Raw genomic sequence first — 72,089 nt, 5'->3', positions numbered from 1 at the left:
TCCTTGACCTCTCCGCAGCCTTCGACACAGTCTGCCATAGCACCCTTCTACAGCGCCTCAGAAACATCGGAATCCAAGGAAAAGCACTGGAATGGATCACCTCGTTCCTCACCGGAAGAACCCAGAGAGTCCGCCTCCCACCATTCAAGTCAGAGGCCACGGAAGTTATCTGCGGCGTACCACAAGGATCCTCACTCAGCCCCACCCTCTTCAACGTATACATGAGCCCCCTCGCGACCATCGCACGTCAACACAACCTCAACATCATCTCCTACGCTGACGACACTCAACTGATCCTCTCACTCACCAAAGACCCTATCACCGCCAAAACTAACCTACATGAAGGAATGAAAGAAGTAGCCGAGTGGATGAAGCATAGCCGTCTGAAACTGAACTCAGACAAAACAGAAGTCCTTATCTTAGGTACCTCCCCCTCCGCCTGGGATGACTCTTGGTGGCCAGAAGCCCTTGGAAAAGCACCCACCCCGACGGACCACGCACGGAACCTGGGCGTTATCCTGGACTCCTCACTCTCGATAACCAGACAGGTCAGCGCCGTCTCATCATCTTGCTTCAACATTCTTCGCATGCTCAAAAAAACATTTCGCTGGATCCCCACCGAAACCAGAAAAACGGTCACCCATGCACTGGTTACAAGCCGCCTGGATTACGGAAACACCCTATACGCCGGTACCACCACAAAACTCCAGAAAAAAACTCCAACGCATCCAGAACGCATCAGCCAGACTCATACTAGACATCCCGCGTAAAGACCACATCTCCAGTCACCTGAAAAACCTCCACTGGCTCCCCGTCAATAAGAGGATTACTTTCCGCCTCCTAACCCACGCACACAAAGCACTTTACGAACTTGGACCCGATTGCCTCAACACACGACTTTCTTTCTACACTCCCCCCGCCAGCTACGATCCTCCAACCAAGCCCTTGCCACCGTACCTCGCATCAACAAAACCACCATGGGAGGTAGATTGTCAAGGTTACAAGCACCCTTACCTGTAGGCCGCTTGTAGGTGGATTCCGCAGAGACGTTATGGACCAACTTCCCCAAATTCTAGGCAATTCCTAGTGATTGTATTTATTACACTGAGGTAATCATTTAGAAATCAGGGAGGTAGGCCGGATCGTGGACGCTACCTGCTTCCTTAATTGTCGACCTGCGAGGCAATAAGAAAGCTTTTTGTAATCTCTATTGTATACCTATTCTCGGTAATACAGCACGAACGTTTCCTTCTCTTTTAGATTCTTTGTAGTAATTATGTGCTAGCCTACCTGCGACTTTAAAGATCTAGGCGTCACGTCCGTGTTGTCGTCGTGAAGGGTGAAGCAGAGTTGAACTGTGTTGTAGAGAGATGAGTTGTCTGAGAATCACTTCGTCACTAGGGAAACAAATAGTTAAGAATAAGTTACTTCCTTTCTTCAGCTCGTTTATTCCTACCACAATTCCTACTATGTTATTCCCCACTTACTCTCTCTCTGTCTCCTAGTTGTGCCTTCCTTCACCTTTTCTTCCCAGACAAATATGATTATAAACAAACACTTGTACCAAAGCATACAAACAGACTGAGTTTCAAAAGTTAGCCTTGATTCTTCTCAAAGCTCCTAAAACCAAAGAATGTTCTTTTCTGGAAAGTCTCTATTTCAAATTCACATAACTGTTCTTAAAAACCAAGTCCAGGTAAGTTTGTTCGAGTTTCCAATCTCTTGTGGCTTGCTTGCGTTGGGCGCCTGATGAATTAAACAAACAACAAAGAAAGTTTTCACTTAGCTTTTGTATCTTTCTTTCAGGTGCGCGATGTCAAGTTCCAGACCTTCGAAATTCCAAGGGCGTTGGCTGGCGTCTGCAGGCTCCAAGGATTCTCCAGAACGATCCAGAGCCGGGCGGTGGTGGAAGGCAAAGCGACGAGCAACTTTGGGTGTGGCCTTTTATAGCTGTGCCACACCCAGGGATTATTTACGTAACGCGCACCAATCTTCTGCGTGCGTTTTTCACTGCATGCGCACCTTCCCCAGCGTGCGTCTTCCTCCGCATGCGCTCGCACCAATCTTATGCGTGCGTTTTCACTGCATGCGCTCGAGACCCTGAGAGCTCTGTAAATCAACTGGTAAACATTCTCGTCTGCAAATGCCTATTTAATAAAGCATAACACTTTCTCTAGTCTTCTCTTAATGTACAAGAATAGCGTCTGACCAATACTAACAGAACAATCCTTAATAACAGCATACAATTTACATTGAAGTGAAAATACAAAACACTGTTTACAAAACACTACACCTGACATATCTGGAGTGCTGGTTGCACGGGACAGGGGTGGGTTTCCTGAGGGGGCAAAGTGCTCTCGTGGGAGCCAGATGCATGTGATTCATGACAGTACTCCCCTCTCAAAAGCCCTCCCAAAATGTGTGGAACTGGTTTCGGTTTGTTTGTATTATGAAGATGGAAACTTCTAAGTAAACGAGGGGAATTCTGTAAATTGGAAAGTGGTTCCCAAGTGCGCTCCTCTGGACCGTAACCCTTCCAATGTATAAGATAAAACAGTTTTCCTCGACTTCTTTTTGAATCTACAATTTTTTGGACTTCAAATTCAGGGGTTCCATCAATATGTAGGGGTCCTGGATTTTTTCTGAATCTAGTCTTAGGGTCACAAGGTTTAACCAATGACACATGGAATACAGAATGAAATTTATATTTAGAAGGTAATTTTAGTTTAACACTGACCGGATTGATTACTTTCTCAATTTCAAATGGTCCTATGAATTTTGGACGAAACTTTTTACAAATATTCATTTTTAAGTTCTTTGAAGATAACCATACCTTATCTCCGATGGAGTATTTAGGTGATGGTTTTCTGTGTAAGTCCGAATATTCTTTTTGACTTTCTTTTGCTTGTGCCAAATGATACTGAGCCAAATCTTGTACATGAGTTATTTTCGTAATGTGGTCTCCCAAAGAGGGTATGACTGAAGGAATTAATATAGTTTCTGGAATATTTTTAGGATGGAATCCATAAGTGCAGAAAAAGGGGGAAAGAGTGGTGGAAGAATTGTCCATGTTATTGAACGCAAATTCTAACACCCATAAAATATCTGACCATTCCTTCTCTTCTTCTACCAAGGCGCATCTTAAAAACTGCTCTATGGTTTGATTGGTTCTTTCTGTTAAACCATCAGTTTGGGGATGATACCCAGAAGATGTGCGAATATCCATACCTAAAGTTTCACCTAAATGTTGCCAAAAATGCGAAACAAATTGTGGACCCCTATCAGAAATTATTACCGAAGGAATACCATGTAGTCGGATTATTTCTTTGGAAAAGATTTGAGTTAACTCTTTTGCAGAAGGAATTTTCTTCAATGGGATGAAATGTGCCATACGAGAGAAATGATCAACTACAGTTAAAATGGTGTTAAAACCTTCCTTGGTCTTCGGAAGTTCTACTATAAAATCAAGAGATACTGTGTGCCAAGGTTGAGGGGAAATCGGGAGAGGAAGCAATTGACCACTAGGTGCTTGATGTTGTGTTTTATTTTGTGCACAAATCCCACAAGTCTCAATATAAGATTTAACATCATTTAACAAGGAAGGCCACCAGAATCTTCTTTTAATCAATTGACTGGTCTTGATGATTCCGGGGTGTGCCGACATAAGTGTGTCATGATGCAACTGTATTATTTTGTTTTGTAATTCTGACGTGGGTACAAAAATTTGTTCATTCATATACAAAAATCCTTCTCTTAATTGTAACAGAGGATACAAATCATACCAATCTTGTGATGTTTTTTCCTGAATCTTTTTCTTTATGTCTACCATTACTTCGGAAATAACCACTCCTACCTTAAAACAATTGTCTGGTAGAACAGGTTGAATTTTGTCAGGGGAACCTTCTTTTTCTTCTACCATTCCCAAGCGTGATAAAGCATCTGCTTTTAGGTTCTCTTTTCCTGGTCGGTAAGTTATGACAAAGTTGTAATCATTAAAGAATAATGTCCAACGTAATTGCCTAGCAGTGAGTGCTTTCACAGAGCGCAGAAATTGCAGATTTCTGTGATCAGTATAGATCGTTACAGGATGTCTTGCCCCTAACAAGTAGTGACGCCATTCTTCGAAGACTGCTTTAATGGCTAACAACTCCTTGTCAGCAATAGCGTAGTTTTGTTCTGTAGGGGTTAATTTCCGTGAATAATATGCAATGGGGTGCATCTGACCCGTTTCTTTGTGTCTTTGGGATAGGATTCCTCCGATGGCAAACTGTGAAGCATCTGCTTCCACAATAAAGGGTTTAGAAGGATCTGGATGCATTAATACAGGAGCTGTAGTAAACTGTCTTTTGAGATTCTGGAAAGCTTCCTCAGCATCACTATTCCAATTAAATTTTACACCTTTCTTCAGAAGCCTAGTGAATGGGGTTATCACATGGGAAAAATTACAGATGAAACGTCTATAAAAATTAGCGAACCCCAAAAAACTCTGTACTTGCTTCACTGAAGAAGGGCTACTCCAATCTAGAACTGCTTGGATTTTCTTCGGATCCATTTCTATTCCTTTAGGACTTAAAACATATCCTAGAAATTCGACTCTAGTAGTATGGAATGTACTTTTCTCTAGCTTTACATACAAGGAGTTGTCTAGAAGTCTTCGAAGAATTGCTCTTACTTGTTGTACATGTTCTGTGGTGTTTGTAGAATAAATGAGAATATCATCTATGTACACAATACAACAGATATCTAGAAATTCCCTTAGTACCTCATTTATAAAAAATTGGAACGCTGCAGGAGCGTTGCAGAGTCCGAATGGCATAACCTGATACTCATACAGACCAAATTTGGTACGAAAAGCTGTTTTCCACTCGTCACCACTTCGGACCCTAACTAAATGATAAGCTCCTCGCAAATCCAATTTAGTATAAATGACGGCCTCTTTTAATTGGTCTAAGAGAGTTGGAATCAAAGGAAGTGGATATCTGTTCTTAACAGTTACGTTATTAAGAGCTCTATAGTCGATGCAAGTTCTCAACTCGCCTCCCTTTTTTGGAATAAAAAAGAGAGGAGAGGATACAGGCGATTTCGAATGTCTAATAAACCCATTCGCCAAGTATTCATCTAGATAATCTCTTAAATGATCGTTTTCTTTATCGGTAAGGGCGTAAATTCGACTACACGGTAGGGTAGCCCCGGGCACTAGGTCTATTTGACAATCAAAATCCCGATGAGGTGGTAAGGTATTGGCTTTTGATTTGTCAAACACCTCAAGAAGATCAGAATATTCCTCAGGAATTCCTTCCAAAAGTAAAACACTTTTTGAATTCAAGGGGAAATTACTACCTTGAATCAATACTTTGGAATCTTGTGACAACAAACAGTTTGATGTACAGTAATTGGAATCTAACAACACTGTCCTCTTTACCCAATCAATTTGTGGATTATGCTTAGTAAGCCATGGTATACCTAAAATCAAACGGAATTGAGGAGCGTCAATGATGTCAAAAGTTATGTTTTCTGTATGGACATTTAAACAAGTCATGGCAAGTGTTTCAGTGTGGAATTGAATTAAACCTGAGGATAACTCTTTCCCATCAACTGCCCTGACAACTTCTGGATGTTCTTTGGACTTAGTCTTAAAGTCTAATTCTTTCAAAAACATAGTGTCTATAAAATTGCCTGTGGCTCCTGAGTCAATTAAGGCGTCTACCGTCCAATGTTTCCCTACTTCTTTTAGTGATTGTAAAGAGACTTTTATGCTAAGATGTTGAGAAGTTACTTCCGGAGTTATGGAGGCCAAACTAGAAACCTTACTCGACAATCTGACCTCTTGATTTGTCGAGCTAATTAGTTTTCCGACTGCTGTACTAAAGCTACCTCAGGATTCTTCCCCTTAGGCTTGTTTGGGCGCACCGGACATTCTTTAACAAAGTGGCCAGACTTGCCGCAATACAAACATTGGTTTAATTTTCTTCTTTTGTCCTTTTCCTCTTTACTTAGAGGACCCTTGATTGTACCTATTTGCATGGGTTCTCCTAAATCAATCTTAGGTGTGCTTTCTGTTCTCATACTGTTATTTCTCTCTTTAAAAGAGAAAACTTTTACTTCAGTCTTTCCTTTTTCACCTCTTCGTTCTGACAATCGATGATTCAGTTTTACCACTAAATCTATGAAGTCTTCTATAGTGTCTGGAGGATCTAAGATCTGTGTGACCATATCCTTTAATTCGTCTTTGAGTCCTTTGTAAAAAAGAGAAACCCTTTTTTCCTCTGGCCAGTGAGCCTCAATTACTAGTCTGTTAAATTGAGAAATATAATGCAGTAAATCCGATGATCCCTGTTTTAAATGTAGCAACTCATGATCCGCTGATTGGACAAAGACATGTTTTGCGAACAGTTTTTTCATGGTATTTTTAAATGTGCGAAGATTATAAAGAATAGGGTCATCACGGTCAACTATTGGCACTGACCATAAAGCTGCATCTCCTCCTAAATATGAAAGAATAAAGGCTATTTTAGAGGAATCATCAGGAAAGGCTGCTGGTTTTGCTATAAAATGTAAATGACATTGATTTAGAAATATGGAAAATTTGTTACTATCTCCATAAAACCTTTCCGGAGGTGCTAAGGGGACAGGTACTGGAGTTACAACTTGAATCTGAGTTGACGTTGAAGATGGAGCTGAATCAGAATGCAAGGTTTGAAACCCTGGTTGAAAAGTTGCAGGTTTCAACACAGACTTCTGAGTTGGGGAGAAATTCCAAGTGCTAGGACCAGAGGGAACAGGTTGCATATTACTTCGAATATCAGCGACCTCTCTGCGAAGAGCTGCGTTATCAGCTTGAATTGCAGTTAACAGATTCGCCATATCTTGCAAAGAATTCGCAATGGAAGGATCCATAACGTCTGGGCGGAATAAATGTCGTGGGCTTTGCCTTCTGTCAAGGTTACAAGCACCCTTACCTGTAGGCCGCTTGTAGGCGGATTCCGCAGAGACGTTATGGACCAACTTCCCCAAATTCTAGGCAATTCCTAGTGATTGTATTTATTACACTGAGGTAATCATTTAGAAATCAGGGAGGTAGGCCGGATCGTGGACGCTACCTGCTTCCTTAATTGTCGACCTGCGAGGCAATAAGAAAGCTTTTTGTAATCTCTATTGTATACCTATTCTCGGTAATACAGCACGAACGTTTCCTTCTCTTTTAGATTCTTTGTAGTAATTATGTGCTAGCCTACCTGCGACTTTAAAGATCTAGGCGTCACGTCCGTGTTGTCGTCGTGAAGGGTGAAGCAGAGTTGAACTGTGTTGTAGAGAGATGAGTTGTCTGAGAATCACTTCGTCACTAGGGAAACAAATAGTTAAGAATAAGTTACTTCCTTTCTTCAGCTCGTTTATTCCTACCACAATTCCTACTATGTTATTCCCCACTTACTCTCTCTCTGTCTCCTAGTTGTGCCTTCCTTCACCTTTTCTTCCTAGACAAATATGATTATAAACAAACACTTGTACCAAAGCATACAAACAGACTGAGTTTCAAAAGTTAGCCTTGATTCTTCTCAAAGCTCCTAAAACCAAAGAATGTTCTTTTCTGGAAAGTCTCTATTTCAAATTCACATAACTGTTCTTAAAAACCAAGTCCAGGTAAGTTTGTTCGAGTTTCCAATCTCTTGTGGCTTGCTTGCGTTGGGCGCCTGATGAATTAAACAAACAACAAAGAAAGTTTTCACTTAGCTTTTGTATCTTTCTTTCAGGTGCGCGATGTCAAGTTCCAGACCTTCGAAATTCCAAGGGCGTTGGCTGGCGTCTGCAGGCTCCAAGGATTCTCCAGAACGATCCAGAGCCGGGCGGTGGTGGAAGGCAAAGCGACGAGCAACTTTGGGTGTGGCCTTTTATAGCTGTGCCACACCCAGGGATTATTTACGTAACGCGCACCAATCTTCTGCGTGCGTTTTTCACTGCATGCGCACCTTCCCCAGCGTGCGTCTTCCTCCGCATGCGCTCGCACCAATCTTATGCGTGCGTTTTCACTGCATGCGCTCGAGACCCTGAGAGCTCTGTAAATCAACTGGTAAACATTCTCGTCTGCAAATGCCTATTTAATAAAGCATAACACTTTCTCTAGTCTTCTCTTAATGTACAAGAATAGCGTCTGACCAATACTAACAGAACAATCCTTAATAACAGCATACAATTTACATTGAAGTGAAAATACAAAACACTGTTTACAAAACACTACACCTGACATATCTGGAGTGCTGGTTGCACGGGACAGGGGTGGGTTTCCTGAGGGGGCAAAGTGCTCTCGTGGGAGCCAGATGCATGTGATTCATGACATAGATCCTTCTCCTACCTGGCAGCTAAAACCTGGAACTCACTCCCCACTCACCTTCGTCTCACTCAGAACCACCTAGCATTCAGAAAGCAACTTAAAACTTGGATATTCAACAAGTAATTCCCCACCCTCCTTCAAGCGCCTTGAGACCCTCTGGGTATGTAGCGCGCTATATAAATCTTGACTTGACTTGACCTGACTGGAAAATAAAATGCCTACCGCTGCTCTGTATTCCCGAATGTGGTCTTTTTAAACCATATTGCTTTCGTTTTGTAAGGATATAAGCAATGGGCATTGAAGCAGGTCCGTTCCGGCTCTGTAGTCAAGGCCTTAACGTTTCATGCAAAAGCACTCCATATAAGTGTTTGCTTCTTCCAGAATGTTGTCACTTTTTTTTAGGCAGCATATTGCTCTTTTCTAGTGCGTAATTTGAATCGAGTCGCCTCCAGGGGTCTGTAGCAGGCGCGATTGGGTTGTAGTTGAAGGCAGTGCGAGTTTCTCTCAGTGGGGTAGTATGGTGTTCAGTGCGGGAGAAGATGTGGCACTATGGTCAGAGCTGCCGATTTTGGAACTGGGGAACCAGGTTCAGCCTTCATGACCAGTCTACCAGACCACTCTACTGAGAGAGCACATTTCCATGCTAGACCTTGGAAGGACCCGCAAGACCTTAGAAGGCCTGATGTCTTAGCACCAGCTTGTGAACCCTAGCAGTGACAAGTGTGGGTTAACCTTGAAGGCCTACCACAATCCCTATTGAAGCCCACCACAAGTCTTTTGGGCAGGCCTACGAAGCAGCACACCCTAGAGCAACAGTGACTCTGTCATTGAGGTCACAGGACCCTTGAGCAGGGATGCTCTAGGGCGGTGCAAACGGTGGGATCGCACTGAGCACTGACTTTGGGTCATGTTTGTGAGTATATTAGGTTTCTAAAAGCACTTGCTGCCTCCTTCCTGGCCTCCAGCAAATTTCGGCAACAATAAAAATGTCATGAAACTCCGCTGATTAATGTTCCTCTAAGAGAGAGATGGAGTTTTGTTAAGTGGAAGTTTCGACTTCTGGAAAGGTATCGCAGAGGGTTAATGTGCCTTCTGCAAAGAACATGTACCATGCAGATCACTAAATCCACCCACATAATGTAAATAGGCCAGTGGGTTACTGCTTTTGTCAGCGAGATCCTATTGTTACTTGCAGTTTATAAGTCAAAATCCTAACATAGAAAAAGGAGCTATTAACTGTCAACTAAGAGGTGCATGCCAACTGCAAGGTATAAATTACATCGCTATGGTTTTTTCCCCCAGTCTTTTATTACCATAATGTTGCAAAAAGGGTTCATTTGAACAGAAATCAATTCTGGTTATTAAAGAGAGCCCCCAACCATGATAGTACGATCTAAATTCAGAGTTTGTGTTTCTCCAGATCAATCACTATTAGACTATACTGCCTACTAGTATGATTGTCATGTGACTCCTAGTCCTTTGTCTTATGTAACATTACTGTTGGATTTGGGGGTCTCTGGTTGGCACAGGTAGGTACTTGTGACAAGCAGGGACCCTCTCCTCTAGTCAGGACAAGGGGATTACACTCCTAAAATAACCCATGCTCACCCTCTAGGTTGCGTGGGCGAGCAGTCAAGGCTTATTTCAGAGGCGTTGTAAGTTAAGCAGTTGTGACCATATACTGTAACCCAGTGACAACACTACAAATGGACACCACACAGGTTTTATATAAAAAATAAGTATACTTTATATAGAGTTACCACAAGACCATTAAATGACAAAAATGCACACTGTGATTACTTTAAGATGGTAGATTTAAGCTTAGGTCAGTTCAGTTCTTAGATGCGACACTCTGCGTCAATGTTCCTTAAGTTGCGTTGCGCTTCCACGACAAGCAATGTCGCAGCAATGGGAAATGCGGCAAAGTTCAGGTGCAAAGAAATAAACACGTGAAGATCTTCCAGATGCGGCACGCTTCTTGGGGATGCGAGAAGCTCTCAGTTTGATGCGTGGACTGCAGCGGCGACACCCTTACGATTAGACCGCAACAGCTCCAGCGGCGACGCTCTTCTCCCACGATGCGTGATGCTTCCGCTCGATGCGACAACTACGATAAAGATGATATAAACAAACAGTGGTCCTGAACCTATAGATTATAGCAATTGACTTAATCAATGATGAATCAATACTTGTAGAAGGGCAACAGTATACAGTCTGCTCTATAGTACTCCAATACTTATTATACTGCGAAAAAACCTACCACCACGGTTAAAGAATAATATTTATTCTATTTCATTTAAATTTCATTTGTTATGCTCATATTGTTACAATACATGATTCAAAAATGAGTAAAAACAGACCGGTTGCCCCAAAGGGAGCGTGCAAAGGAAAGGTGTGATCAGAGATTTGAAACAAGTTAAAGGAAAGGAAATACACAGAGGTGGGCAAAAAATTATTCACATTATTTTACAAGCAATATCGGACATATAATTCACCGTATTGAATACCTGGCCAAATTTTAGTTTGTATTATTGCAATCACAACATTGTAATACATAGACCTATTTGCACTATCAACAATGGTGTTGCACGGATTGGTCCAAGTTAGAGTAAAGAAAGTGTCGACGTTTCGACTCGACTTAACCCAACGGTGATTTAAACCTGGGGATTGCGAGTCTACATCAGGACTGTAGGAACAAACAGGGGCAACCAATGGATTTTTAATTACCCCTTCAGAATAGAGCAAGCGATGGAAGGAGATCCAAATCAACACTTCCCAATAGATATCCTTGAGCCCATGTCCTCATCCATGTAGGGAAGGCGTTACTTCATTCGCAATTCACTGGCGAAATGATACCTTGATATAAGTGTCTGGAGTTCTCATTGATGATTTCTTGTGATACACTGCACCACAAAATGGGGGGGGTCCTAATTTCCGGGCTCCTACTCCTGGATTCCCATAACTCTGATTCTAATCTACTAATTCACAGGTAAGCCACTGGTTAAAACGAAATCCCAATTGTTTTCCGATAGTCAATAAACGGACCGTTTACACATCCGAGCCTCCCTGTGCTTCAGAATGCCGCCGTCCACCATGCGACAACTACAGCGGTGACATCCAAGATGCGACAGCAGCAACTTCGACGGCGGCGCGCTTCTCGGGGATGCACTGTAGAGTGGAGCGCTGCGCTGTAGAGTGGAGTGCTGTGCTGTAGAGTGGAGCGCAGCGCTGCAGAGTGGAGCGCTGTAGAGTGGAGCGCTGTAGAGTGGAGCGCTGTAGAGTGGAGCGCTGCGCTGTAGAGTGGAGCGCTGCACTGTAGAGTGGAGCACTGCGCTTTAGAGTGGAGCGCTGTAGAGTGGAGCGCTGTAGAGTGGAGTGCTGTGCTGTACAGTAAATGCTGCGTTGTGTAGTGCTGTGCTGCGCTGTAGAGTGGAGCGCTGTGCTGTAGGGTGGAGCGCTGCACTGTAGAGTGGAGCGCTGCGCTGTACAGTAGAATGCTGCGTTGTGTAGTGTTGCGCTGTAGAGTGCTGTGTTGCACTGTACAGTGGAGCACTGCGCTGTAGAGTGGAGCGCTGCACTGTAGAGTGGAGCGCTGCGTTGTAGATTGGAGCGCTGTATAGTGGAGTGGTGTGTTGTAGAGTGGAGTGGTGCGTTTTGTGGAGTAGTGCATTGTAGAGTGGAGCACTGCGCTGTAGAGTGGAGCACTGCGCTGTAGAGTGGAGCACAGTGGAGTGCTGCATTGTGTAGTGCTGCACTGTAGAGTGGTGCGCTGCACTGTAGAGTGGAGCTCTGCGCTGTAGAGTGGAGCGCTGCACTGTAGAGTGGAGCGCTGCGCTGTAGAGTGGAGCGCTGCGCTGTGGAGAGGAGCGCTGCGCTGTGGAGTGGAGCGCTGCGCTGTGGAGTGGAGCACTGCGCTGTGGAGTGGAGCGCTGTGCTGTGGAGTGGAGCGCTGCGCTGTAGAGTGGAGTGCTGCGCTGACGAGTGGAGCGCTGCGCTATAGAGTGAAGCGCTGCGCTGTAGAGTGGAGCACTGCGCTGTAGAGTGGAGCGCTGCACTGTAGAGTGGAGCGCTGCGCTGTACAGTAGAATGCTGCGTTGTGTAGTGTTGCACTGTAAAGTGCAGCGTTGCGCTGTACAGTGGAGGGCTGCGCTGTAGAGTGGAGCGCTGCGCTGTAGAGTGGAGCGCTGCGCTGTAGAGTGGAGCGCTGTATAGTGGAGTGGTGTGTTGTAGAGTGGAGTGGTGCGCTTTGTGGAGTAGTGCATTGTAGAGTGGAGCACTGCGCTGTAGAGTGGAGCGCAGTCGAGTGCTGCATTGTGTAGTGCTGCGCTGTAGAGTGGTGCGCTGCGCTGTCGAGTGGTGCGCTGCGCTGTAGAGTGGTGCGCTGCGCTGTAGAGTGATGCGCTGCGCTGTAGAGTGGTGCGCTGCGCTGTAGAGTGGTGCGCTGCGCTGTAGAGTGGTGCGCTGCGCTGTAGAGTGGAGCGCTGCACTGTAGAGTGGAGCGCTGCGCTGTAGAGAGGAGCGCTGCGCTGTAGAGTGGAGCGCTGCGCTGTAGAGTGGAGCACTGCTGTGTAGAGTGAAGCACTGCACTGTCGAGTGGTGCGCTGCGCTGTAGAGTGGTGCGCTGCGCTGTAGAGTGATGCGCTGCGCTGTAGAGTGGTGCGCTGCGCTGTAGAGTGGTGCGCTGCGCTGTAGAGTGGTGCGCTGCGCTGTAGAGTGGAGCGCTGCACTGTAGAGTGGAGCGCTGCGCTGTAGAGTGGAGCGCTGCGCTGTAGAGTGGAGCGCTGCGCTGTAGAGTGGAGCACTGCTGTGTAGAGTGAAGCACTGCACTGTAGAGTGGAGCGCTGCGCTGTAGAGTGGAGCGCTGCGCTGTAGAGTGGAGCATTGCGCTGTAGAGTGGAGCGCTGCGCTGTGTAGTGTTGCACTGCGCTGTAGAGTGGAGCGCTGCGCTGTAGAGTGGAGCGCTGCGCTGTAGAGTGGAGTGCTAAACTGGGAAGGTCTGCGCTGTAGAGTGGAGTGTTGCACTGTAGAGTGGAGCGCTGCGCTGTAGAGTGGAGTGCTAAACTGGGAAGGTCTGCGCTGTAGAGTGGAGCGCTGCGCTGTAGAGTGGAGCGCTGCGCTGTAGAGTGGAGTGCTAAACTGGGAAGGTCTGCACTGTAGAGTGGAGTGTTGCACTGTAGAGTGGAGTGTTGCGCTGTAGAGTGGAGTGCTGTATAGTGGAGTGGTGTATTGTAGAGTGGAGCACTGCGCTGTAGAATGGAGCACTGTGCTGTAGAGTGGAGTGCTGCATTGTATAGTTCTGTGCTGTAGAGTGGAGTGCTGGACTATGAAGTGCTACACTGTAGAGTGGAGTGCTGCGTTTTGTAGGGCTGCGCTGTAGAGTGGAGCGGTGCGCTGTAGAGTGGAGCGCTGCGCTGTAGAGTGGAGCGCTGCGCTGTAGAGTGGAGCGCTGCGCTGTAGAGTGGAGCGCTGCGCTGTAGAGTGGAGCGCTGCGCTGTAGACTGGAGCGCTGAGCTGTAGAGTGGAGCGCTGCGCTGTAGAGTGGAGCGCTGCGCTGTACAGTAAATGCTGCATTGTGTAGTGTTGCACTGCGCTGTTGAGTGGAGCGCTGCGCTGTAGAGTGGAGCGCTGCACAGTAGAGTGGAGTGCTAAACTGGGAAGGTCTGCGCTGTAGAGTGGAGTGTTGCACTGTAGAGTGGAGTGTTGCACTGTAGAGTGGAGTGCTGTATAGTGGAGTGGTGTGCTTTGTGGAGTAGTGCATTTTAGAGTGGAGCACTGCGCTGTAGAATGGAGCACTGTGCTGTAGAGTGGAGCACTGCAATGTAGAGTGGAGCAGTTCGCTGCAGAGTGGAGCGCTGTGCTGTAGAGTGGAGTGCCGCATTGTATAGTTCTGCGCTGTAAAGTGGAGTGCTGGACTATGAAGTGCTACACTGTAGAGTGGAGTGCTGCGTTTTGTAGCGCTGCACTGTAGAGTGGAGCGCTGCGCTGTAGAGTGGAGCGCTGCGCTGTAGAGTGGAGCGCTGCTCTGTGGAGCAGAGAGCTGCGCTGTGGAGCGGAGAGCTGCGCTGCGCTGTGGAGCACTGCGCTGTGGAGCGGAGCGCAGTGCTGTGGAGCGCAGTGCTGTGCTGTGGAGCGCAGTGCTGTGCTGTGGAGCACAGTGCTGCGTAGTGCAGTGCTGCACTGTAGAGCAAAGTGTTGTGCTGTAGAGTGCTGAATGTAGATTGCATTGTGTAGACTGCATATTGTTGTAGAGTTGGTACTAAAAAATATTAACTATGTAAACTGTATGCGCACAGTTGTAAACAATACATTAATTAGCCCACTTGTATTAGTTAGTCAACATTTTATTCTAACAGGTAAAAATGCCTTTGTGACCAAAAAGCAATGTTTTAGTAGGTCTACCCAAAAATAACGTTTTAGTAAGACACAGTAATCTGTTAAAGTTTTCCAAGAACTATGTTAATATGTTTTGCAATTGTTTAGCAGTGAGTTGCTACACATGAAAAGCGGAGCATATATATTTATAAACAACTATAACAAATAATGCCAAATACACAAGTTGCATAAGGTAATTTATTATATTTATTTATTTTATTTTTGAGATTTTTATTGCGCGACAATTACCCGAAGGTGTCTCGGTGCATGTGACTATTCAGAAGTACCAATACCCAGAAGCCTTACTGGTTGAATAACCATGTTTTAAGAAGCTTACGAAAGCTGACAAGATTCGGAGCTGTTTTAATAGTCAGAGGGAGGGCATTCCATAGCTTAGGTGTTGCTACCATGAAACGCCTGTCCCCCCAGGTCACAGTTCTGGTTCGGGGAACTGGGAGCAAACAAATGTTTGCGGATCTAAGCTGTCTTTTAGGGCTGTAAATCTGAAAGGCCTCTATCAGAAACCTGGGGCCCATGTCGTGGATAGCCTTGTAAGCAATACAGAGGGCCTTGAACTTGATGCGATTTTCCACTTTAAGCCAGTGGAGGTGACGAATGGCTGTGGTGGTCGGGTGACGTCGGGGAATGCCTAGCAGAATTCTCGCTGCCGCGTTCTGTATGGACTGAAGTTTATTTAGGACTTGTTTCTGAGTGTTAAGAAAAAGGGCGTTCCCATAGTCCATCTTAGAGAATACCAACGTGGTAATAAGGGTTTTTCCTGCAGAAGTCGGAAGATAGGGCATGAGTTTCTTGATTTTCTTTAAGATAAAAAAGGCAGATGAAACAACTTTGTTTACGTGGTGATTGAAAGACAGCTTATTGTCGAAGATAACTCCCAGGTTTCTGACCTTGGCAACCGGGACAGGCGGGGGACCCATCTGACTGGGCCACCAGATGGATGACCAATCCGGGACAAGGTTGCCAAAGGTCATAACCTCGGTCTTATCCGAGTTGAGCTCAGACAATTCGTAGACATCCAGGAGCAGACAGCAAGCATTGCTTCCTGGAATTTTTCTGCCACCACTGGACCATCCTTGTGCACCGCCAGGACTAATTGGGTGTCGTCTGCATAGGATGTCAGACGCAACCCATGGGCTTTTATCACCCTCGCTAAGTCTGTCACATAGATGTTGAATAGCGTCGGACTTAGCGAGGAGCCCTGGGGGACCCCACAGGGGAGCGCAAAGACGGGGGAGTAGAAGTTGCCCAATTTCACTGTCTGCGTTCGACTAGCCAGGAAAGATGAAATGAGATCTCTGGCCAGGCCGACAACCCCCAAGGCTGCGACACGGTCGATCAGAATAGCGTGATCGACCGTGTCGAAAGCCGCGGACAAGTCCAAAAGAATGAGGACTGCCGCTCCTCCTTGGTCCATAATGGATCTGATCTCATCAGAGGCTTTTATTAGTGCAGTCTCGGTCCCATAGCCCTTCTTGAACCCAAACTGAGTATCATCAAGGAGATGGTGCGAGTCGATGACCTCTGAAAGCTGTTGGTTCATCAGCGTTTCACATATTTTGGCCGGGAAGGGGAGGCCAGCAATCGGTCTATAGTTGGCCGAAACTGTGGGATCCAGCGACTACTTTTTCAACAGAGGCTTGATGACCGCATTCTTCCAGACCTCTGGGTAGATACCTGTTTGAAAGATGGTATTGCAGATATCTGTGGGAGGAGAGGAGATAGCCTCGTTTATAGCACTCATCATTGCAGGGGGACAGGGGTCAAGAGGGGAGCCTGACTTAGTAGCAGCAATGAGCCTGCTGATCTGGTCCTTAGTGACAGGATGGAAGGAGGGAAAGGCAGTGTGACAGATGGATAATTCAGAGCCTGGCCCCGTAGCCTCCCATCTAAGGTTCCCAGAGAAGGATGAGTAGATGTTGGCGACCTTAGTGGAAAAAAAAGAGGCCAGTGAATTGCACAGTATTTGTGAAGGTTCGATCCCTGAACCTGAAGGGGGGGTGGAAAGAGTATTCACCACTAAGAACAATTCCCTAGCCGAATTCTCGGCAGTCTCAATTTGGGCGGAAAAGAAGGCACTTTTTTGAGCAACGATGGCCTTTTTATAGATTGAGAGAGCATCTTTGTAGGATTGCTTGGCCACCGGGCAGTACTGCTTTCGCCAACGCCTCTCCAGGTTCCGGCAATGCTGCCGATGGAGCCTGAGCTCCTCAGTGTACCATTGTGCTGAGGGAGAGGTTCTGTTGGGGGAGAACAAATTTCTCCGGGGCCACCTGGTTAGCTGCATTCCGGATCGAGTCCTGGAATCTGGAGGATATTACATCAAGATTATCGGATCCTGTGTAGGGAGAGGAGGCTAAAATATCCGCAAATCGGGGGATGTCTGCATTTTTCCATGCCCGTGTTCCTATCCTAACTCGATGTTTGGGTTGGGGGGATTAATGGCACGGGTTTGTATGGTGAAAATGATGGCCCTATGATCAGACCATACTAGTGGTAGTACATCCACCACGGTGATATCGGGGTTGTTGGTGAACATGCTGTCCAACGTATGCCCGGCTTGATGGGTAGAACCCTTCACTAACTGCTGCAGTCCCATGATCTGCAAATCGGCAGTGAGCTGTGCAGTGTCATTGTTATCCTGATCTTCAAGGGGAAAATTAAAATCGCCCAAGATCACATACTCGGGTGATCCTATGATATGCTCATTAAGTTCAGAGAGTGTGGCTAAGAAAGAGCTGCGGGGGCCAGGGGGTCGATACAGAAGGATCCCTTTTAGAGCCTGTTTATGGTTGAGGTTAATGGCAAAGGTAACAGCTTCACAGTTTGAACACTGGATAGGGTCAAGTTTAGAGCGATATGTGTCCCTGTAAATAATGGCTAATCCACCGCCTCTTCCTATGGTTCTGTCATGCCTGGCCACACTGTAGCCTTCCGGGCTAGCTAGACAGAAGTCTGGTCCCGAGGCAGCATCCCCCCAGGTTTCCGTGACAAAAAGAATGTCCAGGTCCTGGCTGAGGATACATTCCCTAATCTGTAAGCTATGACTGGGAAGAGAGCGCGTGTTAATAAGTGCTGCCCGATATTGGCGCTTGTGTGGTGCTTCAAAGGTATGGCAGAGAGAGGCACGCGATGCACAGGGGGTACAGTGCTTAGATAGGCTGGGTCAGGGCAGTTGAAAGGTACACCCAGGACACGGGGCAGGAGTGTAGGCCACATTGGTGGGGGGGGGGCCTAGCTGTACATTGTCTACCGGTGAAACCTGGATTCAGATCCTTCAATTGGGCGGGAGTGTAACAAGATAAAAGGCGAGAGGTTTGAGGGGCAGTAGTGCCAGGGGGGTGGCCCTAGGCCCAGTCCTGCGCGGACGGGCGCAGACGGGCTTGTCTTAGGCGCGTCTTCGGCGCGTGCCCGCTGCGCTCGTCCGCTGCGCATCCTGGTGAGCGAGGGCTATATAGCTACCTCTCGTGAAGTGCTGAGAGGCTAGAGCGCGTCCCGACCCGTCCCAAGATGGCGGCTGGGCTCGTGGGCGGCTCTGAGAGGGTGGTGCAAATAGCGCGAACACGGACTGAATAAAAACACAGTAAGTTTGACAAATCTAAAAATACACACGTATTAAATCACAGTGTAAAAGGAATAGCAGCAAAGTGTCAGTGTTCTGGAATGTATATAGCAGCAAAGTAGGTATCGATATCTATATCTATTTCAGGCGATCAGCAAGTAATCTGCTAAAAAAAGTACAAGCGATGTGCATGGGTCCCAAATAACAATCAAATGAGCCCAGCGCTCGCTCAGCCTATATAGCTGCCTCTCGTGAAGTGTCTGAGAGGCTAGAGCGCATCCCGACCCGTCCCAAGATGGCGGGTGGGCTCGTGGGTGGCTCTGAGAGGGTGGTGCAAATAGCGCGAACACGGACTGAATAAAAACACAGTAAGTTTGACAAATCTAAAAATACACACGTATTAAATCACAGTGTAAAAGGAATAGCAGCAAAGTGTCAGTGTTCTGGAATGTATATAGCAGCAAAGTAGGTATCGATATCTATATCTATTTCAGGCGATCAGCAAGTAATCTGCTAAAATAAGTACAAGCGATGTGCATGGGTCCCAAATAACAATCAAATGAGCCCAGCGCTCGCTCAGCCTATATAGCTGCCGCTCGTGAAGTGTCTGAGAGGCTAGAGCGCATCCCGACCCGTCCCAAGATGGCGGCTGGGCTCGTGGGTGGCTCTGAGAGGGTGGTGCAAATAGCGTGAACACGGACTGAATAAAAACACAGTAAGTTTGACAAATCTAAAAATACACACGTATTAAATCACAGTGTAAAAGGAATAGCAGCAAAGTGTCAGTGTTCTGGAATGTATATAGCAGCAAAGTAGGTATCGATATCTATATCTATTTCAGGCGATCAGCAAGTAATCTGCTAAAAAAGTACAAGCGATGTGCATGGGTCCCAAATAACAATCAAATGAGCCCAGCGCTCGCTCAGCCTATACAGCTGCCTCTCGTGAAGTGTCTGAGAGGCTAGAGCGCGTCCCGACCCGTCCCAAGAAGGCGGCTGGGCTCGTGGGCGGCTCTGAGAGGGTGGTGCAAATAGCGCGAACACGGACTGAATAAAAACACATAGTAAGTATGACAAATATAAAAATACACACGTATTAAATCACAGTGTAAAAGGAATAGCAGCAAAGTGTCAGTGTTCTGGAATGTATATAGCAGCAAAGTAGGTATCGATATCTATATCTATTTCAGGCGATCAGCAAATAATCTGCTAAAAAAAGTACAAGTGATGTGCATGGGTCCCAAATAACAATCGACAACAAAGCCTCCTTAATGCTTTTTTCTTATTTTAAACATACACATTCTATTTGAAACATCCATAAAGAATACTATTTATTGCAGAAACTCTGGGCATGCAGTTGGTCACCTTAGAAGCACTTGTATTATCTTGTGACTTGTGAAAATGTAGAACCACTGTAAGTGATATACATAAAATAGTTAGTTTGGAAGAATTGGTACCTAATGCGTTAGGGATTGTCTTTTATTGAACAAACTATGGTCGATGATACTAAAGTGTGGAGTGTTTAAAGTGATGTAATAGTTAAAATCCCACCTTGATCAAAGTAGTGTTAAAGAACTTGAATTTATTTCTGCATTGTAGTATTTATTGGAATGCCAGCAAGATGATTTTTAAAAACAAGGTAAATGTGTTCTTAATGCGTATATTATATTTCAAACACGTATATTTTATTTTAATATCCATAAAAAATACTATTTACTGCATAAGCACTGTACATGCAGTTGGCAACTTGTAAAGCACTTGTATTAATAAGGCAGTTTGCTGCTGAGTGCAGAGTGCAGATTGGTGCTAAATGCAAACTGCAGTTTGTTGCTGAGTGCGGGGTGCAGATCGCTGTTAAGTGCAAAATGTTAAGTACAGGCTGCATATTGTTGTTAAGTGCAGAGAACAGTTTGCTGCTGAGTGCAGGGAGCAGATTGGTGCTAAATGCAAAGTGCAGATTGTTGCTGAGTGCACAGTGCAGATTGCTGCTAAGTGCTGAATGTTAAGTGCATATTGTTATTAAGTGCAGAGAGCAGTCTGATACTGAGTGCAGGGTGTAGATTGGTGCTGAATGCAAAGTGCAGATTGTTGCTGAGTGCAGAGTACTGTTAAGTGCTGAATGTTAAATGCAGAGGGAATATTGTTATTAACTGCAGAAAGCCGTTTGCTGCAGAGTGCAGATTAGTGGTAAATGCAAAGTGCAGTTTGTTGCTGAGTGCAGGGTGCAGATTGCTGCTAAGTGCAGAATGTGAAGTGCAGACTGAATATTTTTGTTAAGTGCAGAGAACAGTTTGCTGCTGAATGCAGTGAGCAGATTAGTGCTGAATGCAAAAATGCAGATTGTTCCTGAATGCAGAGTGCAGATTGCTACTAACTGCACAATGTTAAGTGCAGAGTGCATATTGTTATTAAGTGCAGAGAGCAGATTGCTGCTGAGTGCAGGATGCAGATTGTTGCTAAATGCAAAGTACAGATTGTTGCTGAGTTTAAAGTGCAGATTGCCGCTGAGCGCAAGGTGCAATTAGCTAGTCAGTGCAAGGTGCAGATTGCTTCTAAGTGCAGGGTGAAGTTTGCTGCAGAGTGCAAGGTGCAGTTTTTTGCTGAATGCCGGGTAACAAATGCTTTTGTTTGGAAATTGCTATTAAGTGTAGAGTGCAAATTGTTGCTGAGTGCAGCTAACTGTTAAGTGCAAAGGAGAATTTAAGGTTTGTAAACACCTGCAACAAAATACTATTGTCTGTAAACACTGCATACAGTACTTTATTGTAGGTAACCTCAAAGGCTTCTTAACACAATACAGGGGCGTAGCTAGAGCTCGTGGCGCCCGGGGCTACCCCTCAGAGTGCCGCCCCTTGGGGGAAAGGGGGGGGGGAAGGTGGGGGGGCGGCTGTTGGGGAAAAAGGACGGTGAGCACTTGAAAGATGTCCGAGTCTACGAGGAGAGACACGTAGTATTGCTGCTAACAGTTACCTCGATCATGAAAGTTACACTTGTAACTTTTTTTCGGACTTCACTTTACACCTTTGTGATAGTGCAATTTGTATTTATTCATTTATTTGCACGATCGCATGTTAAGAGCAAAACACCACTGGGTTGTGCGCTGACACTTCCCAGCATTCTTTTTGATCTTATTACACTAGCAACCAATAATGCCTGGGAATGAGTGATGGTATAACCAACCTAGTTGCACTTGCTATGCTATTAATTTCTCTTTTTTAGGCTAGCGCAGGTCATGAATGAGCAGATCAATTATATCATCTTATTAACAGCTGCTGTGCCTGCCTAACCTCTGATACGGTAGCCACACAGTCTGTGTCTGTTTAGTGCCCTTCCATTTCTGGTGTTTTACCTAAGTTTTAAGATGATCATAGAGTTTCTCGTTGTTCAAATGGGGATAATATCTGATATTTAAATGTTTTCCTTGTCCTCATTGCTTGATTTTGCTCGCAATAATGTGTCACTCGTAGTCCTCGTAGTGTCACTCATAATTGCTCTAAAATTATGACAGTGTCACACATAGCAATCTGAAACCTTGGCAGCTATGCTTGCAAGACAGTGTCACTCATAGTAGTTGAAATGTCACTCATAATGACACTGAAATTATGAAGATGTCACAGTCACACATAGCGATTTGAAACTCAGCTATAAAATCAAGCCCCACCACCCTGGTATGTCTGCCCCCATCTCAACACCCGTGAAAACAAGAAGTCAGTAATGTAATCCATATTGCCTTCTGGTTTCAGGTAGAAAATAAACCACACTGTTAGAAAAGAGTTAGCACGAGCTACAAAAAACAGGCTCTAGCCAACGATGTATCCAGCACTTGATTCATCCTTATGCCGCCACTACTACACGTCGATCTAAGAATTCTTCACCTGGCGTCGACTTGAGCGTGGAGCAGCTCAGACAAATGGGGACGCTCCTTCGAATATCTGGCCCCAGAACTCTGGAACCATCACTGTCTACACTTGTCCGAAGCTGTTTTCAAGAAACAATTACAAACCTGGCTGTTCTAAAAAGCTGCCCCAGTTAATGTATATCTTTCAGTACAGTCCCTAGTATTAGGACTCCCAGGTTATGGCAGCTATGTGTTTTGCAAATGCCAAAGTTAAACGTCATGTAAATGCAGATTCTTGGGGGAAGAAGTTGTTGATTTCAAGCATGGTGATTTCACAGTTGAGTGTTTGGCGATGCCTCACAAAGATCTTATTTATGTTTGCCAAGTACACTGCTGTGTTGGCAGAGCTGTTCTTGGGAATGCAAGCCTGACCTTATCTAAGCACCGTATTATCCTCAAGCTCGTCCATCGACGGTCTTGCTTCTAATTGTGAAGTCAGAAAGAAGATATCATGCATTGCCATTGTCATCACGGCTGTGATTTTCGATCCTGGCTGATGGGCACAACTTGTCAAAAGTATTTCTGGAATATACTTCAAAGGCATTCTCTGGACTCGACTCCCCGCTCCCCCCCCCCCCCGTCCCCCGTCCCCCGTCCCCCATCCCCCGTCCCCTGTCGCGACCGACTCTCTCTCTAGTCTCACCTCAATTTTTGGTGTGTGTCGTGTCGCGCAGAGTGCCGCCCGCAGCCACACAGTGACAGGCCACAGCACAGGGTGACACAGAGTACTGTAGCTGGGCAGGGCTGAGGGCAGCAGGGCCCCGGCCAGGCCAGGCAAGAAGAATGTTGATGGTCAGTGGTCGTCGTCGTCTCTCTCCACAGTCCACGCGCACTCCTCCTCGACACGACAGGTCACGGGAGGGGCTGGGGCAGTGAGCGCGCAGCCGCAGGGCGGCGCAACGCGTCACAGGTCACACTGGCGCGACGACGAGAACGCTGGCCCAAAACGGTACAGGGCCGTCATTGGTTGCGGCTGTGCGCACCGCGCATACGCTACCTGATTGACGGCCCTGGCCTCTGTGAGCGAGGCTGGGAGGTGGGGTGGGGGCCCTGTTGACGTTGTGCTGCTAAATAATCGGAAGTGAAAGTTAACCGACAGGTGTTGTACATTTAAATGCATCATGGTGCGTGCGTGCGCTACTGACTGTGCCTTATGATGAGATCTGATTTTTATGTGTAAATCAGGCGCTGTCCTGCGCCACCGGCCACCGCGCCGCCCCATCACAGCTCAAATGCACGGGCCTCGTCGGCCGGGCCTCCTCCAGTGCCGGCCCGCCCGTGCAGCCTCAGCCGCCTCAAAAGTGGTGCCGCCTGGGGCGGACCGCCCCCCCCCGCCTCCCCCTAGCTACGCGGCTGACACAATAGTATATTGTACTTAACCACAAACACTTCCTAACACGCTCATTGTATTGAAAACACGCACATTATTATTGTAGTTAAACACAAACACTTTTTTACGCACTAATTATATCGAAAACACCCACTTTTCAACACACCCATTGTAATAAAACACGGACATTATATTAAAAACACCCATAAAAAAAATTGTATGCAGAAGCTCTTTGCACGCAGTTGGCAAGGGAAAACTGAAACTGACATGCTCTTCACAAACCAGCCTTTAAAACTGCAACAAAGTAACAAAATGTAGAACTACTCGTGTAAAACTAAAACTGACATGCTCTTCACAGTTGACGCGCGTGACCTAACCCAAGTCAAAGATCTGCGCGTTCACATCTCTTGTCTCTTGTCTGTTCCCCTTGAGTCCTTGAAAGCTGAAATGATCACAATAAGTCTCGCAGCGACGGATCGCTTTCGCGATCCGGTTCGCAGGTGCGAGACCTAAAAAGGAAGCTGAAAAGTGAAACCGAAAGTCCAAACCAGCCGGGGAGGGGCTAGGCCAGAGCGCGGCAGCCTGGGCGGGGGGCAGGGAATGCCCTAGTCGGAATCTGCGTGGTTCCATGTCTGTGCAATAATGGTGGGCGTCCACATGTGAGGATGGGGCGTAATCGCATGTGTAAGCGATAGAGGTTTTGGAGTTGCAAATGACGTCGCTTTGCCTGCGAGTCACACGTTTTTCAAAAAAGGCAAGTTGCATACATTCCTTTTTAGGTGCAGGGCTATTAAGAGTAAATACATGATCACCCATGTGGCTACAAACATACAACCAACACAAAAACTGCACAGAGATAGAGCTGGGCTCAGCGGGCATGGTTTCCTATGATCACTCTGAGGTCTAGGAACTGACATTTACAAAGCAGTATGGTATGGAGTAAAATGGAGGTGAAACTACACATTTTGGGCAGCTAATGTACATTCAGGGCAACAGTCGCGCACACTCTAAGGTATGGTCTGCACTGATCCACCAATGAAGAAAAGTGTTGCACTCACCTACCAATGAACAACCGTATATTAGGCAATGGTTTGCAAGTCACAACAATACATGCCTTCGAATTGTTTTCATACCCTCTTCCATTTTAATCACGAAACGGTATGCCATGAGACCGCTAGAATTGCTCTCCTTCGGATTTAAAAATACGCATGAATTACGTCTAGATGTTTACGGTTTAAAATGTGACAAAAACAATAAGTTCCTGCAAGGCTTTTGGGCAAGCATTGTTTTATTCCATATTTGAAAAGTCACGTGTTTTCTGAGTAATCACATCGATGCTACAATTAGGAGCCGCTGGACTTCAACTGACTTGTTTTCCAGCATTTAATCCCACACCGAAACAACTGACGCGCGCTCAGATAAGCATTCATGGTTTACTTCGATTTCTATAAAATATATTTTGTTAAATTTAAACCTGTGTGTTGAATTTTGTTGAGGAAAAGCAGGATGTACGTTTCAGAACTGTTTAAGTGTGGTTACACTAGTGTTTGCTTCAATAAGCAACCGGAAGTGCACTAAACAAATACAAAGTTGAAAACATCCACTTAAGATCAGGAAGGACTTTGAAATAAATGCTTCACGTGTACATAGATCTACTCAAGTCCACCCATTTGGACGACCCCTCCCCCCCATCCCACCCCCTAAAGCAGAATAAAGATAAGAAACCCCTCGCATTGCCAGGCCAAATAAACAAACAATCTGTAACTTTTAAGCAAAATGAATCTTAAATTTACATAAAAATCAATAAAGAAATGGCCGATTCACTCAATATTGCTAAAAAATAACTTTTCACCACTGGGACACAGCCCATTTTATATGTGAAACGTTTACATTTAAACAGCAACACTTAAAAAGAAGACGAATTAGTGGAAATTGACTATTTGCACAAAAATGTGTTCAATCACGCGGGTCAGTTGCCGCCCAAGTATTTCAGAGGACATGCAAACATATGCCTACCTGTTGCACCCCTACAGCGGTCTTTTAAAGTTTCAAGAACAACGGCAAGTAGCAGCCCTGGTGCGCGAGGGAAGGCAGGAACCCGCACTAAACAGTTAGGATTACACTGAAGTCCAGGTCAATGGAAAACAACATCTTTATTGGCTAATAATAAAGCAATGGAGGGGAGAGAAGTTCACAAGGCAGATATCGGTAAACTGGAGTGCGTAACCCATTCTAGTAAACCTTACTGGTGTCCACGTCTGCCGAGCTCACTTTTTGGTCGTTCCAGTTTTTTTTTTTATTTCAAAAGATTTTATTAGAAGAAGTTTTTACAAAACAGTACAGAGTAAGCCGATCTAAGGCAACACTGGTGAATGTAAACATACGCATTGGTAATAATACATACGGGCTTGTTACGGCGCTTGTGTGCTGGTTATACATAGGCTGCTTGAGTCCTTGTCATTACATACCCGTGCCATGCATTGCCCCCTACGGTCGGAAGAGGTCGTGTGTAGAGGTAAGTAGGACGGAGACGAGAGAAAGGACGGACACAGGTGCGTTTAGTAGAGGCTTGTATGGCCAGAGAGTTTGCAGACGGGTTACGCCAGGGGTGGGGGTCTCTGTGAGGCCAGATGGTGCATTCACGGTGGTTTCTGCGAGGCAAGGTATCTGTCCAGGGAGCTCCACATCTCATTGCCGCGTCCAACTTGTGGTGTTCGATTTTTCGTTATGTTGTCTGCTCCCCTTAGGAAGGTGACCCAGTTGAACCATACTTTGAAAGTGGCCTTCCCTGTATCCTTCCAGTTAGACAGGATTGTCTTGGTTGCTGCCGTGAGGAGCAGGTCAATGAGGCTCCTATCGTTGGTGGATTGAATCATCAGCGCCGTGAATGCATTTGCTATGCCGAGGAGGTTCGGTTTTGGAGTGTACCCAGTTACATTGTGGATGAAATCTGTTACTTTCCCCCAGAAATTTTTAACTTTGGGGCATTGGACAATCATATGTTCTAGGTCAGCTCTCTGTTTCTGACAGTTCCAGCATAGGTCGTTGTCTGTGAGCCCGACCGCTGCTAAGCGTGCCGGGGTCCAGGACACTTTGTGTAGGAGCCAGAATTTTGTTTGTGCTAGTGTGGAGGTGACTTTTTCCTGCCTGCCGAGGCCCAGAGGAGGTTTTTTTTCTCTTTGCTAAAACGCCCTGCGTTTAGTGTTTCCCAGTGATCTATGACTTTCCTGTTTAAATTGGTTGTTTTGGCCCTTAGTAATTTGTGTAGGTAAGATGTTTGGTGCCCAAGTTTGTTGAGATTTGACAGGTATTGGTGTATTGTTGGTACCTCTTTGCTTAGTTTTGCTCTAGTGATTGCCGCTTTGATTTTGAGGAAGTTATATAATTCTATGTCTGGGAGGTTGTGCACTTTTTGTAGGTTAGAGAAGGTGGACGGGGATCCTCGTTCTTCTAGTTGGGATGGGGTGTGGATACCTCGCTGGAGCCAGGGGGCTATGGTGAGTACGCTGTTCTTGTATTTGATTTTTGTGTTGAACCAAATGGATTTGTGTTTTGTGTTTTTTATACTCTTTCCCATTCTTTTGTCTACTTGCAGGAGGGCTTTTTTGGTGTTTCTGAGGATTGTGTTGTTGACTTCCGGGTGTTTGTTAGCCGTGAGGAAGGCCGCCGGGTTCATGCCCAGCAGAGCTTCCTCAAGTTCTAGCCAAGCTGGTGTGTATCCCTGTTCCTGCGTGAGCCAGTATATGCCTTGCCTGGTGAGGCAGGCTGACTGGAAAGTCTTAAAGTTTGTGACGTTGAGCCCCCCTAGGTCCTTGCTGAGCCTGAGTTTCTGGAGGCTAATCCTGGCTTTTTTCCCCCTCCAGAGGAACAAGTTTATCATTGTGTCCAGTTTTTTATGGAATTCTTCCGTAACTATCAGTGGCAGCATGCTCAGTAGGTAGTTGACCATGGGGGTTACAATCATTTTAATAGTTTCTACTCTGCCCCACCAACTGACGTATTTGGGGGACCACGTGTCTAGTCTGTCTTATATTTTGTTTAGTATTGATTTTTCATTATGCTCAAGTGTTGACCTGAGGTCCCTGTCAGAGTAGATACCTAGATATTTTGGTGCCCCCTTCTGCCAGAGAAGGCCGTAGGTTCCTATCGCTCCCCTGGTGGTATGGACGTTGAGTGGCTTGCATTCAGACTTGCTTCTATAAGCTTGTACCCTGCTACTTTGGCATACACTTCGATGGTGTTCATTAGTGCATCTATTGAGGGCTCGGGGTTCTCTGTCATGATTAGTATGTCATCGGCATATGCTGCTAGTTTGACCGTATTCCCGCTGACCTCCACCCCCTTAATCTCGGTATTGTTCCTGATCATTATCAGTAGGGGTTCTAGAGTCAGTAGGAACAGAGCCGGGGATAGTGGGCAGCCTTGTCTGGTTCCTCTTTCCAGAGATAGGGCCTTTGATGTGCCCCCATTCACTACAACTTCGGCTATGGGGGCCTTGTACAGTGCCATCACCATTGCCCTATACTTCTCGCCTAGGCCGAACTTCTGCATACACTGGTCGAGGAAGGGCCATGAGACTCTGTCAAAGTCCTTTTCTGCGTCTAGCGCGACCATCACCGCTGGTTTAGTGTTGGAGGAGGCGTAATTAATTATGTGGCAGAGGAGTCTTGTGTTGTCTTGTGATAGTCTGTTTTTCAGGTAGCCCACTTGCGGTTTGTGTATGAGGTTTGGAAGTTGTGCGTTAAGTCTTCCCGCTAGTATTTTTGCGTATATTTTGCAGTCTACGTTGATTAGGGAGATGGGTCTATAGTTCTGAGGAAATTGCATGTCTTTGCCTACTTTGGGGATGACTATGATATTGGCCTCTGCCATTGAGTTTGTCATTTTCCCTACTTTGATGCAGTGTGTGAAAACCTCTTTCAGTGTGTTTCTAATTTGGGGGAGGAAGTGTTTGTAAAATTTGGCTGTGTAGCCGTCTAGCCCTGGTGCCTTATTCTCTTTTAGGGCCGCTACTGCCATATATATTTCTGCCCCTGTTATTTCTGTCTCAAGTGATGCACATTGTGACTCAGTAAGTTTGGGTAGGTTGATCTTGCCCAGGAGGGCTGCCCCCTCATCGGGGTTGAGGTCTTTGTCCTCTTTGTATAGTTCCTCATAGAATTCTTTGAAAACTCTGAGAGTCTCTTTGTTGGTTGTTTGGGATTTCTTGTTGGCATCAGTCATGGCTGCTATGGCATGTTGTCTTTGCTTGCTTTTAACCCCTTCGATGCTCATGACGAGCTCAGCTCGTCATGATGCACGGTGCTCGTGTGCTCATGACGAGCTGAGCTCATCATGACCACACCCATTAACATTGACCTCCAGTACAGGAGGAGAATAGCCCAAGCACCCAAGGTGTTAAGGTAAGAGGCCAGTGCCTTGCCTGCTTTGTTTGCTGAACAGAGATGGCTTTGTACCTGTTAATCCATGTTCCTGCTCTCTCGCTTAGAATCTTATTTAGTTCGTATTTTTTCCTTGCCAGGGTAGTTAGTGTGTTCCTGTCGGCTAGGTTGACACTGTGGTGCATCTCCAGGTCTTTGATCTGTCTCTCTAGTTCTGCTATTGTTTTGTTCCTGGCCCTGTTCATTTTGGCCTTGAGGCTTATTATTTTGCCTCTTATTGTGGCCTTCATAGTGTCCCAGAGCAGTCTCTTGTCTATGTCAGGCTTGTCATTAATTTCTATACTATCTTTGATGGCTTCCTCTATGGCTGCTGCATTGGTTGGATCCTTAATGACATCGCTATTGAATCTCCATCTACAGCTAGTTTGTTCGTTGTGGCGTCCGCTAAGTGTTAGGCTGATGAGGGAGAGGTCTGACACTGTTCTTGGCGCAATCTCTGTGTGTTCTATGAGGTGAGTGTGGGTGGCAGATATCAAGATGTAGTCAATCCTGCTATACGAGTTATGGGGGTGGGAGTAAAATGTGTAGTCTCTGGCATCTGGGTTCTGGAGTCTCTATGGATCTTTGAGGTGGAGTTTGGCGCATAGGTTCCTAAGTGTGTGTTGGGACTGTGTTTGGTGGCTGGTCTTTTGTGGATGTCTGTCTAGGGCTTGGTCCAAAACCTGGTTAAGGTCCCCTGCTACTATCAGTAGCTCCTCTTGGGGGAGGCTGCCGAGTTTGTCTCTCACTTCTCTCCAGAAGGACTCGTCCTCCGTGTTAGGGCCGTAGATGTTGGCGATGTGTATCGTTTCCTCCCCTCGCTTCAGGCTGGTTATTAGCAGGCGTCCATCCTCGTCCGCCTGGTGCTCAATTAGGGTCAGTCTGGCTTTCTTATTCATTAGCGTTACCACTCCTCTTTTTTTGTGAATGGCTGGCGAGCACAGGGTTAGTCCAACCCAGTTTGCCTTTAGGCGCTGTGCGTCCTCTTCGGAAAGTTTTGTTTCCTGTAGGACATATACATCGCTTTTTAGTTTGGTTAGATAGTTCATTATCTTCCTCCTCTTTATCGGGTGGTTGAGCCCTTTGACGGTCTGAGAGTATTTGGGGGTCACTGTGCGTTGTCAAGGTAAGTGTATTTTATCGCTCTTGTTTGGTGCTGTCTGTAAGGGGTTGGCTTCTGTGCAATTTGGTCTGTTCACCCCTCTCCTAATGCCTCTGTGCGTGCCCCGTCTGGACTGTCCGTGGTGCGTGATGGCTGGGAATGTGTGTCCGTTGAGAATGTAAGAAGTAGAGAAAGAAAGAAAAAGGAATATATGGTCTATACTGGCCTACCCCCCCTGCCCTCCCATTCCCCCACCCCCCTCCCTCCCTCCCCCCGCATTTCGAAAATTGGGCGGGCGACAGCAAAGTTTCCTCCCCCACTCCTCCCCGAGGGTTTCCAGTTGTGTACGGTATTGGCCCGGGGCTTGCCCCGGATCATCATTAAAGGATATACATTTGGTCCGTGCAGAAGATGGTGCCGTGTTGGGCTCCCACTAGTCCCAGGGGGGCTGAGGTAGGCGCGCTACCTTGAGGAAGTGTCAGTTTGCAGAGTCAATGACAGGGTCCACCCCGGGACGGAGGAATGTCTTCTTTTTGAGTTCATGTTCTAGATAAAGGCTGTACCGTGAGGTATAGTGTTGCTTGAGGTAGAAATGAAATGAAATGAAAAATTGCATTTGTATAGCGCATAACCGCCCTGGGGCCTCGCAGCGCTTGAAGATAAAATGGTTTTAGCGCAGGCTGGGGGCAGATCAGAGAGATTTAGCAAACAAATGCGTTTTTAGGGCCTTTCTGAACGAGAGGAGGTTGCTGTTACCCCGGATGGCAAAGGGGAGGGCATTCCAGAGTCTGGTCGCCGAATGAGAAAAAGAGCGGCCACCCCAACGGGCTTTGTTAATTTTAGAAGAGGTGGCCAGCTGCAGGGTACCAGACCGAAGGGGGCGTGTTGGAACATAAGGCATAACCAGCGGGTGCAGAATCGCTGGGCCTACACGGTGGAAGGATTTGTGCATAATGCACAGAGCTTTGAACTGCACTCTGGCAGCCATTGGGAGCCAATGAAGGTCCTTCAGGGCCTTCCTCGCCGACTGCCGACGGGACAGATTGAACAATAGGCAGGCCGCACTGTTTTGTGTGACCTGGAGCCTCTGAAGGACCGAAGCCGGTGCTCCCAGGTAGAGAGCGTTCCCGTAATCCAGGCGAGAGAGAATGAGGGCCTGGACCATGATCCTCCTCGCCTGGAAAGGGAGCAAAGGGAGCACCCGCCGGAGCATCCTCATTAGTCCGAAGCAAGTGGCAGCAGTCTTAGTAGCCTGGACAGAGAAATCAAGGGCAGTGTCAAGCCAGATCCCGAGGCTCTTTATCTGGGACTTGGGCGCAGGAGGAGCGCCAAGACATGGTGGCCAGACGGGTGCAAGAGCAGACGGGGAGGGATTTCCAAGGAGAATGATGTCTGTCTTCTCCCCGTTAAGCTTGAGACAGGAAGCTTGCATCCAACTGGCAACAGCCTCTAGACAGGGGCCTAAGGTGTTGGATGATCCATCTGCGTGGTCTAACGAGACCACCAGCTGCGTATCATCCGCGTAGGTGACTATACGCACACCAAAGGGATGGACTATCCTGTCCAGAGGTTCCATGTAGGCGTTAAAGAGGGTCGGGCTCAGGGAGGAGCCCTGAGGGACCCCACACCTGAGAGGATGTTTAGGAGAGACTGTCTCACCCTCAAAGACCCGGAAAAAGCGCTCACTCAAAAAGGAGGTGAGCCAGTCCAGAGCTGCGCCCGACACGCCCATGCCCGCCAGTCGGTATACTAGCGTGGCATGGTTCACCGTGTCGAACGCGGCACTAAGGTCTAACAGGATAATGGCCACCTTTCCTCCCCGATCCAAAGTCGTTCTTGCTTCCTCTGTGACCGCCAACATGGCAGTTTCTGTGCCATGTTGAGGGCGAAAACCTGTCTGGGAGGCACGCAACAGACAGTTGGACTCCAGATAGTCTGTTAAGATATTGTTGGTGTGCCTCTCCAGCAGTTTACTCAACCAGGGAAGCAACGAAATGGGGCGGTAGTTGGACAGGTTGTTCTGGTCCAGGGAGGGTTTCTTGAGAAGCGCCCTCACCATGGCACACTTCCAAGCGAGTGGGACCGACCTGGACACAATGGAGGTGTTTAAAGCTTCCAGGATCACAGGACGAATCACGTCCAGTGCCTTGACAAGGATCCGGGGGGGTGCCGGGTCATTGGGGGAGCCAGAAGAAACTTTGGAGATTAATCTATCCAGGCTGGCGGCATCAAGAAGTGGAATTGTGTCCAGTTTGCAGGGAACCGAGGAGTCAGCTGGCCTAGGAGGGACGGAGGGGGTATTGACTGTAGGATTACTAAAAGATGAATATATGGTCGAGATTTTCTTGGAAAAAAAAGCAGCTAGCTCATTACAGCGGTCTTGTGCCCCTTCAACAGAAGGACGCTCAGCCGGAGCTGAAATGAAGGACTTAGCTATCCTAAAGATTTCTCTAGGCGCATTTGCTACAGCACTAATTTTACCTTCATAGAAGGAGGTTTGCACCATTTTAATCTCTGATTTATAGAGCCTCATTGCGGACCTGTATTCGTCTTTCCAAGACTGATAATGGTCCTTCCTCCACGCTCTCTCTAGTTTGCGGCAGTCAAGCTTTAATAACCTCAGAGCAGGAGTGTACCAGGGTGCAACTTTAGGTCTTCTGATGAGATTACAAGGGCGTTTGGGAAGAACTTGATCTAAAGTGCTGGAGATCCAGTGATCAAAGTTGCTAGAAGCTGAGGCAGGGTTCAAGGCCTTTCTCGGGGGGTCTTGAGTAAGGGCCGTTGTCCAATCGGTGAGGGGAAGTGAGGAAACGTTGATCGTGTGCTAGAGTTCCTCTGTGTGCATGGTTATTGTCCATTGCAGGCCTGGTTCGCTGCCCTCGTGTTATCCGATGATGCTCTTCTCTGTGCGTTGCGACTCCATGTCCTCCACCGGGGGGCCGCGTAGGTGTCTTCTCAGCTCACCCGGGTCATCGAAGATCAGTGGGTGACCCTTGTCCACAATTCTCAGTCTTGCCGGCCCTGCAAAGCTGACGGTGATATTGTCCTTTCTCATTCTGTCTCGCAGGGCGAGGAATCCTTTCCTTGTTTCAACTGTTTGGCGCGAGAAGTCTTGGGTGATTATTATTTTTGTATCTTTCCACTTTAGTGTTTGATTTTTCCTGGCCACTGCAAATATTGCCTCAGTCTGCTGCGATCTAAGGGGCCTGCAAATAATCGGGCGGGGGCCACGTGCGCTTTGGAGTTTCATCGCTGGTACTCAATAGGCCTTGTCAAGTTCGAAGTGTTTGTCAAAGCTTAGACCTGTGATGTGTGGGATGAGCTCCTCTAGGAGGGCTGAGCAGGATCCGGGTTTGTCCGCTTCCCCTTCTGGTACGCCGAGAAGTCATATGTTGCCTCTTCTTGTGCGGTCGTCATGCTCAGCCAGCTGTTTCTGTAGGCTGTTGGTGGCTTTGGAGACTGACAGCAGGGCTCTGCTTGATTGAGTGTTAGCGTCTTCGATTTCGCTGATTCTCACTTCCGCTGCGTCATTTCTGGGGTTTGTCTTGTGTTGGTCTGCTCTAATGGCTGCTAGCTCAAGTTGCATATTGACGATTGTTTGTTTGGTGGATCTAGCAATCTCGTTGCCTTCATTGACTTTCCTGAGTATTGTGTCCAGAGTTGTTTCATTTTTTAGCTTCAAGGGCGAGTCAGGATTGTTTTTGTATTTCTTTACTTTGTTGGTTGCTTTCCCTTCTTGGCTAGACATCTCGCTGAGGCGCCTTCTGGCTAGGTAGCTGTCCAATCTGCCGCTCTTGCGTTGTTTGGCCGAGCTAGAGTGTTCTCCTCTTGGACCAGGTGTGGCTTTGCTCATGTGCTCATGTGCTGGCGAACTAGTCTGTATCTGCTAGGCTCACGGATGGCCCTTGTCCTTGTTTTTGCTCCCGCCAGTTTCGCTTGAGGGTGCTAGCTGAGGTGCTTGCCTACTTGCTGTTTATTGGTCAGGATGGCCTCTTCTTCTCCCCTCTTTCTGGTTTGCTTCCCCCGTCGGTACGCTCTGCTTGCTACTGCTGGTCTGGTGTGTTAAAGCGTTCCTCTGCTTGTGCCAGAGCTAGCACTTGTTTCTGCCAGTTTGCACCTTCAGTTTTCTATTCGCCCTGGGTTCTGTTGCTGTAATCGCCGTCGTTTGTTGTCGTTTCATGCGTTTCTAACTTGCAGCCACTGGACTGGACCGTTAGCTGCTTTCCCTCTTTTGTGCGGGCGTTCGTTTAGCCTTCTGCTCTTGTTCGCCTGCTTGCCGGCACTGGGTGGGTCCGTGTGGGCTCGGGTGTCTACTTCTGTGGACACCTCCAGTTTCGTGTGGACCTGTTGTCTTGATTTCCCCCGCGGGTCCGGCTTATTTGATGCTTCCCCTCGATTGAATTCACTGTGCTACAGGCACTTGTCTCTCCATCTTCCGCGCTTCTGTCCAGACTTGCGGTTTGGTGGGCCGTCTTCTTAATGCTTTTCTCCAATTTGACCCCAGTGATGCAGGCTTGGTGGATGTATGCTGGCTGCGATGGCTGCTTCCAGTGTGCACCTTCAGTTTCGTATTCCCCATTGGCTTGTTGTCGTTTGATACGTAATCCTTGTTCGCGCTCTCAGGGTCACTGGCTCGCTGTGCTTTTAGATGCTTCCCTCCGTTTCATCCCCGGTGTTGCAGGTGCACATATGTACTTCTGTGCCTTTTCGCTGACCTTGTTGCTTCTGGCAGGTGTGTGCTGGTCAAGATGGCCACTGCCAGTGTGCACCTTCGGTTTCGTTTTGCCCCCGATTGGTTATTAGTGTTTACACGTTGTGCTAGTTCGCACTCATGGGCTCATCGGCACCCCGGCTCCCTGGGCCGTCCCCCTAATGCTTTTCTCCGATTTGACCCCAGTGCTGCAGGCTCTTATGTTTGGTGGGTGTATGCTGGCTGCGATGGCTGCTCCCAGTGTGCACCTTCAGTTTCGTGTTCACTGTTGTCTTGTTGTCGTTTGATACGTTGTACTTGTACGCACTCACTGGCTCACCGGCGCGCCATCTGCCAGGGTTGTTCTCTTAAATACTTCCCTCCGATTTGTCCCCGGTGTTGCGGGCGCACCAGTACTTGGTGGGTCTATGCTGGCTAAGATGGCTGCTTCCAGTGTGCTCCTTCAGTTTCGTGTTCTCCATTGTCTTGTTGCTGTTTGATACGTAGTCCTTGTTCGCACTCTCAGGGTCACTGGCTCGCTGCGTTTTTAGATGTTTCCCTCCGTTTTGTCCTCGGTGTTGCAAGTGCACCTATGTACTGCTGTGCCTTTTCACCGACCTTGTTGCTTCCGGCGGGTGTGTGCTGGCTAAAGATGGCCACTTCCAGTGTGCACCTTTGTTTTCGTTTCGCCCCCACTTGCTTATTAGCCTTTTATAGCGGTTTGGTGCTCTCTTTTCGCCACCCTTTTTTTTAGCACTCACCTGGCTTGGTAGCTCAGGGGGGTGCTTTGTTGTCGGTCCTTCTTACTCTCCCCTTCGCGGGGCCAGATCTTCCTCTACCAGGGCTAGCATCGGTGCGGAGCCATTTTCCTTCCCCTCATCGCGTCTGTCTTGGTCTTGTGTTGAAGACCGTTTCTTGGCTTGCGGCACTCTTTTGGCTGTGGTGGGGTATCTCGGTCTGTGCTCCTGATATTCCGACATCCGTGCTTGTAGTTTGGCTGTTGTGCTGATTCAGTTTCACTCAATAAATCGCCGTTGTTCCCCTTGGGTTGAAGGGGGTAATAGACTCAGGCGCCCATCCTCATTGCTGTCCAAGCCATGCCCCCTTGCTCGTTCCAGTTTTAACAAGAAAAGCAGCCAGAGTGGATGCCTGCTTGTGCCCCAGGGGACCGTAGACTGCATGCTAGTACAGGAGCACTGTAGTCGGTCCCTGCTTGTGCCCAGGGCCCTGTGAAGTGCAAGGTACAACATAGCAATGCCGAAGACACGCGCTGTGCTGGGAATGGAAATGCAGGGATACGATTGCGTGGGCGTCGCTGCTCCTTCCCGTGTGTATTGGGCATGTGTTATAGAGGCAGGCAAAAAAAAAGCTGTCAGCAGCGCTACATAAAACAAGCATTGCCAATGCCACTTGGTCACGGCATATTAATGAGCTTAGTGGTGTAATTGCTATTATAAATGTATTAATATACTGTGTTTAGTATCAGTTGAATAAGTTAGCAGGTTAGCAATGACTTCGGAAGTAGCAGAACAGTAGTGCAGCAGTTTTACTAGTAAAGCATTGACCAGGAGCAATAGAGTAGTGATAGCAGTTAAGTTACTAGGAGTGCAGTGATAAAAGTTAGCAAGAGAGCATTAATAGTAGTGTTAGTAAAACAGCAGTGATTGTAGTGTGAGGAGTACAACAGTAACAGAAGTGCCAGGAATAGCACAGACAGCAGTAGGCACTCACAGCAGTATTAGCAGTTAACAGGATAGCAGTAACAGTAATAAAGGAGAAGAACAGAATAGCAGCAAGAGAGCAGTAATAGGGGCGTGAGTAGCTTTGTGACAGCAGCATTAGTACATTAGTAGTAACAGTATAATTTGTAAAAAAAGTAGTAAGAGCAGTAACATAACATTGGTGTTAGTAGTATGAGAAGCAACTGAGTAATCACAGCAGTGACTGCAGAGCTAGGAGAAGAGCAGTGATAAACTCAAAACCAAGCAGCAGGCACAAGATCAGCAGCGGTTCCAACGCTGCTCAAAAGTCGTTTTTGACGTATTTTACATTTTACCAAACAGAACAAAAATATTTTGTTTAAGGCGAGACCTAATGAATTTTCAATGCTTGTTTGAGGCATACTATGCATTTGTTTTTAGTTCATCTTTGCGCGGGCTGCTGACATTTAATTAAAGGTAAGGCAGGTTTAATAAAGTACAAAAATGCAGTGTGCTGGTGTTTTTGTGCTGCTTGGGGTCACTTACCTTGGCACTGCTGCATATCTTGATGGTTTGGGGAATTGCGTTTCACTGGGATCCATCTTTTTGATCCTCTTTGATCCTCTGTGTAGCTTTTTCTTGTTTTTCCGTTTATTCGAGACAATAGATATTTAAATAAAAGATGTAGTTTGTATTGAAAGCATACCACCCCGTGAGAAAAGAAAGACAAACCAAGCATCACGGGGCACCCCACTGTCGTGCATTGAGCTGGATGTTGAGGTTGTTGTGTCGCACAGCTGCTGCCATAGTGAGGCCGAGCCCTGTGCTATGCCATGCCTGGTGGCGGCTACCCCAACTGAGAGCCAGTGCCCGAGTGTGCAGCGAAAGAAGTATTTGCAGGAGGCCAAATACTGGGACAGGTGGATTCTGCCGAGCCACGTACCAAATTCTGGTCACTAGAAGCCTGAAACCTAGCGGGGTCTGCAGGACATTGACTGGACCCACCTTTAACCCTGGGCAGCAGCCAGGGTACCGTGAGCGTCACTGCTCCGCCCTTTAGCCTGGATTTTGATTGACGTCAAGAGAACGGGGACAGAGTCCTGCTTTAGGTCTGACCAATCAAGAGGGGAAGCCCACAGCAGTGACACAGTCATCCAGGAGCCCATATGGTTGCACAGCGAACCTATCAGCATGGCAGTAACCAGCTTGTGCATTCCATTTGACGTTTGATCTTATCAGGAGAGCAGTGCCCAGTCCTGCTTTCATACTTAACCCTTGGTGGGCTCGTTACTGCAGAGACTGACTCACTTTCAATGAGGCCAGCCTTCGAGTATCTGGTTGAGGCCATCAGTGTCAGACTGAAACTTCAGGCTGACAGGCACTGGCAAATGGGTCACTTGAAAGGGCCAGTGTATTTTCCCCCTTTTTTAGTGCCACAGGCCCCTGCAGGGACAATAACACTCACTCCACATGCCCTTCACACTGGCCCATCTGGGAGAGCTAGAACGCCTTGAATTCCAGTTGAAATGCTAATAAGCAGATAATGGAGCAATTTGGCGTAATCAGGCTACACTGCCCCTTAATTCACTGCAACACCACTGGGACCATGAGCTTGATCGTCCTTCTACAGACAGAGTGGCAAACCATCCTGGCCCTGGTGTCCCACAATGCACAATACAATAATACAAAACAAGAAAAATAACATACAGGGTTGAGGCAACAAGATTCTGCACCTGTTAACATACGTGGCTGATTATCGTTATGATGGTGCTTGCGAGACCGGGGAACACAACCCTATCTGTTCACTATCAAACCGCTGACACCATTTCCTGTTTCGAGGCTACCATTCCTTTTTCGATACATGACTAAACAAGAAAATAACAGATTACTAAATATGAAGTTATTGACATAAGAACAATTCTCTCGTATTTGAATTAGCAAAAACATTCTATCGAGCCCTGAAGAAGTCTCATTTGTGAGATGAAACGCGTTGGCTAAAAGAGCAATCATATACACATTTGGATTTTATCTGTTTTTGGATCAACCAATAAAGAATTGAAAACGACCATCACTAAAAGTCCGGACCTGTTTTTTAAGAAAACGTTCTTCTTATTTCTAAAAAAAAAAAAAAGACTGATTATATCTCCTTGATGGGTGCTGATTCCATATTCTATTTACAATAATACAGTACTACATAATACATCTGACTTACCTCACCCCATATAAACTCAACCACGGCTTCCATCGCACGGATGCCGCCCACCCCCACTGTCTGTTACCGCTGATTTCCATAAAAATGTTCTGGGAGTGCCGGTCACTTTCGTCATACTGGCTAGGTGTCACAAACATTTTTTGCATGATGTATAGAAAATTCCATGTTACACACATGGGAGGTGTGCCTGTAAGGAATGCTGTGCAGAACCAAAAAGAACAGTGTCTGTACGGTTCACAGAAATGGCTCTTTTCCTTGCTAAGAGCTTGATTCCCTACAAATGGAAGTTACCCAAACTTCCCATACTCTTTGTCTGGGCAGTCACAATCATGCCTGTGCTTCAGTGAAAAACTCAGCCTGGCACCAGGAAGAAATTAGGGGCCTGATCAAATACCCTATCTCTGACAGCTGATATAATCTTCTGGGAGAGCTGCGGTCCGCCTTGAGGGATGATAACCTCCCCATTGGCATGCTTTTGTCTGCTGCTCAATAGGGATTGTTAATTCTAACTGTTATGTTATGTGATGAGTGCTAATGCCTCCCCACTCCAGTCTCAGGGGCTGTACAGTTTGGCGCTCTATTGTTGCATGTTGTGTGGGTGCGGGCTATTTCTAACGTTTGTAGTTCTAAACTATTTTATCTTTTTATTGGTTGTCCCTGTAACAGTAGTCTGACCTGCTGCTATAGCATGACTGAGGGATGAGTGTGGAAAGAATTTGCTGCTGGCCTACACAGTGGAGCTGCTGGGGCACTGTTTGCACAGGCTGTGGATAGGGGGACTGTTGGTTCACTGACGGAACTACCCCCTTAGTATTACCAGCCAAAATGTCAGTATAACTCTTCAGTGCCTTACACCGTCGGGACTCCACTCACCCAGAGTGGATTGCTGTCAGCATGCCCATTCACTGCGATTGCTGTCAGCATGCCCATTCACTGCTTAATTGGGAACAAAAGGGGTTAGGTCCTTTATGTGATGAGGGCTAGACCTAATATCAATAGTGAACAACACAAAGTACCCAAACCACAGTGACTGAATACGTTTTTTTGATACAGGGTAAGAAACCAATTTATTGTCGCTTCCCTAGACACCATTATTTTGTGTCAATCATTTTGTATTTTTTATATTTTTAAAAAATTGCTGACAGAAAAGACATTGATTGCAAATATTTACAAGGCTAAACAAACTTTAACAAACATTAAAGGCAAAGACTATTTACACATTTACAAACCATTATGTCACACATTAGAAAGTATTCTGACATTAGACATTAAATAAAACAATTATTGAAAAAATAATACAAACATTTTTATCACAAACAACAAAAAACTTGCAAACACTGAATGAGAAAAACTAGGGTTTGGGAGGATAGAATATAAGTAATTAAATGACATATATATTTTAATGCTGGACCAGCCGGTCCTAGCTTTTGTACAACAGTGATACTTTGTATCTCCCAAACAACACTGCCGACGCGTTTCTAGACCAGACTGGAGTCACTGGTCTGTCATCAGGGCTGTATGTATCTTGTATCTGTAGGATACAAAAGCAATGCTTTGCTTAGTCTAGTGTGTGGGCTCCTTATTACCATGAAGTAGCTATAATGACGGTGTGCGCTACATACCAAGGATGCTCAATGTAGAATTTCAGAGCAGGTCTTTTGGAGGTCCGTTTAAATGAATAGCGTGGCCAAACCGAGAAGCCTAGAAAGATTTTAAGGATGTTTTTTAATTACATGATTGATTCATTCAATATGCTAGTGGCTGAGTCAGTTTGGGGAAGTGAAAGCGTACCTTTTACTTTGGGTAGTGCAGAGTGCTGGCAGGATCCATTAGGAGCGGCGTAACCATCAATTTGGATTCTGAGATATGGGGGAGATTGACATTCAGAGGCTTAGCGGCGTACAAATGGTGTTTCACACTCGCTTGGAGAATTCGAAGAAAGGTTGCCTACCTTGATTTGATCTCTCGTTTGTGCATGAAAGGGGTTGTTAATTTCAGCGTTCTAAAGAGAAAAACAAAGCGCGACCTTAGTGGGATGTTCTTGCTAGTTCAGCGCTAGGCGAGCGCGTGTTAGTGCAAATGGGGCAAATACCTGTAGCTGGAGCTGCTGCTCTGTGCTGCTGGATTCGAATTTCTCTCAATAAAGATGGCCGCCGCTGTTTCCTGTTTGTTATATGCAGAAACTGTGCTGATGCATTATGGGGCATGTAGTCCCATAAATCGCAATTACTTAAAAAACGATTTTGTTATTGTCAGAAAAATTATGAGTAGGGGCTGGGCATATTATCATCAACACCTTATCGTAGTTTGGAAGTAATGGGTACAACACTCCCAAATATTTGATGTATTGTTTGTTTTAAGGCAAATAATGACTCTGCTAGGATGTGCTAGCGTTTTGGGTGGCTTCTCGGGGCCAGGGACCTATTCTCATGAGATAGAGGACCAAGACCAGCAGGCAAACCAGGGATGTCTAACCGGTGCAAATCAGGACAGATGTAATTAGATATGCGCTATCTCAGACAGGTTATTCAAACCAGTCTGTGCACTGTTAGATTTTAAAATCAGATACGCTTCCTTTTGTAAAAGAACGAGCTCGACGTCGTGGCATTTTGACCTGGAATTCATAGTGTACAGAACAGACCATTTGAATTCTTGTTCATTGTGGGACTTCTCACAGAAATGCTCCACCATTGGAGCAGACATCACCTTTTTCTTAATTCGCGATCGGTGCTGGCTTATTCTTTGGTTGACTTGCTGACTGGTTTTTCCAATGTAAATTAATTGGCACGGACATAGAAACATGTACACAACTTTCTTTGTTCTGCAATTAGAAAATACTTTGTGCTTCCACTTGATCGCATGATGTACAAACTCGTTGCCTTCTATTGTGCTGGAGCAGGTGACGCAGTTACCACACTTGTGGTGGCCCTCGATAGGCTTGAGATTCCATTGCGCCAATAAGTCGCTCTTGGGCTTAGAAATAACCACATCAGCTCGGATGAGTTCCTGGCCAATGCTGCGTTTTTTTCTGTAGGCAAAAATGGGTTTGGGGAACTGGCAGCTCAACCCCTCCAACAAATGCCAATTTCTTAATACAGCCTGTCTTAGTTTGTGTGTGTCCGGGCAGAAGGTGGTGACGCACACGAGTTTCTCCAAAGGTGCGCGCTGTTTGGTTTGTAATAAACATTCTCTAGGCGTATATTTGGCACGCTTAAGAGAATGTTTGAGGAGCTTCCATGGATAACCACGCTCTTGCATATCACAGCAAAATGCTTGGGCATGCAGCTCATAGTCTTGTATTTCTGAGCAATTCCGTCTTATTCTTAATAATTGCCCATAGGGTAAGTTAGCTTTTAGACTGCGGGGATGAGCACTCCTGTGATGTAAAATCATGTTTCTGTCAGTGTCTTTCCTGAACAATGATGAAACCAACCGACCGTCCACACACCTCATTTCAATGTGTGCCTAGTGTTAAGCCATCCGTGAAAGGCCATTAAATCGGTCTGGCTCCCCTGCCACAGGAGCCAGACGTCATCTATGTACCTGTACCGCTGTAGTATTTGATGTTTAAAGGGGTTATTCATGTCCACAAACCTTTCTTCATACTACGCCATGCCAGCACTCGGCACTACCCAAAGTAAAAGGTACGCTTTCACTTACCCAAACTGACTCAGCCACTAGCATATTGAATGAATCAGTCATGTAAATAAAAAACATCCTTAAAATCTTTCTAGGCTTCTCTGTTTGGCCACGCTATTCATTTAAACGGACCTCCAAAAGACCTCCTCTGAAATTCTACATTGAGCAGCCTTGGTATGTAGCGCACACCGTCATCATAGCTACTTCATGGTAATAAGGAGCCCACACACTAGACTAAGCAAAACATTGCTTTTGTATCCTACAGATACAAGACACATACAGCCCTGATGACAGACCAGTGACTCCAGTCTGGTCTAGAAACGCGTCAGCAGTGTTGTTTGGGAGATACAAAGTATCACTGTTGTAGAAAAGCTAGGACCGGCTGGTCCAGCATTAAAATATATATAAGTCATTTAATTACTTATATTCTATCCTCCCAAACCCTAGTTTTTCTCATTCAGTGTTTGCAAGTTTTTTGTTGTTTGTGATAAAAATGTTTGTATTATTTTTTCAATAATTGTTTTATTTAATGTCTGATGTGAGAATACTTTCTAATGTGTGACATAATGGTTTCTAAATGTGTAAATAGTCTTTGCCTTTAATGTTTGTCAAAGTTTGTTTAGCCTTGTAAATATTTGCAATCAATGCCTTTTTCTGTCAGCAATTTTTTAAAAATATAAAAAATACAAAACGATTGACACAAAATAATGGTGTCTAGGGAAGCGACAATAAATTGGTTTCTTACCCTGTATCAAAAAAAACGTATTGAGTCACTGTGATTTGGGTACTTTGTGTTGTTCACTATTGATATTAGGTCTAGTCCTCACCACATAAAGGACCTAACCCCTTTTGTTCCCAATTGATAGAGCGGGTGCACACCCGCGAGGGTTTTTGGACTGAACAAAGTCCTTTGAATAAAATACATTCATTTGATTGGAGGGACTTTCAGTCTCTCCAAAATATGGCAGAAAAAGAGACTCTGTCTTTCACTGAGACACATATTCAAAATCTGATAGATTCATCTCCTTTTTCCTCGGTAGCTTTGAGCACTAGCGCAAAAGAGCAGAACGAATCAGACAAGTTAATTCGACTACGCAAAAAACACGTGAGAACAGAGCTACATGGTTACTTTCTCTTGAGGCACCTCAAGGGTGGAACTATCCCTTGGGGCATTCAGGTGAAAACGTACCCGTCATCTTTACAGAAGACGCGGAGTATAAAAAAGGTTTTAGCTACATTAATACCAAATGCAGCCGGGACCTTATGGTCCATACCATTGAAACGGCACAACGTTTATGTAATAAGGAAGCACAGGAAATAGAGGAATTGACCAAGTCCATTAGGACCAGCCAGGTGGTCACCGATGCAAAGTCCCTTCTGGACAAAATAGACAAAGATATTCAAATCTTTAAGGACAATACCATAACTGACAAAAACAACAGATACGAGTGCGACGTCAAGGCGTTTAAAATAGAACAAGTTTATCCATTCCTACGTGAGGACTACTACTCACAATCAGATTCTCGTCAGGCCTTATCAACATACCAGGGCAGATCCAGAAACCGATTCAGTACTTTCTCAAGCACATCTTCTTCAGATTCAACGGGGTCTGACAATAGAAACCAAAAGAAGGGAGTGTCTTTTTTAGACAAAGGCAAACAAACAAAACCCAGGTACAAGATACCATGGGAAATGCGAACCCGGAGCAGCAATTACAAGTCATAGGTAACTCCTCAACTATAGTCAATTTGTCATCTAGAGTTCTGACTATGGAGGAGGAAACAGTACTCAATCTTGGTCTAAAATTCGTACCTAGTAGGAACACCGATTTCACTAAATTGAAAATGGAGGCAATAGAATTTTGCCGTAAAATCAGACTGAAGGCGTTTTTCGCCAATGCTCCATTAACCTCTAGTGTAGAAACAACTGGTTTGAGGAACAAATCTACTTTTGTTCCTTATTTTGGAGAGACTGAAAGTCCCTCCAATCCAATGAATGTATTTTAATCAAAGGACTATGTTCAGTCCAGAAACCCTCGCGGGTGTGCACCCGCTCTATCAATTGGGAACAAAAGGGGCTAGGTCCTTTATGTGGTGAAGGCGACAAGTTTGTACATCATGCGATCAAGTGGAAGCACAAAGAATTTTCTAATTGCAGAACAAAAAACGTTGTGTACATGATTCCATGTCCGTGCCAATTAATTTACATTGGAAAAACCAGTCAGCAAGTCAACCAAAGAATAAGCCAGCACCGATCGCGAATTAAGAAAAAGGTGATGTCTGCTCCAATGGTGGAGCATTTCTGTGAGAAGTCCCACAATGAACAAGAACTCAAATGGTCTGTTCTGTACACTATGAATTCCAGGTCAAAATGCCACGACGTCGAGCGCGTTCTGTTACAAAAGGAAGCGTATCTGATTTTAAAATTTAACAGTGCACAGACTGGTTTGAATAACCTGTCTGAGATAGCGCATATCTAATGAAATCTGTCCTGATTTGCACCGTTTAGACATCCCTGGTTTGCCCGCTGGTCTTGGTCCTCTATCTCAGGAGAATAGGTCCCTGGCCCCGAGAAGCCACCCAAAATGCTAGCACATCCTAGCAGAGTCATTATTTGCCTTAAAACAAACAATACATCAAATATTTGGGAGTGTTGTACCCATTACTTCCAAACTACGATAAGGTGTTGATGATAATATGCCCAGCACCTACTCATGATTTTTCTGACAATAACAACATTTTTTTTTTAAGTAATTGCGATTTATGGTACTACATGCCCCATAATGCATCAGCACAGTTTCTGCATATAACAAACAGGAAACAGCGGCGGCCATCTTTATTGAGAGAAATTCGAATCCAGCAGCACAGAGCAGCAGCTCCAGCTACAGGTATTTGCCCCATTTGCACTAACACGCGCTCACCTAGCGCTGAACTAGCAAGAACATCCCACTAAGGTCGCGCTTTGTTTTTCCCTTTAGAACGCTGAAATTAACAACCCCTTTCATGCGCAAACGAGAGATCAAATCAAGGTAGGCAACCTTTCTTCGAATTCTCGAAGCGAGTGAGAAACACCATTTGCACGCCGCTAAGCCTCTGAATGTCAATCTCTCCCATATCTCAGAATCCAAATTGATGGTTACGCCACTCCTAATGGATCCTGCCAGCACTCGGCACTACCCAAAGTAAAAGGTACGCTTTCACTTCCCCAAACTGACTCAGCCACTAGCATATTGAATGAATCAATCATGTAATTAAAAAACATCCTTAAAATCTTTCTAGGCTTCTCTGTTTGGCCACGCTATTCATTTAAACGGACCTCCAAAAGACCTCCTCTGAAATTCTACATTGAGCAGCCTTGGTATGTAGCGCACACCGTCATTATAGCTACTTCATGGTAATAAGGAGCCTACACACTAGACTAAGCAAAACATTGCTTTTGTATCCTACAGATACAAGATACATACAGCCCTGATGACAGGCCAGTGACTCCAGTCTGGTCTAGAAACACTTCAGCAGTGTTGTTTGGGAGATACAAAGTATCACTGTTGTACAAAAGCTAGGACCGGCTGGTCCAGCATTAAAATATATATGTCATTTAATTACTTATATTCTATCCTCCCAACCCCTAGTTTCTCTCATTCAGTGTTTGCAAATTTTTTGTTGTTTGTGATAAAAATGTTTGTATTATTTTTTCAATAATTGTTTTATTTAATGTCTGATGTGAGAATACTTTCTAATGTGTGACATAATGGTTTCTAAATGTTTAAATAGTCTTTGCCTCTAATGTTTGTTAAAGTTTGTTTTGCCTTGTAAATATTTGCAATCAATGTCTTTTTCTGTCAGCAATTTTTTAAAAATATAGAAAATACAAAATGATTGACACAAAATAATGGTGTCTAGGGAAGCGACAATAAATTGGTTTCTTACCCTGTATCAAAAAAACGTATTGAGTCACTGTGGTTTGGGTACTTTGTGTTGTTCACAATTCACTGCTTAAAGCAGCCTACTACTCTCTAGCTGTGAAGAGCGGTCTAAGCCGACAGGTCCATCAATGTCACCCTTCACTTCCGTCACCTACCCACTTGCTGCCTTAACGGGGGTTACCATCAGACACGCTCATCACGCCCAGACCCAGACGACTGCATCAGCCCTGCTGTTTCCTTTGCCAAGACCGTCTTGCTGGAGGCAACGCGGGCAGTCCCGGAAACTGCAAGTTTCAGCATTCCTGGGGGGCGCTTGCCTGAGGCGTCATTTCCAAGAGCCAGGCGACGCTTAAAAGGTCGCAGAGACTCCCGCAGCAAGGGATTGAATTGCCTACCCACTTGCTGCCTTAACGGAGGTTACCATCGGACACGCTCATCACGCCCAGAACCAGACGCCCGCATCAGCCCTGCTGTTTTCTTTGCCAAGACCGTCCCGCTGTTGGCAACGCGGGCGGTCCCGGAAACTGCAACTTCCAGCATTCCTGGTGGGCGCTTGCCTGAGGCGTAATTTCCAAGCGCCTGGCGGCGCATAAAAGGTGGCGGAGACTCCCGCAGCACGGGACGCGTGCGGGCGAAGCCCGGGCCAAGGACGGGCCATCCGTGCCCAGAGTAGGCTGGGCCACCCCCCTTTTATCTGCACTGCTCGTACCGCAGAGGACTTGGACTCGGACTTGGTTAGTGATATTTATTGATACTATTTAAATCCTTTTATTCTTCTTTGTGTCCCCATCTATATTTTTAAATGGCCACTAAACACAAAATCACCAGACAGAGGGTTGGGGGTGGCGTGGTAGGCACTCTAGGGGCCAGATGTAGGTGGCCATTTACCGACCGGTAACGGCCGATTTCGGCCGTTACCGACCGGTAAATGGTCATTCCTGGTGTAGGGGGCCTATTTTACCGATTCGGTAAATTTACTGAATCGGTAAAATACCGAATCGGTATTTTTACCAATTCGGTAACTTCCATATGTAGGTGGGACTCTTCTGAGTCCCAAAGGCCAGTCAGATTTGGTATTTTACCACCCAATCCTATTGGGTGGTAAAATACCGAATACAGGTGTGCATGCACATCTGTGCATGCACACCTGTGCAATGTGACACACAGACATGCCCGTGTGCCACATGGCACACAAGTCCGGAATTGGGGTGCTAGAGGGTGTCAAAGTGACACCTCCTGCACCCTTGCAAAATTCGGAATTTACCGAATCGGTAAATACCGATTCAGTATTACACATTGATTCCTATGGGCTTCAAGGCCCATAGGCATCAATGGGGGATACCGATTCGGTATTTACAGAATCGGTAAATACCGAATCTTACCGATTCGGTATTTACCGATTCTGAATTACCTACATTTCCCCCCTCTAATTTACCACTTCTTAAATTTCGAATCGGTATGATTCGGTATTTTAGAAGTGGTAAATTAGAATTACCTACATCAGGCCCCAGATGCTTTATTAAACAGGGCAGAATCTGTTTCACAACATGAGATATTGTTAACAGAGAGAAGGCTTTCCCTGGGCCCAGTCATGGGGCAAAAAAGGTCCTCCTTGGGGGCCATCAGCAAAGCAAAATCACCGGTGGTAGTCCCCCAACCTTTAACCGGTCTCAACATACATACCACTGATATAGGTTTGACGGGGTCTTTTTTGATGGATGTGAATACTGATGTGGGTGAAGTAGAATCACCAACCCCGAGGGATTTTAGTGACCTGGTGGTAGCTCCTTGCCCTGGAGTAACCACCCAGAGGACCTCCTTGGGGCAAACGGAGGTTCCCGTGTCAGATGTACCTGTTGTTTTGACCATCTTGCAGCCATCTTAGTTAAATTCTCCTAGGGAAGATAGAGTTGAGCGAGTTACTAGATCTAAAAGATCGACTGTTGATAATGAATCTACAAGAGGTGCCTCTAAACTAGGGATAGATGGAATTCAAGAGGAGGGAACAGGGGAACCGCATGCTAAACGTGCAAGGGGTGGAATCGCCTCGAGACACAGGGCAAGTGTTAAAACCAAATCTAATTCTCAACACTTGGGGGTTAGTGGAAAGTCATCCATGAGACCTGTGAATGGTTTCCAGCCACTCAAAATATAGATAACTCTGTGGCAGGAGAAGGAGAAAGGAACCCAGACTATTGGAACCATATTGAGGCCTTGATCAGGGGGCTATTAACGCCTTTTTTAAACAGATTGGGGGCCATTGAAGAAAAATTATGTCTCCTGACACAAGGCACTCACCTGACCGTGAATTCTGAGATGGACAGGACCAATATTAATCATGTGGAGGGGGAGGGGAGGCCTGTGGCATCCGCTATACCACGGCCTGGGGGCCGAAGCAGGGGACAGGACCCCAAGGTGCAGGAGTGCAAAGCTCCTCATGTGCACACATGTTGCGCGCAGCTTCAGCAGTGTTTATCCGGCACTATGGTTCATCCTTTGCAATTGAGAGCAAGCTCCCAGGGTTTGAACGGGCTGGTGAACAGTGTGCAATTGGGTGACCACATTTTTCCTCCACATGAGCCCACCCACAGAGAAACCAGGGCGGTTCAAGCACCACACAGGGAGGGACCCAGTTTGCAATCTCTTGTGGCAACTGAGCCTGGTTTGGACATTTTAGATCTCCCCCCGGGGCCTGTCCCCTGGTCGTGGTCTTGGCCGGTGTACCAGCGCTAAGACCGGACCAAACTGAATCCTGGGGACAGTTGAGGAATAAAACAGCTGACTGGTTGACCAGACACAAAGGGTTTAGGGCTGCCACGTTTAATTATATTATCATGGTTCGTAGAGTAGCGTGGGTGGGCCAGTCTCCTAAGAGTATAGCAGGGGACTGTGTGGTTGTTAATTTTCGGACTCCCTTGGTTGCCCAAATGATTTTAAAGGCTGAAGACCACCGTCCACTATCCTCTACTTCTATCTGGGCACTACCTTTGGGCTATTTCTATAAACCCCCGAAGAGAAATTTAAATGTGATACCCTGTTTCATACCAAATATAAATAGGTTTGAGGTGCTATCTGGGCTTGATAATCAAGATTGCCTGAGTGTCATTAATGTAGCCCCGATGACCGCATTAATTGATAAAGTGGTGATAGGGGATCAATCCCCTTCTGTTGTGCTTGACATTCCTCCTGTGCTCCCCTCCCTGGTGGGTATTATTAGTTCCAATCCATACCCAGACCTTAAATCCAATGTGACGGGCTGTGTGCCCAGGGAGGAATTATATCTTGAAACATAGCAGGTCTCAAGTCCAAAAGGGAAACAGTAATTGGGAGCAACTCCTCGCCGACGCGGATATAGTAGCCCTCCAGGAAACGTGGGATACGCAAGATTCTTATTTTCTGGACAGGTTTCAACATTTTGTAAACATGCTATCCCGACCAGTATGGGGCGAGCTAGAGGGGGGCTCTTTTTTTTAGTAAACTTAAAGCTAATATATAAAGTCAAGTTAATGGATTTAAACTCCTCAAATATTTTAGCAATCAAACTAACAGCTAAGAACTTACCAATTTACCAACTCTGTTAGGGATTAACTTTTATAATTCTTTCACAAGGGATGAGGATCTAGAGCATCTAAGGTCTCTCTCATCTTGTTTGATTGATTATGAGTCCACGGCTAATACTCATTACCACACACTAGTACTAGGTGATTTTAATATTCACACTTGTTTAATTGACAGTTTTTTAAAATTAGACGAGGAACAATCCCCGCAAGGGATAACACACTTTGAACATTCTGCATCTGGGATTTTTCTAGAGAGTCTTTTATCTGACCATAATCTGTTCTGTCCAACCCAGGACGTCTATAGAGATGTTGGTGAAGACTTTCAAGGTTGGATACCGGACAGTGGGCCTGCCGTGCCTCCTTTATATTTTACAGACGATAAAGTAATCGATGCAATTAGGTCAACAGCAGGTGGAAAAGCCCCGGGCCCTGATGGTGCCCCCGCAGATCTTTATAGAGCGGATCCTATTCTATGGTCTAAAATTTTAACTCAGGTTTTTAACACAGCAGCTCAAGTTGGCTTTCCCCTGTCTTGGGCTAAAGCAGTTATCATTCCGATTTTTAAAAAGGGAGCCAGAGATGCCCGGCATGTTATAGGCCAATATCTCTTCTGGACTCTGCAGCCAAAATTATGGGGAAAGTTGTCCTTGCCCGATTAACGGATTGGCTGGATCAAAATAACATCATTTCAGATCTCCAATATGGTTTTAGGCATGGTAAAGGCACCGTGGGTCAATGTCTTAATCTTAATCTTATAATTGGAAAATATACAGTCGCCAAAGGGGGGGAAATGTATCTGGCATTTATGGATTTATCCTCTGCCTTTGATCTTGTAAACCGAGCAAAGCTATGGGTGATGCTCCAGGGAATGGGTTTAGATCCAGCTCTGGTCTCCTTCTTGGTGACAATGCATGAAAACACTATAGCTTTCGTGCGCTACAACAAAGATGGCAGACTCACCGACTCTTGGCCCGTTAAAAGAGGGGTGAGACGGGTGCATTTTGGCACCCCTGTTTTTCACCCTCTACAATAACAACGTAGGGGAGGGTTAATTTCCAGTTGTAAAGACATACCAAAGACTGGCTCAAAACTGATCCCTGCTCTTCTTTATGCAGACCATGCGGTTCTGTTAGCAAGGACCCCAAGAGGGCTTCAAACTCTTTTAAATTGTTTTATCGATTTTATGGACCCTTTCAATTTAGTTACGAATTTTAAAAAGTCTCACTCTATGTCAATCGTCTCTGTCAAATCAAGGAAGGCTAAGTTCTATTGTAAAAAATTTGAACTAACAAAGGTGCCCGCCTTCCCATACTTGGGGGTGCTCTTTGATGATCGACGCTCGTGGGTTATACAGCGTACACATAAAAGAAATATCCTAAGCCGAGCCTCAGGGGCCATCATGGAGTTTGGAAAAAGAATTGGCTCAAAATCCCTTCCTGCACAATAAAAAATATATATTGCTAAGTTCGTCCCAATGGCGACTTATGGGTGCGACCTATGGGGTCATCTAGAGACGGGTGATATTCAGGCGGTAGAAAACAGTTTCTTCTGCAAACAACTGTCATTACCTGTCTCTACCCCTGTTTTTAATATTCACAAGGATCTTGGGGCTGGGTATATCTCAGACCAGATTGCGGTTGCTCCCATACTGTGCTGGTTAAGAATTTGGGCACAACTGTCACCTAATTTGAATCAGTTGATAATTCAAGACTGTATGACGCTAGATAAGGGCCTAGATATACCCTGGATTTGCTACATTAAGACTCAAATGGCCATCCTTGGCTGTCCCAAACAGTTTGCAAGCCCAAGGGCTATGGCCAAACTGGCGATTAAAGAATTGAAGCAACAGTTTTTGAATAGATCTATGCTGTACAGGGAGGACAGGGAATTAGTGAAACCTAAAGTAAGGAGTTTTGTCACTTTCAGTATAACCAGTCAGTTGCAACCATATCTGACATATATAAACAGGCCTTATCACCTGTTTATCTTAGTGAGATTTAAGCATAATATGGTTCCCTGGCTGCTTGCATTCCCGAAAGGGTTTTGCAAAGAAGGTTCGTTAAGACCCTGTCCTTGTGACAACTTCTCAGATCAAAATCTACTTCATATGGTATTTTTCTGCGAGTTTTATGACTCTATGCGCAGGAAATGTATTATCCCCCTCCTAAAAGGCCAACATTTTGGGAAAGTTAGACCAGCGTTAGTTTATCTACAAATGTTGGCATTACCTGCGGTCGGCTTTGGGTTTGCAAGTTATTTAATAGCTGCCATTAGGTGCAGGAATAGACTGATGATTGCATAATTGATTATGTTTTGAATGGACTTATTTATGATCTTCTGCCATATTTTTAGCATTATCTGTATTTATTGATGATTATTTAATGATTATTCATTACTTAGTGTGTGGGATAGGATTGCGTTGTAACCGATGGGTTTTACAAATTGTTTAACATTATGTAATAAGATTTGTAATGGATGTATTAATTGATTATATGCACTTAATGGTTTTAATTTAACCGAATAAAGTTATACTTGACTGACTGACTGACACTTCCGTCACCCTGCTGATACCTCTTTTTCTGCATAGAGCGGTATTAGCAAACAGCCATGTCATTGACATCCAGTTCCCTTCACACTGCCAACACTTCGCTTTCTGTGCAGAGCGGTTCAAGCAAACAGCTCTCTCAGTGTGACGCTTCACACCAGTGACCCTTCTCTTACTGTACGGAGTGATGTAAATCCTCACCTGTCTGTATAGAGCATTTTAAGAAAACAGCGCTGTTAGTACCTGTAAGATATGAGGGTGCCCAATGGGAAGTTGGACCACAAAACGCGAGGTTCAGGAGTGCATAACTTCTCTTTTTGTTGTGCTTCTTAAAGATAGGGTAGTGGTTGTATTCCAGGATTTGTTATCAAATGTGGCTCAGGCCAAATTAACTAAACAAAAAAATAATCAGTCAGGAGCCAGATTCTTCCTGTTCCGGGTCTTTCTTGAATTTGAGGGATCTTGGACCTCCGTGCTCTTGGTCTTCAGTAAGTATGCTCGTCAGGTGAGGGAAGGGAAGAAAGTAAACAAAAATAGGTTGGGGTAAGTACCAATACTAGTTTGGTTCAGTCTGTGCTACCATCACCGGAGATAAAATGCGGGAGGGGTTTGTGGGGAGTTTTGCAGCGTATTGCTACCACTTAAGTGCCCTGCCTCCCTGTGTCCCCCAAACCAGCACCCCCACCCAAATGGTACCCTGAGGGGCATTTGCCTTAATCCACGGCCCGTCCCTCGGACCGTGGCGTAGGGACCCAGGGCGTCTTCTCCTCCCTTCAGCCCACCGCTCTCCTTCAGCTCTCCTTCACACACCCCTTGGATCTGTGTAATTTATGTGTAAAGACCGAGATATGGGTTAAGAAAAGGGTGACAACCAGATTAAATATATGCTTAGAGATAACTTAATGGAGAACCAAGCTGTCTCCAGCTTGAAATCAGGTGTAAATGTGTGGCATCCGAGCATATGTTTATGAATGTATTGGCCTCATTTCTATCACTTGTTGGTTGCTGTGTGGACAGAGGAGTGTTGTATCAAAAAGAAGGCTGGGTCGTAGATTTGTTATTAAATATGATTGGGGTTCCCATATTTATTGTAATGTTCATGTTTTTCAGATTTCTACTTTGATTGGGACTTTTTATATAAACTTTCCTGAAGAAGGTGTTGGCCAAAAATTAGCACCCACCAAAACACGTCGCTGCTTTTAGAAGAAAACTGCGTAAAATCTGGGGTGACAATTGCTTCGAATCTCAAGACTTTCACAAATAATTTACAGCTGTTACAATTGATTCATGTATGATTTACTGGTTCTCTTCGTAAATAGGAATTAGTTCTTACTTTTTATGTTCCCAATTTTGTGCATAATAATGAGTTTTGTGTATGTGTGACTTTTTTAAACAATGACTATGTTGTAGATTATATGGTCTGAATATCATCATTCAGTCCAATGTATTATGACGTGTACGGTGCTTTTTAATTATGAATACATTTGTATTTTCTTAGATTTGTATTCTGTTAGTTTTATCTTTAAAAAAATATATATATTTATATTTGCATTTTTAACCACCAAAAACACAGCTGGCACATCATAAGCGATTAACTATACTCCTTTGCGCTCCCCTGTCCCCCCAGCCACCCTCCATTGTAACAATACCATAATCAGCAGCATATCAAGACCCAACACCCACCCATAGTATATCAGTTTGTATAGTCCATTAAACAGTCAGCAGCGCAGCCCCCTTCAAGTTCAAGTTCGGGGCCCCCGGTCCAACCTTCAACACCCCAGAACACGGCCTACTCCAGGAGGACCCTTAGTACATCAATCAGAACCCAAACCCCCATCAAGTCCATGATACCTACACCACTTTCCCCATACTTTTCAGAATTTTCGGGGACAGCCTCTAGCCTTATAGGTGACCCTTTCCGCCGCCATATACAGATCCATACCCTGTCTCAATACCTTCACCCGGGGTGGTGACAGCGCTCCCCACCCCTTCACCACGTCCACCTTCGCCACCACCAGGGTCACCATAGTGAAGATCAGGGGGGGCTGCTCAAATCAACATCGTTGGTGATTCCTAGCAAGACAAACTTAGGTTCCATAGTAAGCTCAGTCTCCAACACCTCACCCAACTCTCCTAGTATCTGTGTCCAGCAAGTGCGGATAATAGGGCATTCCCATAGGATATGATAAAAGTCCCCCTGTGGGTGTCTACATGTAAGGCAACAAGAATCACTGGCTCGTCCCATGCGATGTAGCCTGACCCTATCATAGTAAGTCCTATGTAGTATCTTGTATTGGATGAGTTGTAGCCGTGACTTTATTGCCACCTCCCTGTAGTGCATTAGGGCTGCTTCCCAGTCCAATGTGCCCATCTCGCCCACATCCTGTTCCCAGGCTGTTCTCAGTTTCCCCAGCCCATCAGGTGTGTTAATTTTCAGGGTTTTGTATATCAGGCATACCAGCTTGTTAGGTACCTGTTCCTGCAACAGACGCCCTTCTAACGGGGCATACTCCGGTAAGGGAGAGGAGAGCGCCGGTTCAGCCCCTCATGCATGGCGTAATTACGCATATTTAAGGAACTGTGTGGGACGGAGGCCATACTCCGCCATAAGGGTTTGGTGGGATTTAATCCCCTTGTGCCATCAGGTCCCCTAACGTAGGAAATCCAATATCATCCCACCCCTTAAACCCTCTGAGTTTGTGGAGCTCCTTCAGCCAGGAGCAGGACCATATCGGTGTCTGTTTTGTAGGTTTATGTGTCCATCTCATCATTGTCGTCGCCCTATCCCAGACCTCTATGGTTATTTGTGTGGCCAAGAGTATTCGTCTCCTTCCAGTGCCCCCGCATAAATAGTGCAAACTAGTACGTCGTGTCATGGTGTCCTGTTTCAAACGGTATGTAGGGAGGTCAGCCGCAGCATGAAGCCAGTCATTGATCTGCGCCAAATGCTCAGCCCATTAGTAAGCCTCAATATCTGGTAAAGAGATCCCTCCATTATACTGGTTCCTCTGGAGCGTGGCAAGAGCTATTCTGGGTTGTTTTCCCAGCCACAGGAGGGAGCGCAATTCTGCGTGTATCATTGTGAACGTCTGTTTGAGGAGCGGGAAATGTTCATTTTGTAGGGCATACAGGAAGCGATGTAGCGTGATCATTTTAAACATTGCGGCTCTGCCCAGTATCGTGAGAGGAAGAGCTTACCACCTAAGAGCATCTTCCACAAAGTTTGCCATAACTCGCGAGATGTTTTTTTGATAGGACGCGGTTCTATCAATCGCCAAGTATACGCCCAGGTACGTAAACCCGCCTGAATAACCTGGAAGGCCCTAGGCAGGGGGCCCTCCATGTTACTTCCTTTCGCGGGCTATACAGGATTGATTTATGCCAGTTTATTGTATACCCCGAAAAGGAGCCATACCGATCCAAGAGTCTAAACAGAGTGGGGACTGTAGTGTCTGGTTGGGTAATATAGAGTAGTATATCATCCGCGTATAGCGAGATTTTCTCTTCCTGGGTATCTGTATGGGATATTCAAAATCCCTGTACCTCCGCCTCCTGCCTAACCACACAGGCCACTATCTCAATAGTGAGGGCGAAGAGCAGTGGGGACAGGGGGCATCCCTGCCGTGTGCCCCTCCTTATGGGAAAGTCATCTGAGAGGATCCCGTTCACCTTAACCCGGGCTCTAGGGTCAGCATACAGGAGTCCCACACACTTACGAAAGTTAGGGCCAACCCCAAACTTTACCAAAGCCGCCTCCGGAATCCTCTCTTAACCTTGTCCCCCAATCTATTCATATTCCATGTGAGAACCTTATAGGGGCCTGTTGCCAGACTCACTTCTGTGGGGCTATGATCGGTCAGGGAAGCCATGCAGGCATGTATTGCAAATGTACCTCTGGCAGGGGGTCGGCAGTGAGCGCGCCTCTCAGTTTCGCCCCGTGAGCAGTGTGCCAACTACTGAAACAACATAGAACCCAAAACATTCCCAACCAAAAAACAATCCCCCGACCCCACCTCCTCCACCCCCTGGGGTCCTCCCGATCATCACGACAGGAAGTAGACTTTTAGGGCAGGCGGAGATCTGTCTCCCTCCCTTGTCCAGCTTACTTCACAGATACGAACTCCTGCGGGTTTCCCAAAACCATCAAAACAGAGTTCACAAAATAGTAGAACAGAAACTACAGTGCGAAGAAGACAAGTAATAGAAGTAGGTAAGAAAAGAGTCAAAATCAGCAAAAAAAGCGAGGAAGATGAGAAAAAAGAGAGAAAGAGGGGGTGTGCGTGTCCAGCCTGCCTGCTCCGGCAGAGGTAATCTTAACCACGGTCATCCCAGCAGACCCCTGTTCAAGAGTTGAAGTCCAGGGTTTCTTTCTGCAATGGTCCCGCCCCAGTCATTGTCTCCTGTTCCAGTGCCAATATTTCCGCCGCCAAGGGGTGCAGTGAAGGGCCCATCGTCTCTTTCCCTTCAGATGAGGAGTGCCCACTTTCAGTTCCTGCGCCCTTCTCTGTATCGTTGCCCAACTGAAGCAGCCCAGATGAACGGAGCGCATGAGCTCTCGCCCAGAGCCAGGAGTCAAGAGACCCACCAGTGCGACGTATCCGTCTGCCAGTACCCTTCTGGGTGTATGGGGTGATTTCCAATGCGCAGCCCTTTCTCAACTGTCAGGAGCAAAGCATGCACTGCAAGTCCAGGGCTCGGCCTCCCATTGCACAGGAGGGCGTCCTACCACCCGCCTAAGCCTCTGGGCACCTCGGGTGGGGGGAGTGCGCTCCTTAAGCGTATGGAAGAAGTTGGATTTGCCCAGGAACATGACCTTCAATTTTGCAGGGAAGAGCAACATATATTGTATCTTGCGTTCTCTCAACTTAGCTTTCACGGAGTTAAAAGTTCGCCTTTATTTTTGCACATTCCTACTGTAGTCCAGAAAAATCATGATACAGATATTCTCATGTCGTATCTCTCCAAGCTTCCGAGCCTCTGTAAGGATCATGTCCCTATCCAGGAAGTTTAGGAAGCCCGCTATCACGGGCCTTGGCTGAGCGCCCGCCGGCGGTCTGGCCAGCAGCGCCCGGTGGGCTCTTTCTATCACAAAACAGGAGGAGAACTTGTCCGCTGGGAAGGTGTCCCACAACCAGGACTAGATAAACTCTGGCATATTGGTTCCTTCAATTCCTTCTCTAAAACCTACAAAGCGTAAATTGTTCCGTCGGGCTCCGTTTTCTGCATCATCAACCCTCCACAGTAGGTCCTTGTGAGAGGATTGGAGTTCCTGCATGTTCTTGCGGAGCTCATGGACTGAATATTCCATCTCGCCCAGCTGCATCTCTGCCTCCGTGACCCTTCCCGACAGGTTCCTGAGGTGCTGCTGCAAGATTGGCACCTCTGACCCCATTGTGCCTATTTAACCTTCCAGCGCTGTCCTGGATGCCTGGATTGCCTGGAGGAGAGTATCCGTGTCTGAATGGGCGCCAGAGCACTCCTCCTGAGTGGGGGTAATGGCCTTCGCGTACTGATCCATCTTGCCCTGGTGCGGCTGTTTTGGTTCCCTATCTTTTCCCATGTTGTGCTCGGGCAGGCTTAGGTGCAGGTGTAGGGTCACCTCCACTCCCACGTGCGCTGTAGGCCAGGTCACCCGCCCGTTGTGTCTGCAAGCGGGCCCCCCCAGAGAGGTGTAGGGCACAGGGCAGAGGACGGGGTCCAGGCATGGTCCAGCAAACGCCCTTGAACATATGTCGGGAGGCGGGGGAAAAGGGCCACTGATCAGGTTCACCAGTCCACCATCGAGCCCCCTCGCACCTGCACAAAGCCTCGTCCCCATCAGCAGCCTCCTCTGCTCCCCCCAGTCAATGCGTTACCTCTGGGTGTCCCGCTTAGAGGTGCCCAGAGCCTCAGCACTCTCCCAGGCGGGTGGTAGTGGTCCGTCTCAGGCCCAACATGCCAGACAATTCACCCGGGCCTCCTGCTCCGCCCACTACCCCGGGCCCGTCCCATCGACGGCTGTAGCAGTTCCACCCCTCCAGCGGTGCAAGCGGCTCGAGCCGTCACAGTCAGCCCCCGAGTCACCTCCTCCTCCCATCTTGGCCTGGCTGTTTTGGCTTTTGGGATGACAAGATTAAAAGCCAAAGAATATCTCAGTTGTCGTAGAGGGGCATATGCGAGAAATGCAGTTTTGAAGGAGTATGGGCTACGGCCCTGTTGTGCCTTGAAGGCAATGCTAAGAGGTGTAAATTGGATCCTTTTGTTCATAGGGTAGGACAGTAGCCATTGTAGGAGTGGTGAGGGATAAGAAATGGTTGCTGAGGTTGGCTCTATGCATGCCGTCTCAGGGACGGGCACGTGTAGCGGGAGAGCCACCCACCCCGCCGCAGCTGCAGTCCCGACCTCTGTCATCCGCACCTCACCTCCACTCCAGCACCATCTTGCCGATCCTTTGCCCCTCTCAGGGCCAGCTCACAAATGCCCAGGGGGGAGCGGGGGGAAGACCCCTCTGTCGCAGCACTCCACCGCCCAGCTGCGTTTCGTGGACCAAACGGCTCCGGGTCCACTCACTGCCTCAGCCTGCTCCCGCGTATGCTCTCTCGGCTAGGGGGGGGGGGGGCGCTTGTCAGTTGCAGTCCCACTGCCGCAACCCTGCCATGCGCCGCACAGCTCCACCAGTATGCAGGCCCGTACTTAGCACACGCGGGCCTGGACAGCGGCCGCGGGGCTCCGCCTCAACCCGCCAGGGAGCCCGGTCCTCCGACTCCTCACCCGGCCCCCGCAGATGCCTTCAATCCCAGCAGGATGGGGGAAAGGGGGTCCTCTACGGGTCTGCCACGACTCCTTGTAGTCCTCCCACAGCCTCAGGGGCCAGGGGCCCTCACCAACACACCAGTCGTTGGGTCAATGGGGAAGCTCCCCAAGGGGCAGCTTCATCCTCTCCTTGCCAGTGCTCCGGGTTCGGTGCAAAACCTCCAGCCCACAACCAATGCCCAACGCCATCTTGGGGTTCTTCAGCTCATCTGGACTCACCCGATTTTTCGGCTTCCCAGTGTCAGATCCTATCACATTCCTCCCGCTTTCGACCGCGGGTGGTAGCAGGGCACCTCCTTTAACCATTTCTGTGTTCTCCGGGTCTGCTGGGCTCCGGAATCTTATGACGGATTAAGCTTTCAGCCAGAGCTCGGCGAAAATACGTCTCACTTGGCCATGCTGTTGGCCACACCCTCAGTTTTATCTTTTTTTGATTGCATCCCTTGTCATTCTACTGGTGAGAGACTGTTTGTGTATAAATGGTGTGATAAGTGTGTATTAATCCAAAGTGGTTTCTTTTATGACTTTGGTCTTTTTTGGTACCCCTCCCTTTGGATGGTGGGTCCCTCTCTCTTATTCTGAGATATTGGCACAGTCCTTGTGACAGGAGAGCTTCTTTTTGTCTAGATACTTGGGTTGAGCTGGTGCCGCCCATGGATCAATTTAGAACATTTGGATTTGGTGAAGATCAACTAAATAGAATTATCAACACCAAAAATGGAAATAAGATTACAATGGTTTCTGGGAAAGGTGAAAATTGGGGCAAATTGGTAAACCTCAAAAAGAAACTTATTTGTACTGAGGCTCATGCAGACATTTTCATCGAATATGTAAAATCAGGGACAATCCCTATAGGATTACAAGTCTGTAATGAACCAGGTTTATTCGTAGAGAATAGGAAATTCTTGGGGACATGGACATTGATCAGTAATAGATGCAGCTGTGACTGGATGCTCCTGATCATTGAGACTGCCCATGAACTAATTGTGATTGATAAGGAAGCTGTTGACAAACTGAAGCTCAAACTCAAAAATTGTCCAGCTCTTGATGAAGCAAAAAAGAAGCTTGAGGACATAACTAGAGATGTGGAAGGATATAGAGACTATCTCCTAAACAAGAAAACTAATAATCTCAGGAAGGACATGGAGAGGTTTTCTCAAGAGAAGGCCTACCCATTCCTTAAAGAGAATTATTATCAACAAAAAAAATGAGATGAACTGGGAAAGACCGTCCAACAGACAAATATATAATAGAGGAGGAAGAAAACAGATTACTTTCTCAGAGACGCCAGGGTCCAGTTGCGAGGATGAGAATATGAGGGAAGAATCTGCAAATAGGGGTATTCTGAGGGACCATAGGTCTTTATTAGACGTGTCCCCAAAGAGACCCCAACGGTACAATGGGAACTCGGGGAGGGGTCAATCGAACAGGGGTCCCCCTCAACAACAGGAATACATGCGCACGAGAACTCAGCGTTATTGGCGACCGACAGAGCACCAGTAGTCAATCTGTCTGACAGACCTCTCAATGATATGGAAATAAGCATACTAAGGGGGTCATTAGGATGGAGGATTTTCTGCATCCTCCGGGCCGGCGGAAGCCACCGCCGGCCCGGAGGATGCGGAAAATCCTCTGCGGACCCACCAGGACCCACCGCCACATTAGGATGGCTGGTGGGTCATGGTTTAGGTCCGCAGCTTTTCCGCCGCGGCTGGCTTACAACCGCGGTGGAAAAGCACTAAAATGGTGAAGGTGTCTCTTAGACACCTTCAGCCAGATTAGGATGTGCATGGAAACATGCTTTTCCGCGGCGGCTTTTCCGCCGTGGAAAAGCATGTGTAACTGCACTGCAGGGGCCCATTGCGGGCCCCCTAGGTGTAGTGGGGGGTGGGGGGTGCACATGGGGGGTACCTATGGTACCCCCCTGCATTTGCGTGCACAATGCAGCAGGCACCGCGCGGTGCCTGCCGCTTTGTGCACGCAAATGCTGTGCATGCATTTTTAACATTGCTGCGGGTGCAGCTTGAAGCTCCACCCGCAGCAATGTTAAAAATAGAGGATGTGACCGCCACCCTGGCGGTCACATCCTAATCTGCACAGAGGGAACGCCGCAGCCCATGCGGACGTTCCCTCATGCTCTGGGGTCGCGGACGGACTCAAGTCCGTCCGCGATCCTAATGACCCCCTTAGTAGGGGCTTTAGTTTTGTTCCTTCTACCTCTGTTGATAAATTTCAGTTAGAGAAAGACTAACGGTTATTTTTTCGCAAAGTGAGATTGAGAAGTTTTTTGAGGAACCGTGAGACTAGAGAAAACACCAATTTGTCAGGTGTTATACCTAAGTCATCATTTACCCCCTCTCTTGCGATGGTTTGGAGAAATATAGAAGTGTTCGAAAGAGCGGTTGAAAGTGACATCCATAATGTTTTGAGTAAGACATGTAGACCTACCACTCATAACATAGGCAGAGAAGAAAGGCTGGCCTTAAACTCCCTCAAAGCAGATAGCAGCTTACCGATTAAGCCTGCTGATAAAGGTGGTGGTGTGGTGGTTTTTAACACTCTAGATTACGAAAGTAGGATGCTTAATATGCTCAATGTGAAGGAACTCTATGTACGCACTAATGCCTATAGCTTGAACATGGTGTCCAGGGAATGCATTAATCTCCTTACAGAGGCAAAAGAAAATCTTTGAATCTGTGAAGATGAGTTTAAATTTCTTAACAATTTAGAACCTAGGACTCCTGCAATATATGGTCTTCCTAAGATCCATAAAAATCACACTGATCCACCAATGAGACCAATAGTCAGTAGTATTGACTCTCTCCTGGAACCTATTAGCAAGTATGGGGACCCATAGTCTGTGGTCTCAAATCATATGTGAGAGATTCTGCTCACATTATTTCCCTTATTGAGGGGAAATTGTTCCGTGGAGAGACTCAGTGTCTGGTTACCCTGGACATTGAGTATTTCTACACGAACATCCCACAGGAGGACACTGTGACTGTGATTCATGATGTCCTTGAGGGTCAGGATCTGGGAGATGTTAACAGCAAATTTATTGTTAGGTGCATTCAACTGATAATTAGAAACAACATGTAAATGTAAATGTGTATTTGAGCTTGTAAAGCGCACTGCTACCTGTAGGTTTCCTGACCCTGTATAACACTGGGGAACCCGTCCTGGCTTTCCCTGTGGGATGGTCCCTGCTGGGAGTCCCCAAGGTGGAGCCAGGCATCCCTGGCGTTGATGGGGCAGTTGTGGAGATTAGGCAAGCTAATGCCCAGAGTTGCCGAGTGGAACCCCTGATTAGAGTAGGCACCGAAGAGAGAATTGTCGAGTCCGCTGACCCAGGTCCACGACCCTGCCGCATCGGGAATTGAACCCTGGTCCCGGGCCGACTTCTGCTCCCGGGTCTGCTGCCTCTAACCAGTGAGCCACACTACTAGCCACACTACTAGCCACACTACTACATCTTTGTATTCAAGGATGATTACTATAAACAGCTGAAGGTGACCAGTATTGGGGGCCACTTGTGCCCCCAGTCTGGCCTGCTTGTATGTAGGACAATTCGAAGCCAGACGTATCTATAACGAGGTAGCTCTTTCGAAAATGTAGCAGGCTGGTACCGCTACATTGACGACATTTTGTTTATTCAGGAAGGAGCCACTGAGGAATTAGATGAATTTTTAAATTGATTAAATCTTGTGGACCCCAATCTGAAATTTACGTCTCAATACAGTAAAACTAAGGTAGATTTCCTTGATATCTCTATCAAGGCTGTAAATGGAGCTTTGGAAGTGGAGTTGTATACAAAGTCTATGGCGAAAAATACACTTCTCCATTTCTCAAGCTTTCACCCAAAGTCACAAAGGGATAGCATTCCCTTCAGCCAGTTCCTCCGGCTGAGGAGGAATTGTTCTGACTTGAAATTATTTTACAAACGTGCTGGAGGCTATCCGAAGAAACTTTTATTACATTCACTCAAGTGAGCTAGGTTTTATGAACGTGAGGCTTTGGTGAACAAGCCAGTGTACAAAAAAGAACCACCTAATAAAGTGGTGTTTGTGAGTACATTTTCAAATATCAGTTATTAGATCAAGAACATAGTCAACAGAAATTGGCATATTCTAAATCATGATGAGGGAGTAAAATTAGAGAAACCTCTATATGCATTCAAAAAGAATCAAAACTTGAGAGATCTGTTAGTGCACACATATCGTGAGGACAGCCATGAAACACAGAGAACAATTCTGAATTCTCCAGCAATTGGAAATGTTAGATGTAGGACGTGTAACATATGCCCACAATGCCTAGAAACTAAATAAATCACATATAATGGTTGCCTCATGAAATAAAGAACCTTAAATAACTGCAGAAGTAAAAATGCCATCTATCTCCTACTGTGCCCATGTGGTTTGGGCGATGTAGGGAAGACTGGTAGAGAGGTACGAACCAGATTCCAGGAACACAGGTCAGCCATTAAAACTAAAAAACTTCCCTCACCTCTTGTGCCCCATTTCCTGGAGTACGGCCATGGGGAGAATTATTTCCGGTGGCATAACTTGGAAATGGTTAAAGTAGGCAAGAGAGGCAGAAATATTAAATCCAAACGTAAGGCATGGGTAAAGTGGTATATTTCCCATCTTAACACCGTACGTCATGGGCTGAACCCCAGGGAAGAATGGGAGCGCTTATTAGGAGCAACATAGATTAAAGAACAGCTCTCCTGTATTTTGGGGATCTTATGAATCTGAGGAAAAACAATATAATTAGGTGGAGCTAACGAACACTAGCCTTTTCTCCTTTGTATAATTCATCATAAAACTAGGTTGCTTTGAGGTGAGGGAGATTCCTGTGTATTTTTTCCGATATCCGATAATCCTTTAGATATTGTTGGACAGGCCACATGAAGGGCTCGCTCCCTCCCCGCACGACCAGGCCCGAGCCCGGCTCCTCAAGTGTTACACGCCACCACTACCCGTTTTCCGTCCCCTCTGGGACCCCTGCCTCTGAACATCTCGACCTCGTGGGCCCGATCCCCTACCGGCCTGCTCGCCCGACCTGGGCGCCATCTTGGACACAGCACCACGAGGCCGCGTGGCCTCCGATCGACCCTAACCCTGGGCCTGGCCAGGCCCCGACATCCCGGCACCACCATCCACCCAGGAGGTGAGCGGACTACTTGGCAGGTCAATGGGAGAAAGAGGTGTCGATGGCTATCCCCCGCCAAGGGCCGATCAACCCCAGCTCCCCTAGGCGCTGGCTCCACCCCCCTGCTGGGTGTCTGGACTCCCTCATCCCGGACCTCCCGACCCCCAAGTGCGAGGGTCCGGACATCAGAGGGCGCCAGACCTATAACTGGGGCAGCTCCAGAGCAGGAGGGCAGTTGTATCCTGGAGTCGAGAGACGCAGTGAAGAACTCATCCTTGACGGACTACTGGCGCTGCCGTAGCCCTGCCTTGCGAACTATTGTCCTGCCTGCTGGCGCTGCCGCAACCTTCTGAAAACCTTCATCGTCGTCGGGACCTGCTGGCGTGGCCGCGGACCGTTTGTAACCACCACCTTCATCGGGACCAGCTGGCTTCGCCGCGGACCGTCGCCTTCAACCATCTCGGGACCTGCTGGCTCCGCCGCGGCCCGAACATCTAGAACGCCGAGCTCGAGGATTGAGAGCTATTTCATCTAACCAATTGATAACAAGACTGTCCCGCTACCCCTTTCCCCATCCAGAGACCAGAACCGAGGGGACCCCTGAGTCCAGACCTCCCTGTACCATTTTACCGTACTTAAAGAATTGCTTATAAAGTATCGTTGAACCTTATCCTTGTGTGGTGCACGTCTGTGGGGGGGAAGTTACTTGTCTGTACGATCGCCGGAGACGGTTCTCCCCGGAGACCTCTCCCCCTATCCTCGGCCGATCCTCCCGGACCGTCTAACAGATATAAAGAGCATAGCAATGATGATATAGGTTTAACTACCTGTGTTAGTCACAAAAAAATATATAATTTTTCTGCTAAAATCGGGAATAGGATCTCCCAAAATAAACAGACCACACACTTTATAACCGTAGCAAAAAAGGCCACTTTATTTAGATCAGGTAAACTCTCTGAAACTAAGATATTCTTTATTTTATTATGCATGCACAATTTAGTAAAATGGGCCAAAACCTTTCACTTTTACTTACATGTTGAACTTTCTTGACCAAAACCATCAATATATATCTTGTTTAGTAAATTTTTTCCAAAACCTTGTTTTTTCCCCTTTTTCTTTTTATCTCGTATCCAAAAGGATGGGTAAGCCCACTCCAGACTTACCCACCCCAAAATCGCCCTTCGAGCCTATCTCACAGAGTAACCTCTCTAATAGTGGCATTAGAGATTCGTTTTTTTTTTTTTTTTTTTTTTTTTATTAGGGGTGGGATGGTGGGATTTCAACAAACTAAGGAACCTCCTGCCTCCCTGCTCCCTCCTCATGATGAACTCGCCTAATGCGCAGTTCGAACGTTGGCAGCGTGCGCCTGACTTTCGCTCCCGCGCCGCTCCCTGCCTCGGTCTGTTCTATCTGGGCGAAAACCCCAGGGGGAGACTGCTTACGCTACGCTTCCCCTGGGGCCCCCATTGCCCAAAATAAACGGACCACACACTTTATAACCGTAGCAAAAAAGGCCACTTTATTTAGATCACGTAAACTCTCTGAAACAAAGATATTCTTTATTTCAATATGCATGCACAATTTAGTAAAATGGGCCAAAACCTTTCACTTTTACTTATATATTGAACTTTCTTGACCAAAACCAGCAATATATATCTTGTTTAGTACATTTTGTTCCAAAACCTAGTTTTTTCCCCTTTTTCTTTCATCTCGTATCCAAAAGGATGGGTAAGCCCGCTCCAGACTTATCCACCCCAAAATTGCCACTCAGGAAAACCAAAGAGTTTTCCTGGTCCCCACCCTTCCTCTGAAACCAAGATGATCAAAGGTACACACATTGCACATTGCACCATGAATATACATTAAGCACATTGGCTAAGAAATCACGCAGCTCCAATAAATAATAGGCTAGGCCCAGTTGCGAGAGGTGCACGCCATCGTTCTTGAATAAGTGACCTTCTTTGCTAGTGATATTCTCATGTGATATGTAACTGATACCCATTGCTGAACAAAAAACCTTCATCGACCTGTTGAGCTTTCTGTGAGCTTTGTCCATTGCTGACTGATCCCGTGCATGCAGCCAATGCTGTCTGTAAATAAATTCCGTCCAAGCAATGTGGGTGGCCCAACCAGTTATTTTTGATCACTGTCAAATCTAGCTGCATCCGCTTAATCAACCTGAAAGTGACACCAAATCGTTCTCACCTAGGTGTATTACTAAAAGCTATGGCGACCTTCTGTCATACCTCAATTTGTCAATGGTCGCAAATAGATCGTCCCACCTCATTCCTCCCTTGCCGCACCACCGCACTTCATGTCCTGCACTTGGTAAGCCAAGGGCTCGTCTATAAATCTGCTGTTCTGCAAATAGGGCTGCACACTTGACTAAAGAATGCCCCACTATCCACACTTGTTTTTTCTCAAGGCAAGCAGCACGAATGTCACCTAAATAGGAAAGAAACAATTAGCAAAAAGAACATCTCAAAAGGAGAAAAAACCACAAGCATTAATTGCTCACATAGCGAGCACAGCAACTGGATTTCCATCTTCCTATTCTCCTAATAGCGTCCCATCCCATGCCCAGTCTCGCCGCCTCCGTGCCTGCCCCAATTCTAAAAGAATGAGTTGCAAAATCTGTAGGGTTTTCCCCAAGCAAAAGCAATGCTTTCCGTAAAACCATTAGCAATTGGGAACTGGTAATCTTCTGACCTGATCCGTGCACAAATATGGCGCCTTGTTTAGAATTGGACCTTGAAATGAAGATTGCCCATTCTAATACTGGGCAGCAATGCTTCATACCACTACTGTTAAGAAAAACCCAAACACCTCTCCCCAACGGATCCGTTTTGGACCTTCTTAACCAAATCCTAATTTTGTTATCCATGAAGAAAACCTCCTCATAACAAAGGCCCGCCTTATCTCTCAACCCCAAAACTTCGGAGATCCGAAATGCTCCAAAAAACAACTAAATCATGCATAATCTGAACCTAGCCACGTCCGCTTCACTGTAACAAAACACAGGCAACTGAATTAAGTTTCCAAGCAAGAGTTGAAAAGTTATAGGTGCTCTAGGCTGCAAAACCGTGGCTTTTTTTTTTCCTTAAACCCTTCAACATTTTCTTAACTAATAGATTGTCTACAGGGTCCAAGCCCCAAAATAACTAGCCATAAAAGGACACCCCCGCTAGTTCCCCCCCCAATTGTGGAATAGGACAAACCTTTATTAGCTAAAAACAGAACAAAATCTAATATCAACGAGGTTATATCTTGCATATTTCTGTTACAATGAAAAACCTTTCTATAACTTAAAAATGCCGACCATGCTTGTCTGTAAGTCCACCTGATGGAGTCAGCTAAAGAGTTCTCTATTAGTTGCGCAATTCTCAGTCCCCTAGGGCCCAAATGCTCAACGGAATAGGAGTCTTGCTGGCTTCTGCCCCAGGCGCCAACTCCTGAAAACGCTGCCAATGGTAATGTGAAAGAGCATCAGCAATGCAATTGTTCACTCCAGGAATGTGCTTTGCTTAAAAGACAATGTTAAACCTCAAGCTTAACAACATAAACGCATGGAGCAAGCTCAAAACTTTTACATCTCTAGCCTTCTGGTGATTGATCAAGTTCACCACTGTTATGTTATCGACGTTGGAAAGAACTGACCTATTCTGAAATTCATTACCCCACACCATCAATGCCACAATCAAGGGAAACAGCTCGAGAAAAGCAATGCTCCGCCCTTGTTTCAACCAGGTCTCCGGACAACTTTCCGCACACCAGCGACCCTCCCAAAAGACTCCAAAGCCCTTAGAACTCGCCGCATCAGAATATATCTGCACCTGCCACACTAATGGTTTCTCTATGAAATGTAAAGGGACTCCATTTAAATCTTTCAAGAACGTGAGCCACACCTTCAAATCCTCTTTTACCTGCTTAGCAATGCGCACTCTATGGTGTGGCAACCTAGCTCCAGACATCGCCATGCCTAATGATCTGCAAAATGTGCGCCCGCTCTAATTACTCTACACGCAAAATTGAGGAATCCGAGTAAACGCTGTATCTGGCGTAGTTCCAGTTTTTCTTTGTCCAACGCCCCCACAACACAATCTGTTATCTATTGCAAATAATCCTGTGGTAGCCGGGCCATCATAGTGCTGGTATCAATTTCAATGCCCAAAAAGACTATATGGGAGGTGGGGCCTACTGTTTTTTCTGGCGCCAACGGCACACCGAATTCATGAGCCAGCTTTTGAAATGTAACCAATGCCCACTGCAATTGTTGTGTCTTGGCTTGCCCCAAGAACAAAATATCATCTAAAAAATGAAAGGCCCTAGCTGACTTGCAAACTTGAGAAAAAACCCAATGCAAAAAAGAGCTAAAAGTCTCGAAGAGTGCACATGACACCGCACAGCCCATAGGAAGCACTCTATCTACGTAACAAGCTCCCTCGAAAAACTTGCCCAAAAGTTCAAAGTCCGTCGGATGAATTGGTAAAAGCCTAAATGCGGATTTATTGTCACATATTGCTAATTCTGTGCCATCACCCAGAAAATGTATTATTCGTAATGCCTCATCAACAGACGTGTAAAACACTGCCGTATCTGTTGGGGAAATGAAATCATTAATTGAGTTGCCTTCCGGCCAAGACAAGTGCTGTATTATCCGGAAATCCCCTGGTGTCTTTTTTTGATGACCCCCAACGGGGAGACAATCAAGTTAGGTAAAGGGCAATGTATAAAGGGGCCCACTGTTATGCCCAAAGCCACCTCTTCCGCCAACTTTGCTCGTACAATCTGCGGCATCTCTTTAGCTGATCTAAGATTATCTGCCCAACGCCTCGCTCAGGGACACTGGTAACTTATCTTAAATCCCTCCTTAAATCCCCACCACAATTTACTCACCGCTTGTCCGTCTGGGTATCTGTCTAACCAGGGAGCCAATGCCTCCAACTTAACTGGGGTATGGGCTCTTTGCCATAGGAGAGAATGTGTAGTATCCTTGCACCATCCCCTTTCATTATAGAATGTTCTAGCTATGATGCTCTGTGGAATGTTGGCAGTCTGTGAGCTTAGGCTGGCAGTTGGCTTGGGGCTGAGCATCTTGCAGGATGTTCCTGTTGGGGTCTTTATGGTTTATACCATCATATCTACTTATCTTATAATAAACCATCTAACTAAATCAACTGTCTATGGACCTAATTACTACAGAATGCTGTACCCCGTCCTCTGGCACTAAAGCCCTGCTCTTGTGGCCTTTGTCCTCCGGCACCTGAACCCCCTGCCAAACATTGGGTAATGGCATGTCGTCCCCCACACTGTGAACATTTGTGCCGAAAACGACATGCTGGTCTATTACAGAATCCCCTATTAAAATTCCAGCACGCTCCCCATCCAGCCGCCTGACCCCTAAATGCTCCACCCGCCCCTGGCTGGGCGGGACGGGGCAGAAAGGGCCGATATGTGACCGGCAGGCCACTGGCCGTGTGCATTGTCGCCGGTGGATGTGCTGACGACATCCATTGCAGCCACAACTCCACGTCCACCTCCCCCAAGGGTTTCTCATTGCATAGGCTCATCCTGGCTCTAAACTCTTCATTATAGGTAATCCACGAATACCCCCCAAAGTGCATCTGAGCCATCCTCACTATATCCATATACTTGAAAAGAGCAACTGCCCTGTCAGGATATTTTTCAGCATATATACTCGCAAAAATGAGGAAGGCAGATGTCCAATTCTCTATGTTACGGGGAAACCTTGGGCGCCTTGCTAACTCCCAATCTTCCTCTTTCGACCCTTCCCTTGCCTGCACTTCTCTGTAATAATTTGAAAACATCGACAAATTTGTGGTCCCAAATTCGTCGCTTCGTTACTGCTGATAAATGAGAACCTAATGGCCAGTCCAATGTATGGAAGCCGTTTGTTAGAACCTGACCCAACCCTTCTTTGACTGTCTGTGTCACTAGTCTTAGCCTGTTTCCCATTCTTTTGTTCACCTGCAGTGCACGTGTCCCTTACATCATTATCAATCAGCACAGTCATCCTCCCTAATCCTCTTACTAAATTGTTTGTGTAAAAAATCACCATCACATTCTCTAACCGAACCAGAACATTTGTCATTAGATTCCCATACCCCATACCACTGCCGCTTACCACATGTGAGCTGATCTGCTCTGTCTTGAAATTCTGAACGACATGTCTTCACTTGTTCTCTGCTTTTAGATCTCCTCCTCATAGCTGCCGGGTCTGCTCTTGACTTCTGCAACGAGTTGAAAAAGGAGGTTGCCCCTTTCCCGCCCCCCAAATCCACCCCCCTCAATCTCATCAGCCCCTGCTCCTTGTGGGCCTATCGCATATTTCTTCCTCTTCCATCTCCCCAAATCCTTCTACAGCACCTTCATCGGTGCCTTCATCACCATATCCGACATGACTGCTACTCGGACACTCTCCATCACCAACTCCTCCATCAAAATGCCGCCAATTAATGCCTAGAGGCCTGCCTGCACCTCTAGAATCCGCACTAGACCCGTCAGAGAATGAGATAAAATTCTTGGCTACCGCTAAATGTGCCGCTGGACGCATAGAATGTAATCCCTTAGCATGTCCTCTATCCGCGCCAAAATGCACCTTCTGGTCGCTCAAACCAGAAGGGGCCTGTAACCACTGAGTATCGTCCTTGTTCTTCATACTTAGTCCTCACCTCCGTCCCTGAATGAATGTTAAGGGCTCACCTGCTGATGCGCTTGCGCATAGCTGGCGATCTATATTGCAGCTTAAACAGAGCTTAACCATCTCAGTGATTTGTTGCAGTGCCCGAAGCGCATGCACATCAAAGCCACCAGCCTCCTCAGTCATCTCGAGCTTCCCCCCACGGCATTTCTCCTCCCCTAATTATTCACTGCACGGCCGGCCGGCCGGCACATCATAGGCTGCTGCTCCCGGCCCCATTTCTTCCCTTCTTGCCTCTCCCCGCCCCCTCTTCCCACGACAGCAATGCCGAGGGCTTGTTTATATTGTAGCCTAACCATCTCGCACACTGCTCTCGAAACAAAAACCGTTGTTGGTCATGATATAATTAAGCGCTCTAATTATTTTATCAGGGCCACACATAATTTTATAAAGTCTTTTGCTGGCAATTTCGTTTTATGCTGATTGCTATTTTACACCTTTCACATGCTGGCGATTTGCTTCTAAGGAAGACATTCATCCTGAATCCCTAGTTGAATTTCATTGATCTCTTTTACTAATGATTTATAAAAAGTGCCACCCACCACACAGCTCCGCCGATGCACCCACCACACAGTTCCACCGATGCACCCACCACACAGCTCCACCGATGCACCCACCACACAGCTCCACCGAGGCACCCACCACACAGCTCCACCGAGGCACCTACCACACAGCTCCACAGATGCACCTACCACACAGCTCCACAGATGCACCCACCACACAGCTCCACAGATGCACCCACCACCCAGGTCCACCGATGCACCCACCACACAGCTCCACAGATGCACCCACCACACAACTCCACTGACGCACCCACCACCCAGCTCCACTGATGCACTCACCACACAGCTCCACCGATGCACCCACCACACAGCTCCACCGACACAGCTCCACCGATGCACCCACCACACAGCTCCACTGATGCAACCACCACACAGCTCCACCGACACAGCTCCACCGATGCACCCACCACACAGCTCCACTGATGCAACCAGCACACAGCTCCACCGACACAGCTCCACCAATGCATCCACCACAGAGCTCCACAGATGACCCCACCACACAGCTCCACTGATGCACCCAAAACACAGCTCCAGCGAGGCACCCCCCACACAGCTCCACCGAGG

Source organism: Lissotriton vulgaris, chromosome 8, assembly GCF_964263255.1.
Source record: "Lissotriton vulgaris chromosome 8, aLisVul1.2, whole genome shotgun sequence".
In the NCBI taxonomy this organism is placed as follows: domain Eukaryota; kingdom Metazoa; phylum Chordata; class Amphibia; order Caudata; family Salamandridae; genus Lissotriton; species Lissotriton vulgaris.
This window is presented reverse-complemented; position numbering follows the sequence as displayed.